Here is a 60948-nt window from a genome sequence, read left to right on the forward strand (position 1 = left end):
ACTTTAATTTCTGGGGTACATGTGCAGAAGGTGCAGGTTTGTTACATAAGCATGCACATGCCATAATAGTTTGTTGCATCCATCACCCTGTCATCTACATTAGGTATTTCTCCTAGTGCTATCCTTCCCCTAGTCCGCCACTCCCTGACAGGCCCCAGCGTATGATGTTTCCTCCCTGTGTTCATGTGTTCTCGTTGTTTAACACCCACTTATGAGTGAGAACATACAGTGTTTGACTTTCTGATCTTGTGTTAGTTTGCTGAGAATGATGGTTTCCACCTTCATCCATGTCCCTGCAAAGGACATGACTCATCATTTTTTATGGCTGCATTGTATTCCATGGTGTATATGTGCCACGTTTTCTTTATCCAGTCTATCACTGATGGACGTTTTATTTGGTTTCAAGTCTTTGCTATTGGGAACAGTGCTACAATAAACATATGTGTGCATGTGTCTTTATAATAGAATTATTTATAATCCTTTGCATATATACCCAATAATGGGATTGCTGGGTCAAATGGTATTTCTAGTTCTAGATCCTTGATAAATTGCCACACTGTCTTCCACAATGGTTGAATTAATTTACACTCCCACCAACAGTATATGAGTGTTCCTATTTATCCACATCCTCTCCAGTTGTCTCCTGACTTTTTAATGATCACCATTCTAACTGGCATAAGATGGTATCTCATTGTGGTTTTGATATGCATTTCTTTAATGACCAGTGATGATGATCTTTTTTCATGTTTGTTGGCTGCATAAATGTCTTCTTTTGAGAAGTGTCTGTTCATATCCTTCACCCACTTTTTGATTGAGTTGTTTGTTTTTTTCCTGTACATTTTTTTAAGTTCTTCGTAGATTCTGGATATTAGCTCTTTGTCAGATGTGTAGATTGCAAAAATTTTTTCCCATTGAGGAGGTTGCCTATTCACTCTGATGATAGTTTCTTTTGCTGTGGAGAAGCTCTTTAGTTTAATTAGATCCCATTTGTCTATTTTGACTTTTGTTGCTATTGCTTTTGGTGTTTCATTCATGAAGTCTTTGCTCATGCCTATGTCCTGAATGGTATGGCCGAGGTTTTCTTCTAGCGTTTTTATAGCTTTGGGTTTTACATTTAAGTCTTTAATCCATCTTGAGTTGATTTTTATATAAGATGTAAGGAAAGGATCCAGTTTCAGTTTTCTGCATATGGCTAGCCAGTTTCTCCAACACCATTTATTAAATAGGGAATCCTTTCCCCATTGCTTGTTTTTGTCAGGTTTGTCAAATATCAGATGGTTGTAGGTGTGTGGTGTTATTTCTGAAGCCTCTGTTCTGTTCCATTGGTCTATATATCTGTTTTGGTACCAGTACCATGCTGTTTTGATCACTGTAGCCCTGTAGTATAGTTTGAAGTCAAGTAGTGTGATGCCTCCAGCTTTTTTTTTTTTTTTAATTTGGTGGTTGTTGTTGTTGTTGTTTGTTTGCTTGCTTAGAATTATCTTAGGTACATGGGCTCTCTTTTGTTTCCATATGAATTTTAAGGTGGTTTTTTTCCAATTCTGTGAAGAAAGTCAATGGTATCTTGATGAGGATAGTATTGAATCTATAGATTACTTTGGTTAGTATGGCCATTTTCACAATATTGATTCTTTGTAACCATGAGCATGGAATGTTTTTCCATTTGTTTGTGCTCTCTCTTACTTTCTTGAGCAATGGTTTGCAGTTCTCCTTGAAGAGGTCCTTCACTTCCCTTGTAAGTTGTATTCCTAGATATTTAATTTTCTTTGTTGCAATTGTGAATGGGAGTTCACTCATGATTTGGCTCTTTTTAAGTCTATTATTGGTGTATAGGAATGCTTGTGATTTTTGTGCATTGATTTTGTATCCTGAGACTTTGCTGAAGTTGTTTATCAGCTTAAAGAGATTTTGGGCTGAGACAATGGGGTCTTCTAAATATATAGTCATGTCATCTGCAAATAAAGACAATGTGACTTTTTCTTTTCCTATTTGAATACACTCTGTGCCTTTCTCTTGCCTGATTACTCTGACCAGACCTTCCAATACTATGTTGAATAGGAATGGTGAGAGAGGGCATCCCCTTCTTGTGCTGGTTTTCAAACGGAATGCTTCCAGGTTTGCCCATTCAGTATGATATTGGTTGTGGGTTTGTCATAAATGGCTTTTATCATTTTATGATATGTCCCATCAATACCTATTTATTGAGAGTTTTTAGCAAGAAGGGCTGTTGAATTTTGTGGAAGGCCATCTCTGCGTATATTGAGATAAGCATGTGGTTTTTGTCTTTGGTTCTGTTTATGTGATGGATTATGTTTATTGATTTCCGTATGTTGAACCAGCCTTGAATCCCAGGGGTGAAACCAACTTGATCATGATGGATAAGCTTTTTGATGTGCTATTGGATTTAGCTTGCCCGTATTTTTTGAGGATTTTTGCATTGATGTTCATCAGGATTCATTAGCTTGTAGAACTCCTTTTCCATTATTGGTTTTCTAAAATGTCACCACACTGTGTGCTTATGGTTTGTCTGTTACAGCGATCTATCCTATTTAACACCTAGTGAGCTATTTCTATTTGAGGAGTTATGTCTTAATTTATGAAAAAAAAAGTCTTCTGTTATTTATTTTCTCCCTTCAATTCTCATTTCTTTTCATTTTTCAAGTCTTATTAGACACAGTTTGGAACTCTCTGATATATCCACTTTGTCTCACAACGTTCTTTTAATATTTTCTATTTCTTTGTCCTTTGAGGCCACATTTTAGAACAATTCTTTGTTGTCATTTCCCAGTTTACAAATTCAATTTTCAGCCATGTTCATTTTTTTTCTTAATCCACTATTTTTATTTCATTTTTCTTTTTACCCTCCAGATCTCAAAGTTTTTGTTTTAATTTATATGTAAAATACTCCAATCCATTTCTGTGATGTCACATATATTAATATTAATGCTTATTCTTAATAGTTTCTTGATATTCTAAACTTCCTTTCCTATTTTAATATCTTGTTCATGTAATCTGAAATTTTTATGTATTCAACACATCCTTTTGATGATGTTGATTTCTTGCCAGTGTTTGGGATTCTTGGTCGTATGGCCATCTTTGCTTTTGTTTCCTTGACTGAGAGGGGAACTGAACATATATTTCTGCTGGGTAAGGTTTTCTCTGTGTGTGTGCGCGTGTGTGTGTGTGTGTGTGTGTGTGTGTGTGTGTGTAGACATACATGCTTCTACTTATATTTATATGTATTAAATGAATGAAAAACAAGTCTCTGTCTTCAGTCCTATAAACCTATGGCATCAGTCTGCCCAGGAAGACAGTCTATCCTGGAATTCAAGTAATTTTTGGTGGTAGACAAACCAGTAATGCCAATTACTAACTCTGTGACTCTGAACCTCAACTTTCTTAGAAAAGTGAATACCGCTCAAGAGTAACAGAAGGACTAAGTGCACTCTTGCAAATCTGTACACTAGTGCCCGGCACTAGCAAACAATAACACAAGTGTTAACTGCTATTTTGGTCGTCTCCAATCAGAACCTATTAATGGAGAAACTGACATGGAAAGGGAGAAGACATTTAGTAGAACTGGTAATGTGATGTTTGGTGAAATATTTTGATCCAAGAAATGTTCCTGTCCTCCCTTCTTCTCTCACTGTTCCCTCACAGAAATCCCAGTCCCCCTATGTCTTATGTCCTGAAGTGTTGGGTGGAAGAGGTCCTGAGACACATCCACACAGCCCTGCAGCATGGAGGTGAGCACACGGGCCAGGCCTGGGCATGAAGAGAAGAGAACACTGTAACCACCAGAGGTTTGCAGCTTTCTTCTGAGGATGGGAGTCCACAGCGCCCCTCAGGGATTCATCCTGCAAGCCCATCTGTTCTGTGTTTCTGCTTTTGATTTCCACTGGTAGCTCTTATAGACAGCTGAACATCTTTTCTCCCAAGAAGTGAGCGAGAAAACCTTAGCCAAAATCAGCAGCTGTTGGTGTGCTTAATAGGGAAAATATCTCCCAGAGCTGCCAAGGCCACATGATGGAATGGGATCCGGAAAGCCCAAAGTTCTTTTTGCAAGGCACATAACAAATTTTAGCACAAAGAATCTTCACATGGCTCACTTCCGCCCTTGGGTCATAAGTGCAGGACCCCAGACTCATTCCTCAGAGGTGCTGCCCAGCCATTTGGAATAGATCGTGGTGGTCCATGGATGTTTGGGAATTGGTTTGCTTCTCGTCTGTGCTCCCTCTCTGTGGCTGCAGGCTTGCTGGGGCTGGATTCCCAGGCTCTGAGACAGCTGGAGTGCACGTGCCCTCACCCAGCCTGGACTGTCTCTCTTTAGATGGGCCATTGTTCACGCCTTTCTGGTCTCAAATCAGCCTGTGAGCACAGATTTGGTACCAATCTATGGGCTGGGGGTTTGCCAAGCTGGGACCTCTGGGGCCTCCAGAGGAGTGGAGAGGGGACAGAATGCTGACAAGTTGGACAGATGACCTTCAAAATTAATTAACACTCCCTGATTACAGCCAGCCCCTCAGTTCTAATCCTAGCAGATGAGCAACAGGGCCCATCACATCCCCCAGGCCTCACATTCCAAGTCCTGCACTCTCTCCTCTGCTCTTACCTCCCCACTCTGGAGGATACAGGAAAGCCACACTGCCCCTGGCTGCCTAGACTTCCCCCTCCAGCTGAGCTGCTGAGAGGCTGGTGGACTGTGGGGTGGAGCACTTCTGACTCTCCGAGGAAGAATCCAGCTGAGAGCCCCTCTTCTTAAGTGCTTCCAACCCAGCCAGTCGGAGTAAAGCAGTTCTACAAACAGAGTAAGCAGGGGTCAGAAGGGAAGAGACAGCCTCTATAAACATCAACATGATGCCCTGGAACTAAAGCCCCAGCTGGAGCCTCGCCAGCAGCCTCCTAGTCAATCAAGAACAAGATCCGGAATTGAGGACAAGGAAGATGCAGGGCCAAGCCTCATACTGGACCTGGCCTGATGTTTCTTGGTGCCACTGACTGTCCTGGTTGTGTTCTGCTCACCAAAGGTCAGTCCTGCCACCAGGCCAGTGCTGGTGTAACTGCCGTCCCTGCCATGCCCTAACCCCATTCCCTGGAATTAGGGCTCATCTTCCTATTTCCTCTTGGAGGCCATGTAGGGAAGGGCTTTCTCTGGTGCCAATAACAACTCCAGGGTTGCAACCATAATGTTTTCCATTGCTCCTTCCATCCAGACATCCCCTCACTTCACCCATTGATCTCGACAGTTGCCCAGACTAGACCTGACTTTTCACTTGATATCTGGGGGCATAGAACAGAGGAAAAAGCAGGGGCTTTAGAGTTAGAGCTCTGTCAAAGTCCTGGCTCTGTAATTACTACCTGTATGATTTTGAGCAAGTCGCTTACCTTCTCAGAACCCCCATTTCCCCCCTCAGAGAAATGGGAGAATGGATGCTATCACAGTGGCTTCTGTATAGAATGAGCTCCTCCCAGGCCTTTTCTAACAGATCAGAGGAATGGATGTGCATCCACCACTCCCCAGCATTTGCAATCTCAGCCAAGGGCCAGCTCTGGCTTGGCCATCTGCTCCATTGCTCTCAGCACACCACTCTGCATGGTGGGACAGCTCCCCAATTTGGTGCCCTCCTGATTCATCATTTACCAGGCTTGGGTCTCCCTGGACAAACTTTATTACCTGATCTGCCCATAGTGAGCAGTCGTGGCTGTTCCCAGGGCAGGGACCATGGTACTCAGCCTTCTCAGGAGCACCTGTCTGCATTTTACACCTAGCAGTTTCTCCATGAAGACCTGCTTGATTGAAAAGAGTTGGGAATATGACATAAGGTCAACAGCTGTGGGTTGAGCATCAAGAGAACTTCAGCTTCACACTCCAACTTTATACAAGTTACCCAAACACTTCAGCATAAACACATCCTCAAAACTGTTCCTCCTGTGTGTCTTCTGCCTTGGAGAATGACACCAGCTCCCACTCAGTGCCAAAGCCTGGACTTCATTTTTCACTGTGCCCTTCACACACCCTCCCCACTCCACCACCCTCTCTATCACACTCTCCACCACCCTCTCCACCATCCTCTTCAACACCTTCTCCACTATCCCCTCCAAAACCCTCTCCATCATCCTCTCCATGATCCTCTCCACCATCCTCTCTACCACTCTCTCCATCATCCTCTCTACCACTCTCTCCATCATCCACTCTACCACCCTCTCCACCATCCTCTCTACCACTCTCTCCATCATCCTGTTGAACACCTTCTCCACCATCCCCTCCACAAGCCTCTCCATCATCCTTTCTACCAGTCTCCATCATCCTCTCTACCACCCTCTCCATCATCCTCTCACCACCCTCTCCACCATCCTCTCTACCACTCTCTCCATCATCTTGTTGAACACCTTCTCCACCATCCTCTCACAACCCTGTCCATCACCCTCTCTACCACCCTCTCCATCATCCTCTCTACCGCCCTCTCCATCGTCACCCTCTCCATCACCCTATGCTTCACCCACTTCCTCCAACCCAACTCCACAACCTGTAGCTACTGCTTCCTCTGTCTTATGTCTCACATTTAGTCTCTAGAATACACATTACTTTAGTGACCAGAGAAAAGGTCCCATGCCACTGGGCTTTCATTAATGTCATTACCATCACCTGCATGATCTCATGCCAGCAACATCTTTCTCCAAGCCTGAATAACTCTTACTCATCCCAAAAACCTCAACTCCAATGTTTCTTCTTCTAAGAATCCTTTCTTGCCTCTTTCCAATTTGGATTAGGTGTTTGCCCTCCCAGCCTATATGGATTAGACGTCCACCTGCTCAACCTATATGCTCCCTTCACACCACCATAGAATAATTGTCACTCTTTGTGAATACTGCTAGTTTTCTTGTCTGTGTTTAACACTAGATGGAGTGTCCTCCAATGGCAGGAATGGTGTCACTCCTTTTCAATGTGATGTTCATTCCTAGCAGGCTATAGACAGGGTTAGTAGACACTCAGCATTTCTTGAATGGATGAGTTCTCCTTCTGCAGAAAGGAACTTGCCAAAGGTGTAGGTAAGACTCTCTCCCAGATTAAAGGCTAAGGAGCATTGCCACTAAATTCATCATGTAAGCCGGGGTTGGATCCTGGACCAGCAAAGGGCCATTCATGGGACAATTGGTAAAATCTGCATAAAATCTATGGATTAGACATGTGTTCTATCAATGTTAACTTCCTGATGTTTCTCTCTGTACTCAGATGGCCTGAGAAATTAACATCTAGAAAATCTGGGCCAAAAGGTATATGGAAACTCTTTATGCTATTTTTCACCTTTTTTGTAAAGTATAAAATTATGTAAAATTGAAATTTAAAAATGTAGAATAAAAAAAGGTGTATATTAATTTAAAAGAATGAAAACTAACTGTAGGATTCCCTCAGAACTCCATTATTTTATTAGTAAATTTATCACCAGTTTTCTTTTCCTTCTGCTCCTCCTTTTTCTATAAAAAGCAGGATCTGTGTGGCAGGGTGTGAGAGGGGCTCACTGCTGACAGCCTGCGTGGCAGGCACATGTGTGATGAGTCAGCCCTTGCACCCTGCTGGGTGCCACCAACCAGCCTAGCAGGTGACCACGGAGCCCCCAATGGACAAGGTGGACCAGGCCAGCCCAATGCACAGGCGCAAGCACCTCCCACTGGACCGGGCTGGGCAAACGAGTCCACTGGACTCGGGTAAACACCAGAGCTGCTTCTTACCATGCTCAGGACAGCACCCAGATGTTCATGGGAATGGGATTCATAGAGAAGACCCCCAAGAAGGAAAGAGCCAGCCCAACCCCGAGCTCCACCTCATCTTTCATCCTCAAGCCAAGACGGCTCGTCCTCCTCCTCATCCTCAGGATGCGAACAGACTGTCTGAGTCTCGAGGTTGGGGCCTTCCCTTCAGATGTCAGGAATGCAGGAGGGGTTGCAGGTGAAACCCCAGGCCTAGTTCATCAGTCTGAGCCCCAAAGCTGGACAAACATCCCCTGCGGCAGCTGGCAGGCCTGCGCCCTCCAGGAGCACAGCTGGTCCAGGCCGTCCTTCCCGTCCGAGCCTTGCAGACGTGGGAGCCATGCCACCACCTCCTCCTACAGCTGCAGAGCCCCTTCACTCAGAGACAGGACACTCCACGTTTACCCACCCAAGCTCCAGGAGAAGGGCAGCCAGCCTTGGCTCGGGCATCTGGGCAACACGGTGAGCACTTTCCCACAGGCCTGCCCTCGGAGATGTTCAAAAGCTATTCTTTGGAATGAAATAAAATCTGCCCCCAGCGACTTCCACCTACAGATCAAAGTCTTACCCTATGGTAATTACACAGAATTGGTTTGTTTTCTCTACCTTGTTGCAATCCTTTAAACATCTGGAGACAGTAACCGTTTTCCTCCAGCTTTTTTTTCCCCAGAGTAGACAGCCCTGTGGGATTGGACAGCTTTTCCACTCGTCTTCAAACAGCATGGTTTCTAGATGCCTCAGAATGTTATCACTGTCTCATATACTCACTTTCAAGGCTTTTTCTGTAATGTGATGGACAATGAGACTACAAGGTTCCAGACAAATTAGCTAGCACAAAGGACAGCAGGGCTATCGCCTCCTCTGATCCACACCCCATTTCTGCATTAATGCAGCCCATCACGGCCTTGTTAGCAACGTGTGACACTGTTGCTTCCACTGGAGCTGCAAGACACCCAAACTCCAAAACATTCACTCTCTCATATTTGCACAATTAACTTTTGAATGCAAAATAAATGTTACATGTTAATCACTGCTACTATGATATCTGACTGTTAGTTTTGTCTCTGCAGTTAACACAATTTGATAACTACTCCTGGGCCTCCCAAGAGCATGGGAAGTCCCTCCTAATGATGTGCATGGTGGCTCTAAGCATGTTGCCTGGGATGGGAGAATGTACAAAAAGACAAAGCTCTGCAGGGCCCTGCCAGTCTGATAATGCTCCCCTACTCCTGGGGAAGCCAAGCAGAGAAGACTCCAATGCCTTGGTCTATGGTTGAGGAGGTGAGGCATTGTGAAGGGACGGTATGCTTTAGAGAGGGTGTGAGGGGAGGTGAGGGATGCTGGAGGCAAGGGGCACCCCTGGACATGTGTGCATTTGGAATCCAGTCAGGAACCATCAGGCCTATGGCCCTGGAGGGAGAATCCTGGCAGCCTAGACACCCCTCCCCATGCTCACAGGAGTTAAGACAAAGGCATCACTTCTAGAAAAAAAGAGAGGCAAGGAGATTGAATGTACACTTCACAGAGGATCTGATTTACTGCTCCTGAAAGAATTCTGATGATATCCAGACTCCAGAGGGGCAGCAGTTCACTTCAGCGGTAGACGGTAATGTACATCTTCTCTGCTGTGGGACTGTGAGCCACAGTCTGCAAGAAGAAACCCCACCTAGGAGAGGGGCACCAAGAAAATGCTTCCTGCCAAGATAATGCATTAAATGTATTCCTTACAAACACATCTCCACTGGGGTTATTTCTGCCTCAGCGAACTGTCAGAAAGGAAGGCAATGTGGTGGATTTTCTTTCATCACATAAAGGAAGTCAGTAAAGTGAAGCAGTAGGATTTTACTAGCAAATGCATCAGCAGAAAAGGACGCAAGGTAGCCTTGACCTCATGCAGGATTCCACAGATGTTAAAGTGTCTGTACAGATGAGTGGGGTCACCTGTGGCCAAGTGGTTCCATCATTAAACCATCCAAGGATTAGCACATGTCTAGTCTAAGGTTCATTGAAAGCAACTTCTGGGTGGTCACAGCAACAATTGGGAGTTTGGGGATACTTGCTGTGGTCCCAGGAGGCATCTGTGTCTGTGGGCATGGATGATACTCATTCATTTCATGTTGGTCCAAAGGCATGGTATTTGCTGAATGTTTCACATTGCTTCTACTTTGAAGTTGTGTCAATTTGTTGTTTCATTTAAGATGTTCATTTTCTCCCCCTGCTTTCTCTGCTAGTTTGGTTTATGTTGTCAGTAGTATTTAAAGCATCTTTAACCATCAATCTCACTGTCTTGAAATTATTTTTAATTAAACAAGAAAGCACATTTAATATAAAACAAATGTATATTAATTAAAACTCTGAGGACAGCCTTCGTAGAGGTATAAATTTCAAGCCAAATCAATCAGATAAAGAACCAACAAACTTTAATAAATGGCAAAATGTGGGAAGAAAGTATACAGTCATTGCCGATGGAGCATTCACTTGGTGCTATGCACTATTCTGAACACTTTATAAACATCAAAGAATTTAATTACTTCACAATTCTAAGAGGTATGCATCTTAAAGACAAACCCCTAGATGCAGAAAGGTTAAGCGGTTTTCTTATGGTGGCCTTTCTACTAACTTTAAGAACTAGATTTTGAATGAAAAACCCACACCCTTAACTACTATACTACTTCTTTCTTGATATAAAGTTTATTAAATAGAAGTCAAAAACTTAGAGTGATTGCATAAATAATTCCAAATATATCACAGATTATAATGACTATTACTGGGCTAAATTTCCCCTTTGACAAGCAAATTATGTCAAATTAAATGTATTGCTTACCTAATACAAAAATGTCACACACAAACACATACAGGATTGAAATTAAGATAGGCGACAGTATCACAGTTGTCACAGAGGCCTGCTAATCTCCCACGTCTCATATTTCTAGAGAGGTAAGGAGGAGGCCACTCCAGCCACTGGCTGGTCCCCCTTTCCACTCCCTCATGTACAAGTCTCTATTCAGAAGGGAATTCTCTGATCTGGGGAACGCAGGGAAGGTGACTTCTAATGGATTCTCGTGACTTTGTTTCTGAGTTCCCCACATTAAAAGGTGAGCAGGGAGGGCATGTTCTACCTTCTCCTGCAGCTTCCAGGGGCTGCCTGCACTCTGTCACTGCAGGGCTGGGTGCATTGCTGCCTCTGGGAGGCCATGCTGGTGCTCTTCTCATGCTCCTCACTCCCAGGCTTTGGCTGGCTGAGCACCTTAGTTATCCAGTCAGCAGGACCAAGAATCTCCAATTCGGTGAAGAAGGAGAAGGAAAAGGAAATTCCATTTTTCCCTTAAGCACAAGACTACGTTTCCATGATAAAGCCACTTCTGTTCTTAGGACTCATCCAGCTCTGATCTCAGTTGATTAAGAACCCGAGGAGATGTGCAAGTATTTATCTCCCTCCGAAAACTGAATGGGATTTTAACAAACTTGTCAGAAATTGAAAGAAGCAAGAGCACAAAAGACCAAGGGTGTAAATAATAAAATCAACAAACTTAATTGTATAGCTAGAGATAGAAAACAAAGATATGGAGATGTCGTTTCTACTAAAAACAATAAATAATGAATGAAAAATTTTATAAAATTCTCCTGTGTACAGTACCCCTCTTTATCCCCAGAAGATTTGTTCCAAGACCCCCAGCAGCTGCCTGAAACCTTGGATAGCACCAAACCCCGTATACTGCTTTTTCCTGTACATACACACCTAGGATGAAGTTTAATGTACACATTTGGCACAGTAAGAGATTAATAATAACTAATAGTAAAGCAGAATAATTATAATAATATACTTAATGAAAGTTATGCAAATGTAATCTCCCCCCAAAATATCTTACTGTACGGTACTCACCCTTCTTTTGATCTGTCAATCTCATCCTCAGAACAATTACTAAGTGACCAATGGGCAGGTTGTGCATAGGCAGTGTGGATATCTGGACAAAGGGACGATTCACCTCCCGAGTGAGACAGAGCAAGATGGCACCGGATTTCATTGTATTACTCAGAATGCATTTAATTTAAAACTTATGCATTCTTTATTTCTGGGAGTTTCCATTTAATATTTTTGAACACCTGTTCATTGGAGTAACTAAAACTATGGAAAGCAAAACTGTATATGAGTGGGGACTACTGCACTTTGCTCCCAATAAAATTTTAATTTTGAAAGAGGAAAAATTACAACTCCATATGTAGAATAATCCAGAAACTAAGAATAAAAGAATAGCCTCTCTCTCCAAAATGAGGTTAACATTTAAAAATACAAAACAACTTCAAAATAATATTTAGATTTAAAAAGAAATCAAAGGTAAAAAGGTGATTTAAAAGAAAATGTAATTCGGGACATTATCTATTGATACCTATATGTCCAAAAGAGTACTCTAAGGATCATTTATAGTCTCAAATGCATTGGCTTTAAAATATACTGAATATAAATTAAAGTACTATAATAAAGTAACGTTCTATTTCAGAAGAACTCCGAAGTAAACAAAAAAAAATTTTAACAGAGGCAAAAATTCAGTAAGTTAAAATATAGTTAATGAAATAAGAATGATTATTAAGTAAGAATGAAATAAACAAAATATCCAGAGTTCTCTCTGAATGGAGGGCTCACACCCACCTGGCCCTTTGCTGGAGTGATCTCTGAGCTGCAGCCTCAGCTTGCCTGGTGCCCCACAGGTGCTCTCTCTGAAGCCAGAGAGCTCAGGCCCACCTAACGCATCACAACCCCTCAGTGAACACAGGACCTCAGAAGCCTCTCAGCCCATCTTCCCCAGCTCTACTCAGAAAGTTATTTCTCAGTTGAGCCACACTCTGACAGTGGCTAATCCTAGGCAAGTAAAGAGAGAAGACATATGTGTCAGGCAGAAGTGGCCTCTCTCTCCTTGATGAGAATGCAACACCAGGGCCCTCAGACTGTACCCACTGCAGGGAGACAAAAGCAGGGAGGAGGGCCAGAGGAGGGAGTTGCCCTTAGGGACTTCCGGGTGCCTGGTCGGCCCCCCTGGCATGGAGCAGTGACAGCCACCCCCCAAGACACCCTGGGCAGAGCTACTAATCCCAACTCCTCCTGCCTGCACCGTGTGGAGGGAGCAGCTGGTCACGCACTGAGTCCAAGGAGAAGGTCTGGCTTCCTCCCCTGAAAGGAGGAAGGAAGGGGACAATTAGGAACAGGGAGAAGTGGGGCTTCTCTAGGAGACAAGGCCATCACAGGAAAGAGAAGCTCCACAGACATGGAGGCTCGTCAAGCTTTGCCCATTGGGCAGTGGTATGGACTGAGCTCTGTCTCCCCGAAAATCCAAGTGTTGAAGCCTTAACCCCATTATAGCTGTGTTTGGAGGCAGGGCCTTTAAAGAGGTAAATAAGGTTAAATGCAGTCCTAAGGGTGAAGCCCTGATCCAGCAAGACTGCTCTCCTGTAAGAAAAGGAAAGGAGATAAGAAGTACACACACAGGGAAATCCACATAAGGACACAGTGAGGAGGCGGCCACTGCAGGTTCGGAAGGGAGTCCTCACCAGAAACCAACCCTGCTGCCACCTTGATCTTGGACTTCAGGACTGTGAGAAAATGAGTTTCTGTTGTGTAAGCAACCCAGTCTGTGGTACTTTGCTATGGTAGCCCAAGCTGACTAATACAGGGAGAAAAAATAAATAAATAGCAAACAAAACACAGCCAAATCTATTGGAATATCCAAGATTTTTCTTTTTACATATTATATGTTAAAAAGAGAGAAAGTAAAAATGGAAAGACAAGTGTTGGCTTTTTTATTTTAAGTAGTGCTTAGCGCACTTAAAACGGTATAAATGGAGAAGACCATCACACACATCCCTCATTTGACACCTCAGGTTACAGCATCTGTCTGGACCTCCAAGGCTCATCCCATTCAACAAATGTTTGAGCAAATATTTGACCGCAGGTCTTGCAGAACATATGTGTGGGAGGGAAGGGCTGACCCATGGTGATGTCACAGAGATGAGCAGCAGGGACCAGCTCAGAACTCTCCCTTCCGGGCAGAGCCGTGTCCTCCCATGAGTGTGTCATGGCAGAAGCCACGGAGTCCACGTGGGGTCCTCTAGAATCTGCACCTGTGAAAACAACTGCACCTCCCTCATGCTCCACGTGCCTGATATGGCCTGGCTCTCCTGCCAGGGGTTGGGGGAGCTGCCCAGAGGCGGCCCTTCAACACAAGAGCAGCAGGAGGCAAACAGGAAACCCAAGGAACTGCTCCCTAAGGAGGAGCAGCCCCAAGGGGTTGTGAGGGGCTAGTGTCAGCTTGGCCTCGGAGATCAAGGGTACAGAGGAGCACAGTGCCATTGCTCCCCAGCTCAGGCACTCTCCTTGCTGCCTGGCCCAGCTGCCCAGCCTCTTTGTCACTGTTCACATGATTCTTTCACAAAGCAAGTGAACAAGACATGGTTGTATGAATTTCCAGCTCCCCACCCACCGGCCTAGGCAGGTCACGGCATCTGTCTGAAGCTCCATTGCTCATCCCATTCAACAACTGAGAAATCTGACAGCAGTTGCAGAACATACGGCTTATACAACATGAAACACAGTTTCCTTTGCAGCACATCTTCCATGCATGTAAAAAGGATCTCAATTAAACAGATGGGTGTTAATATTCAAAGATGAGGAAACACATCCTCTACATTGTTGATGGTGTTTATGTCAGCAAAGGGAATTTGGATTGGGAGGATGAATGGATATTAGAGCTTGGGATCCACAGCGAGACCAACACAGGCTTTAGGTGGCTGAGAAGAGGGTCAGGTGCTCTAACCTTGAGGGTCTCCAGCACTGGGTTCCAGGTTCCCGACCAGGATCCTGAAGCCCCACCCGCTTGACAGCCTTGCAGGCAACACCAAGGGGGGCTCAGGCCTCTGTAAATATCTGTTCTTTCTGCTCTCGGTCTTTGCAGGAAGGGATGGGGCTGCATTTAGCTGGCAAAGCCTCTTCCTCTGTAAGCTGGATATTAACGGATGGAGTCCAGCTAGATAAATAAACCAAGTCCCTGAGGCGAGACCCTTGCCTCCCCCATAGACTGGAGAAGGTTCCCACAGATGGACTCTGTGCCAGCAGCTGAGGGGCCTCCTCAAGTTTCACAATTCGGGGGAGGAGGGGCCACAAGGAGCTGTGGCTCACATCCCAAACCCCACTCCTCACCAGGCTAACACCGCAGGGCCTGGGGATCCTCGGGTGCGGAGGAGGACGGACGTGTGCTGGCAGCTGGCTGGATCCTGGAAAACGCAGAGGGGAGGGGAGGGCCTGTGGGAACCCTAAAGGCCCCAAGGAGAGGCTGCGGGAAGGCCAAAGGCCAACGCTGTTTATTCACGGGCACACCAAGCCCCTGGGGCACAAGGCCTGTCAGGCTCAGTAAAAGACAAGCACAGCAGTTCTCTGGTCTCCTGGCTGTCTAAGTGGGGAAAGGAGTTGGAAAAAGAAGGGCCATCGTATCTTAAAATTATGAAAAGAGATGACCACATGCGTTGTCAGATGCCTATGTCATTGTCACTTAAGGCATTCTGGGGACAGGTGGCAAGACAAGCACCCTGTAATAATGAGCTCCAACCCCTGTTCTCCTGCTCTCCTTAGGGGACCTGCGCTCTGCCTAGTGGCCAGGAAAACGGCATTGATCCACAGACCCAGGAGGAAGAAGTTACTGGCTCTGTGAGGATCAGCAGAAACCAAGCAGCCATCCCATTGCACTGCCCAGGATCCTGGTGGGCACCACACATTTGGAAATATTATTAGGGAAAGGGGGCAGAAGTCAAAAGGGAAAAATAAAGCAAGTAAGAGTGTCTGTCCAAAAATCACCAAGAGCAGCTTACAAATCCTGTTCACAGGTGCTGTTGCCTTTACGCTCCTGCTGGGGTCCTCACACTTCAGTGCAGCAAGCATCTTTCCACTCTGAGTCATCAGGTCAGGCCAGGCCAGCTCCACGTCCCACTGCCTTAGCACAGCCTTTGCCCCCAGCTTGGGGATTGGGGGATTTCACACCACTCCCTCCAGCCTGCTCCTGGTGTGAAGGCAAGACCTGCATGCAGTCCTCACCGGCAGCCTGCCTGGAGCACAGCGCCCCCAGTGAATGCTGGCTGGAGGGATTAGTGCATTCCTCATGTAGGACAAGAACACTCCACCATTTTTGCGCAAATAAACTGAGGTTTTGATTTTTTTTTTTGTATGTAATTATAAGAGTAAACTGGGAGTTGTTCCAGAGCTTCTGATTCCAAATCCCTCACACACTACCTTCTCAACATTAAGCGAGACCCCGAGCTAGGGAGGACTGCCTTGATCGTTTTCAGCAGGCCCACTTGACAGTTGCCAATGAAGGGATGTTCTGGTACTGGACTGAAGGGGAAAAAACAAAAAGAGACCTCAAGGGGTGTCCACACCCCAGCACCCCCGCTGTCTCCACCACAGGAGCATTTAGCATTTGAAAATGTGAGTGGAGAGCCTCAAGGTTTGGCTGAACTTGGAAAGCATCAGAGAAGAATCACTAATATCTTCGTTCAGTATGTGCCAGGAACCCTTTGCTACACATTGCAGGGTTAAAAAGATAAACCAAAGCACAAAAAAATTTTAAAGAGTGAGAAAATAGGGATTCAAGAATTAGGCCGCTCTAAAAAAGAAGTGGTTTGGGAGCTCCATCAAAGGAATGCAGGAAGGAGATTTCTATAATACAAACAGGAAGCCACACAAGAGAAGATATTTAATTGATTATGAATATGCAGTTGCCTTATTGGGCCTATCCCATTGAAAAATCCCCAGTTACATACAGGCATACCTTGGAGACATTGCTGGCTCAGTGACAGACTACTGTCTGCAAATACTGCAAAGTCACCATCAAGTGTGTTTCCCACTGCATACCAAAGTTATGTCATACTACATTAAGTGTACAATCGCATTATGTCTAAAAAAGCAATGTACATACCCTAATTCAAAAATACTTCATTGCTGAGAAATACCAATTATCGCAGCCTTCAGAGACTCGTGGTCTTTTTGCTGGTGGAGGGTCTTGCCTTGATGTTGACGGCTCCTGAGTGATCAGGGCAGTGGTTGCTGAAGCTTGGGGTGGCCATGGCAATTTCATAAAATAAAACAACAGTGCGGCTTGGCCACATCCGTTGGATCTTTCATGAAAGATTTCTCTGTAGCATGTGATGCCGTTTGATAGTATTTTGCCCACATTAGAACTTCTTTCAAAATTGAAGTCAATCCTCTCAAGCTCTCCCACTACGTTATTGTAATATACATTTATAATATCATTAATTCTTTGTTGTCATTTCACAATGTTCACAGCACTTTCACCTGAAATAGATCCCATCTCAGGATACCACTTTCTTCACTCACCTGTAAGAAGCAACTCCTCATCTGTTCATGTTTTATCATGAGATCGCAGCAATTCAGTTGCATCTTCAGGCTCCACTTCTGATTCTAGTTCTTTTGCTGTTTCCACCATATCTGTAGTGCATTCTCCACTGAAGCCTCCATCCCTCAGTCATCCCCAAGGGCTGGAATCAACTTCTTCCAAACACCTGTTCATGTTGATATTTTGACCGCCTCTCATGAATCATGAATGTTCTTAATGGCATCTAGAATGGTAAATTATTTCCAGAAGATTTTTAATTTACCCAAATCCATCAGAGGAATAACTCTCTATAACACCAATAGCCTTACAAAAGTTGTCCCTTAAATAATAAGACTTAAAAGTCAAAATTACTCCTTGATTCATGGGCTGCAGAATGGATGGTGTGTTAGGGCATGAAACATTCATCTTCTTGTACATTTCCATCAGCCCTCTTGGGTGACCAGATGCCTTGGCAATGAGCGGTAATATTTTCAAAAGAATCTTTTTTTTTCTGAGCACTAGCCTTCACTTGTGTGTTTAAAATATTCATTAAACCATGCTGTAAACAGATATGCCATCATCCAGGCTTTGTTCTTCCAGAAAGAGGAGATTTAGCATAATTCTGAAGGACCCTAAGATTTTTTGGAATAATAAATGAGCGTTGATTTCAACTTCAAGTCGCCAGCTCCATTAGCCCCTAACAAGACAGTCAGCCTGTCATTTGAAGCTTTGAAGCTAGGCATTGACTTCTCTCTACCTGTGAAAGTCCTAGATGCTATCTTCTTTTGACAGAAGACTGTTTTATCTACACTGAAAATCTGTTGTTTAGTGTAACCGCCTTCATCAATGACCTTAGTCAGAGCTTCTGGATAATGTGCTGCAGCTTCTCCATCAGCTCCTGCTGCTTCACCTTGTACTTTTCTGTTATGGAGACAGCATCTCTCCTTTAACCTCATGAACCAACCTATGCTAGCTTCCAACTTTTCTTCTGCAACTTTCTCACTCTCTCATCTTCCATAGAACTGAAGAGTTAGAACCTTGCTGTGGATTAGGCTTTTGACTGTTTTGTTCTTCTATTCAGACCACTTCAACTTTCTTTGTATCAGCAACAAGGCTGTTTCATTTCCTTATCATTCATGTGTTCACTGAATGCATGAATGATGATTTTCTCTAAGAAATTAATTTTCTTGAGAATGTTTCTTTTGCATTCACAACTTGGCTGTTTGGTGCACAAAGCTTAGCTCTCAGCCTGTCTTCACTTTTGACATGCCTTCCTCAATAAGGTTCATTGTTTCTAGCTTTTTTTTTTTTTTTTTTTTTTTTGAGACGGAGTTTCGCTCGTTACCCAGGCTGGAGTGCAATGGCGCAATCTTGGCTCACTGCAACCTCCACTTCCTGGGTTCAGGCAATTCTCCTGCCTCAGCCTCCTGAGTAGCTGGGATTACAGACACGTGCCACATGTCCAGCTAATTTTTTTTTTTTTTTGTATTTTTAGTAGAGACGGGGTTTCACCATGTTGACCAGGATGGTCTCGATCTCTTGACCTCGTGATTCACCCGCCTCGGCCTCCCAAAGTGCTGGGATTACAGGCTTGAGCCACCACGCCCGGCCTGTTTCTCGCTTTTGATTGAAAGTGGGAGATGTGGAGCCTCCTTTCACTTGAACACTTAGAAGTCACTGAAGGACTATTAATTGTCCTTATTTCAACACTGTTGTGTCTCAGGGAAAGGGAGGCCTGAAGAGAGGGAGAGAGAGGGAGAGAGACTCTGTTCAGTAAAGCAATCAGAACACACACAACCTTATCTACTAAGTTCTCTGTCTTACCTGGCTATAATTTGTATCCCCCACAAACAATTACAACAGCAATATCAAAGGTCACTGATCACAGGTCACTATAACAGACATAATCATAATGAAAAGGTTTGAAATATTGTGTGAATTACCAAAACATGACAACAAAGTGAGCACACGCTGTTGGGAAAATGGTGCCGATGGGCTTGCTCAACAGAGTTACCACAAACCTTCAATTTTTAAAAACGCACAATATCTGTCAAGTTCCAGAATGTGAAGTGCAGTAAAACAGGGTATGCCTGCAATCGTAAGTGAGCTGGCTGCTTCTGATTGGTTGTGCCTGCAATCGTAAGTGAGCTGGCTGCTTCTGATTGGTTGAGATTATGTTCTATTTTTCTTTGAAACAGACATTTACAAGAAATAGCTCAAGTTAAGTCTCTGAAATGTTTGAAAAGCAAGTGAGGTTACAGTCACTTAGTAGGCTTAACAAGCTTTGTCTGCTCAGGGCTTCTTCAGGCCTGGCCTCCGTGTTAACTGTGGCAGCTGCCTCTGAGACGGCCCTCGAGGGTGCTCATTCAGTGTGAGAATGAGTGGCTTCAGAGGCCACAGTATCACAGCCATTGCAGCTTCCCCTGCTCTCCCGGTGGCTTGCTTTTGGGGAAGTCAGCTGCTGTGCTGGGGGACACTCTGAGGCCACTGGGCCACCTGCCAGCCATGTTACTGAGTCGCCGTGGAATAGAAGGCCACATGGCTGCAGCCACATCCCTGACCCACAGAAACCATGAAAGGTCATCAATTGCTTCTGGTATTTTAAACCCACAATATTTGAAGTGATTTGTCATGTAGCAATAGATAACCAAAGCACATTAATAATTAATTTAATCATCACAAAAAAGAAGATTATGTATACTATTATCTTTAATAAATGAGGAAATGGGACATGGGGCAAACAGCCCAGTATACATTTGATAGAGCCGGGTTTGAATCCATATGCTTTGCTTCTCACTGTACTATCCAAGGCAATAGACAAAATTCATTAAAACTTTTTTAAAATAAAACATTCAGTTTTTCAGTTTGTGCTATTCCCATTTCAAGTGCTCAGTGTGGCCAGAGGAAGCTATATTGGAGAGTGAATATAGGACATTTCCATTGCTGCAGGACATTTGATTGTACCGTGCATGTGTACAGCATGTGCTTTTAACCACTAAGTTTATCATCTAAAAATAAATTGGAGAACCTTGCTTGTATTTACCAAGGGAATTACCAGTTGTGAATTGGTCCTGGAGTGTAACTGGAGGGTACAGACAGCAGGCTCTAGGCATTTGAAGATTCATTCCCCACTCTGGATACACCAGGTTGGAAGAAACTCAGACCTCATGGAGACCCTCAACCTCCTTTCTATCCTCTCTCAGGTTCCCTGGCATTTTTTATCATTCAGCACATTAAAACTCAGCATATTAAGACACCTCCAGTGGTCCAGGAAGCTTGTCACTCAGGCCCATCACCACTTAGTTTTATTGTCCATCAACCACTCAGCACCCACGTAGAAGACTTACCTGGCCCAGGCGCACCGCTGGGCCATACAGACTCCTAGGAGAGTAAGATGCAGCCCCTTGCTTCTTGGACCTCACAGTCCTCTGGGCAGTTCCTGCAAGGTGGTGCTGTGCTCTGCAGTAGAGGAATCTTGGAGGAGCTGTGGAAAGGCAGAGACTGAAATGAGATCGTGCAGCTGCTAGGGATGGTCAGGAAGGACACATGGAAAGATGCATTTGAAGAGGTAGGACAGGAAGGGATGGCCGGCAATGGTGAAGAAAGGCCGAGGCACTGCCCAGCCTTTGTGCTCCAGAGAGCACAGCTTGCTCCAGGAACAAGAAAGAGTCTGAGGGTGCCACAATGATGAAGACAGATGCCAGGCTCTGTAGGGCCTCAAATGGAAGGAGAATGAAAAGAGGATGTGTTGCCTTTGCATTCGCCTCTATGTTGTGGGACTGCATTTGGGTCTAATGGCTGCCTGGTCATCGATTGCACAATTGGAGGGTGAATGGGGTGGCCACACTGTTTTGATGGGGCTCCTCCACTTCCCCACTGACTCTAGCTGGGCTCAGGTGGGTGGCAGAGAACAGCATGTAGGAGCATGGCAGGGACCATCGGCCTGGACTTGGAGGAGCTCTGACAAACCTGTAGAAGGGCTCCAGCCAACTAAAAATGGACATCAGATGAGTATCTTCAACAGCCTGAGGGAGGTTGCTGCAGCTGCTTTGCAGACAGAGGCCAGGGCAGAGGCAGGGGGCTTGTGCAAAGGCCACATATAGGGTCAGGTTAGAGATCCACAAAAAGGGCATGACAGCAAAACTGCCTTTAGAGGAAAGCCCACCGTTCACATATGACGTGGCAGCCACAAATGCAGAGGGAATTAGACCTTGGAATAATATCTTCAATAAATCAGTGAGCAGGTCATTACGTGATTTGGAGTTTGTGTCACTTCTCAATAAACTAGCCATTCACAGATTGTTTTTCAGTTAATTGATCTGCTTCCCAGAAAAAGGCCCTAAGCAGAGGGCTCCACTGTGGCTTCCAGAGTGTTCACTCGGGTCACCTGCTCAGATGTAAGAAATGCAAAGGAAACTGAACTGCTCAAATCTCTGAAGTCCCTCTCTTTCCTCACCTCCCAGCACAAATCCTCTGCACAGAAGGCTGAGGTCATACCCCACAGTATGCTTCAAGCCTTTCCATCTTCACTAAAATGTCTTTTCTTCAGGTTTCTTTCTCGTTCTCCTGTCGCCTTGCCCTCCTGCCTGCTCTTGCTCTTTCTTTCTATAAACATTTATAAAATGATATAAATTACCACTTAGCTTGAGCTGCTTAGCGTATCCTCTGTTCTTTATGGAGACAGCGTGTTCCATAATGGATCGCCTTTGTGCAAAGAAGCAAACCCAGTAATTAGGTGCACTTTTACAGAGAACCCAAGCACCATAACTCAGAAGATCATAAGCGTTTCTCCCTGGTGAAGTTCAGTTTAATGCAAAATAAACATTTGTTTCCTGTCCCTTATTGTAAATTGATTGGGCCATTTGTCTAATTTAAACACTCTATAAATTATACACATCCTCCAAAGATAGGGATGAGGTGGAGGCCCTCGATGTATGCTTTTTCCTATGGCTTGAATCCATCACTGTCTCCTGCAAGGCCCCTTAGCTTTCTCCTGAGTGGATGGAGGCCCCATAACTCTCTGATCTGCTTCATTTTCTCTGACACCCCTTAGGATGCTTTTTCAGACAATTTGGCCGGAGAATTACGGCTGACTTTCAAAAGAAAGGAACCGAAGGCTATACTTGAACTGCATCTTGCAATAACTTATGTTTTGTTAGCATAACCATCAAATTCTCTCCAATTTCTCTTCCCTGTCCATTATAAGAGATCTGAAAGGGAAAAGTCAAAGAAGGTAAGGTAGGCTTATTGAGTATGAATACTCGTGGTGTGCAATATGCACCATTTTTAGCCAATTTAGCACAACTGAATATTGGGGAGGAAAAGTCTCTTGTTCAAATGATTACTTTCTCTGGTATATGAGCCTTCAAGAAGGGTGAAGACCTCTCTGGGGATTTACATCTCCAACTGGCAGGTTTTCCTGACTTTTCAAATCTTGCAGGTAAGTTGTGACCTTGATATCAACTAGATTCCATTTTGTTATAAATCAATTAGGCCCCATTTTGCTGCTGTTTTCACTTTTAAAAGCTAATCTTGGTTGTCATGCCTATATGTTAAATCATGTAGTAAAAGAATATATGAACTGGAAGGAAAATAAGAGATCAATGAATTCAAAGTCCTTATTTTATAAACAGGCTAAAACTGACAAGGAGCAGCAAGTAAGATGGAACTAGAACTAAGATTATTGAATATCGGTTCAGTTTGTAGGGTTAGAAAACATGACAGAGTCAGGCATAAGATAATTCTTAAGTCACTGTTACTGTGTGGCGCTGCTTGGAGGTTTCAGCTAATAGGATAAGTTAAGAAAAGGAAAGCAACGCTATGATTTTGAAAACAAAAGAGAAAACTCTATGTGTTCAACTGAAAAGATTATGTACCTAGAATAATGAGACAAAGAAGTCACTAAATAAAACTGTGATGGAATTCAGTGAGATGGGTGATTAATAAGAATGCCATACAGAAATCAATACTTTTGTAGTTAAAAACAAATAGAAAAAAGTCCTCCTTTAAAAATTTCATAAGCCCACAGGGCTCCTAAAAACTGATAAGAAATGTTTATGGCATATATAAATAAAACAACCATATATTCTTGAAAAATATAAAATACCTGAATCAAGACAAATCATGTTTTGGCTGATAATCCCCCATACTGTAAAATGATCAGTTCTACCAAATCAGTTAGGAGAGTTATTACACTCAAATCAAGATTCTCAAAGGATGATTTATGAAATGTGACAAGCTGATTCTAAAGTTCTTCTAGAAAACACATACAAATAACCAACAACATTTTGAGAAAAAAGAATTATGAAAAGTGGCTTGCTGTTTCAGATATCAGAATATATTTTGAAATGGTACTGATGGAAGAATTGCTAAGTAAACAATGAGCAGAAAAAGAGTAGAAATGGGTCTATATATACTGTATTTTTAAAATGGTATATCAAAACTCTGGGAAAAGGATGAGTTATGATTAATAAATAAATGAACTTCTGCACAGCCAGCAATACAACTAGAAGAAAAAACAAAGTCAGGTTCCTCTTAGACCTACATGCAAATATGAATTCTAGCTGGAATAAAAGGATAAACATAAAACTTCCAGTGGAATAAAAGTACATATATAGAAATTTTTTAAATATAAACATAAAGGTGGAAGAATCCTTGCTGAAAAAGGCGCATTGTTGAGGAATTATAAATAAGAAGGAAGTGACCAGGCATGGTGGCCCACGCCTGTAATCCCGGCATTTTGGGAAGCTGAGGCAGGTAAATTACTTGAGGTCAGCAGTTCCAGACCAGCCTGGCAAACATGGTGAAATTCTGTCTCTATTAAAAACACAAAAATTAGCCAGGTGTGGTGGTGCATGCCTGTAATCCCAGCTACCCAGGAGGCTGAGGCATGAGAATCACTTGAAACCAGATAAAACTTAAAAGTTCTGTATGGCAGAAGCCACCACGAACAAAGTATAAAGATAAGTGGCAGAGTTACAGGCAGGGAAAGTGTTTGCAACGTTATTAACAGAATGAACAGTAATAGTTCCCAGAATATATACAGAAATCCTACAAAAAATAAGAAATAAAACAAACTATATAAACATATAAGCAAAATGTATGAACAATAGATTCATAGTAAAAGGTACTGATAGCTAATAAATATATAAAGATACAGTATTAGAGTAAGTTTTCATATAAATAATGACCTAGAAGAACAAACCAGGAGAAGGGGCACTGGATTAGCAATCAGACAAAATAATATCCACTGATTTGGGGAAAACTGGTGTCTTCACTATTGAGTCTTTGCATTCAGGAACATGGTTCTTCTCTTCATTTATTCAGATCTTGTATCCTTCCCTTAGCGTCAATGCTGCATTCATAAACACATAGATTTTTAGTTGAATTTGGGAGTTTTTTTAATTCCCTTTCAAATGTTTCTCATTTCTGTGTCACTCCCTTGTTCCCTAGTCCTTCATTGCCCTCCTATAAGACATTCTGTTAATATCTCACATTAAACAAGAAATGAATAAAAACTCTAGCAACATTCAAGCAGCATTCTCTGAAGACAGAAAATCTTTAGAAAGAGTTGTTTAAAGAACACATGGCATATAAGAAAATGTGGAGATAGGAAACGAAAGAGATGATGGCTGTTGGTGTGAGCCCGGACCGGCTGGGGTCCTAGTGCAGAAGACGCCGGGATCTGATTGAGAGCAAGGAGCTGTCCTCACCCCAGATGAAGGGACATTCCAGGATGGCCAGGGCTAAGAAGGCTTTCAGCACTCACTCCCTCTCCCCTTTTCATTTCCCTCCACCACAGGCCGAGGGCCCTCGAGTTTTTCCCTTGTCTTTGCCACACTTTCCTTCTTCCCCCAGGTTGACACTTCAGACCTTCAGGCTGCTTGACTGGCCTAGGTCTTGACCCCAGCTTCTCTGTGTGGGAAAACATGCTGCTCCCTCATGTTTGTCTGTGGATCCCATCAGGTTTACCTGGATGGATGGATGGATGGATGGATGGATGGATGGATGGATGGATGGATAGATGGGCTTCTCGACACTTACCAGAATAGCTCCAACGGTTTAACCAATAGCAAGTCCAAATAAAGAGATCACTACAGTGAAAGCCACCTTAAAATAAGGAAGCTCATCCTGGATTCACCACACCCCCAAACTCCCAGCAGGAGGAAGTTGTGACTAGTACACAACAATGAGAACAACAGTGCCGGGAATTTGCTCTTCTGGACTTAGACATCTCTCATCCAAGAGATTATACTCTGGTAACTAAGTTCTAACCACTTGATGTGGCTTTCACTCCACCAGCTGATACTCTGGCCCTCCTGTGGCTTTCCTGCTTATCCCACCGAGTGCTACTTTAGATAGGTCATTCTTGTCTTCCGGGGTGTGAGGACGGATGATGCCTCTAAAGATGCATGTTAATTTTTCAGGAATACAGACAATTTGAGTTTCAGACCCATGCGCATCAGTGCCATTTAAATCTGTCATTTAGCACCATGAAGTCAAAATGCGTCAGAACTTTTCAGCATTAAATATGACCTGATAGATTTTTCCCATGTTTCTTTTCCTTTGCCTCGGAAAAATAAGCTTCCCTTAACCATGTGAGAATTTAAAGGCAGCTAAAATATCGGTCTCCTCCAACCCATGTCTATGGACACTTACCAGAATAGCTCCAACGTTTAACCAATAGCAAGTCCAAATAAAGAGATCACTGCAGTGAAAGCCACCTTAAAATAAGGAAGCTCATCCTGGATTCACCACACCCCCAAACTCCCAGCAGGAGGAAGTTGTGACTAGTACACAACAATGAGAACAACAGTGCCGGGAATTGAGGTGAGCCAGGAGTCCCTCAGCAGGAAGCAGATCATTTCTAAACACCTCAGGCAGCTGTTTTAAATTCTCACGTGCTTGACTGAAAAGGAGTTTGGAAAGTTAAAATGAGCTTTCTTTCTTTCTTTTTTATTTTTTTGAGACAGAGTCTCACTCTGTAGCCCAAGCTGATATGCAATAGTGCGATCTGGGCTCACCGCAACCTCTGCCCCCAGGGCTCAAGCGATACTCATGCCTCAGCCTCCTGAGTAGCTGGTACCACAGGCATGCACCACCACACCCAGCTAATTTTTTTGTATTTTGCTAGAGACAAGTTTCACCATATTGCCCAGGGTGGTTTTGAACTCTTGAGCTCCAGAGATCCACCCACCTCGGCCTCCCAAAGTGCTAGGATTACAGGAGTGAGCCACCATGCCCGGCCTGAAATGAGCTTTCTCTTTTTTTTGTTTTGTGAGATGGAGTCTAGCTCCGTTGCCCAGGCTGGAGTCCAGGGCGCAATCTCAGTTCACTGCAACCTCTGCCTCCCAGGTTCAAGTGATTCTCCTGCCTCAGCTTCCCGAGTAACTGAGATTATAGACACCCACCACTATGCCCAGCTAATTTTTGTATTTTTAGTAGAGACAGGGTTTCACTGTGTTGGCCAGGCTGGTCTAGAACTCCTGACCTCATGATCTGCTCGCCTGCACCTCCCAAAGTGCTGATTACATGAAATTAATTTTCTTAACTCTCTTGCACATAGGATACTAGATGATTTAGTTTCTATCAGATAGCATTTACAAAACTTTAATTTGTAATAGAATTAAGCAGTCCATAAATGCACTAAAGAGGCCAATTAAAAGGCAGAGATTGTCAGAGAACAGTTTTTAGTGGCCCAAATATATGTTGTTTATAAGAAACTCACTTCAAGTATAACAATATAGACAAGTAGAAAGTAAATGGATAGAAAATGTATGTACATTATGCAAGCACTAATCAAAGAAAAAAATGAGTAACTATGTTCATGTCAAATAAAGTAGATTTCAGAGCAAAAACAATTACCAGAGACATTATTTAATGATAAAAGAGTCAATTCATTTAGAAGGTATAGTAATGTCAAACATGTATGCACCAAACCACAAAGCTGCAAAGTATGCAATGTGAAAACAGATAGAACTGAAAGGAGAAATAGACAAGCCAACAGTTATCACTGGAAACTTTAACATCCCTTTCTCAACAATGGGTAAAAACAACTAGACGAGAAAAATCATCAAGGACACCAACAAACAATAAGAGCTCACTGACATTTTTAGAACACTCCACTCAACAGCAGAATGCACATTCTTTTCAAGTGCCCACCAAACCTATGCCAAGATAGACACACTATGGTTTCAGCGTTTGTCCCCTTGGAAACTCATTTTGAAATTTAATCCCCAATGTGGGAGTATTGAGAGATGGGGCCTTTAAGAGGTGATTGGGTCATAAAGGTTCTGTCATCATGAATAGACTAGTTCATTCATGGATTAATTGCTTAATAGGCTACCATTGAGGTGGGACTGGTGGCTTACAAGAAAAGGAACAGAGACCTAAACTATGATATGAGCATGTCAAACCCCCTTTCTATGTGATGTCCTGCACCAACTCAGGACTCTGCAGAGTCCGCCCCAGCAAGATGCAGCCCTCAACCTTGGGCTTCCCAGCCTCTATAACCATAAAATATAAATTCCTTTTCTTTATGAATTGCCCAGTTTTAGGTATTCCACTATAAGCAACAGAAAACAGATTAAGACAGACACTATCTTAGGCTATAAATCTAGCCTCAGCAAATGTAAAAGAACTGAAATCAGAGAGAGTATGTTCTCTAACCACAATAAACTAGAAATCAACAAGAGAAAGATAACAGGAAAATTTCCAAGCACTGTAAACTCACAAGCACATTTCTAAATATTCTATGAGTCAAAGAGGACATCTCAAGGAAAAATTTTAGATGCATTAAGCTAAATAAAAATGAAAACATAACATTAAATTTTTAGGACACAGTAAAAAGCAGTGCTAAGAGGAAAATTTATAGCGCTGAATATACATATTAGGAAACAAAAGTTTCAAATCATTCATTTATGCACCTCTATCAGGAACCTAGAAAGAGAAGAAACAAATAAATCCAAAGCAAGCTTCCAGAAATAATAAAGGTAAGAGTATAAATCAGTAAAATTCAAAGCAGAAAAACAGGTTCTGAATGAAACTGCCAAACCTCTAAAAAGATGAACAAAATAAAAAGAGAGAAGACATAAATTAATAATATCAGAAATGAAACAAGAAAACTAATACAGCCCCTTTAGAAAGCAAAAGGATGATGAGGGAATGCCATAAACAACTGAGAACATGTAACTACAAAAACTTAGATTTAATGGACCAAGTCCTTGAAAAGGACAAATTACCACAGTTCATCCAATAAAAATAGTTTGAATAGACCATAACTACTAGATAAATTTAATTTTTAATTTTAAAACCCCCTAAAAGAAATATTTATGCCCAGATGGAAATATTTATCTCCAGGATTCCACTGGAGAATCCTACCAAGCATAAAGAAGAATTAACACCCATTCTGTACATCTTTTCCAGAAAACAGAAGAGGAGGGAATGCTTTATCAAAGTTTAAAACTTTCGTGTTATTATTTTTAAGATATAGGGTCTCACCGTGTTGCCCAGGCTGTTCTCAAACTCCTGAGCTCAAGCAACCCGAAGTGCTAGGATTACAGGTGTAAACCACTGTGCCACATCTAAAAACTTTTCTTAAAAGAATGATAAGACAAGTTACAGAGTATGAGAAAATATTTGCAAATCATATATTCAACAAAGGCCTGATAACCAGAACATATTTTTTAAAAAGCTTCAAAACTAACAATTAAAAAAATCAAATTAGAAAATGCACAAAGGACACAAAGACAAAGTGGATATACAGATGGACAATAAGCCCATGAAACATTTAACTTCATTCGCAAATTAAAAAACAATGAGATGCCGCCAATATACCTGGATAAATAACTAAAATAAAAAATAGTAGCAACACCCAGTGCATGGGTGCAGAGAGACTGGATCACTCATACATTGCAGGTAGGAATGTAGAATCCTTCAGCTACTGTGGAAAACAGCTTGGCAATATTTTAAAAAACTAAACATGCAAATAACATATGACCCAGTGATCATACTCTTGGAGATCTATCCTAGAGCAATGACGGCTTACATTCACACAAAAACTTGTTCACATATATTTATAGCAATTTATTTATAACAGTTAAAAACTGGAAACAATCAGGTATCCTTCAGCAGGTAGATGGTTAAACAATTGGGTACTATTAATATATATCCATACTACGCAATACTACTCAGCAGTAAAAAGTAACAAACTGTGGATAAATGCATCAAACAGATGAATCTCCAAAGAATGATGTTAGTGAGAAAAAGCCAATCCCAAAAGATTATACGCTATCTGATTCAATTTACATAATATTCTCAAAAATGACAAAATTGTAGATGTGGAGCACAGAGTAGTGGTATCCAGGGGCTAAGGAGGGGTGGAGACAGAAGGGAAAGTGGGCATGACTATAAATGGGCACACGAGGAATCTTTGTGATGGTGGAATGCCCTGTGTCTTGGCTGTGCTGATGTCAATATCCTAGTGCAGATATTGACTGTAATTCCTGGTACTATGGATGAACCAGGATTTATTTAACCAAGAGCAACTGGGTAAAGAGTACATGGGATCTTGTGTAATATTTCCAGCAACTACATGAGAATCTACAATTATCTCAAAATAAAGTTTGATTTTAAAAAAGAAAAAAACATTTTTAATCAAAATGTTTTTAATCCTAAAGGCATATGGAAACAACATAAAAAAAATCTGTTCATTCTTTTCACTACAAACGGTCTTTCATAAACTCCTCAGAGTTTTTCTGAATGGAGAATTCTAATTCTAACCAAATGATCTACTACTTATCCTGAATGTGGAATCAAGTTAGAGTCAACACTACCCCAATAAACTGCACATGTCACCTCTGCCTACACCAAGGATCAATCAGTGTGCACTCTCCAAAACTCTACATCAGCTTACGGCCCGAAGCAGCCTGTCCTACGACATCATCATTGATCACTAAAATAATCTAATTAAATTCCATGAAAACATAATTGCAGACAAGACATAGTTTGACAGTGTTTGTTGAAAACCTCTATCACAGTAATACCCAGAGGGAAGTGGGAAGAAACAGTCTCTAAACAACTCACTTTCCAAACCTGAACTCAGTAATAGCCCCTTCTCTTTCACTTACATCTAAATATCTGATCCAGGTTCTAGACAAACTGCATGTGTGCGCCCATGTGCCACGGCACGCAGGAAGAGGAGCCCACCCCACTCTCTGCTGCTGCTGCTGCCGTTTAATAGAGGCAGCCGGCCCTGTGGGCTCACTGTGCTCAGAAAGAAGAGTGAACACTAACTTGGCTGCTGTACACTGCTGCTCCAGTCAAACTTTCACAGCATTCTATTCGTGAATCCATGGACTCCATGACATCCCTCAGGGAACATTTCTAGTCCACATAGCCTGTCAGTCCCAGCCAGAGACAAAAATCCAAAAGTCTACTCAGCTAGCCAGCAGACGCAGCCAAAGCTTCAAACTCCAGTCTGATGTCAGAGCTTCTGTATTCTGTGGTTCTCAAGCCTTGATCCCCGCCCTAGGACTTGAGTAGCCACTGTAGTTAATGTTAGTGCTCGTTCTCAGAAGCCATCGTACATCTGCCTGCAGACCTGCTTCCATGCAGAGTAGGACAGCTCTCCATTTGGAGACGACTCCGTCGACCTTTGTAATTTCCATAACAGGAAATCAGACCATGATGATGGAGGCCTTAACAAGTGGGCTGCACCGCTGTGTCCGAAGTCACTGAGAACTGGGCATGGCAGGTGTTAGTACGCTCCTTCCAGAGGCGCTAACATTAAGCCCCCACACCCCAGTGGCCCACCCAGCCAGCACCTTGCTCCCAGTCACCACCGAATGGGTCCAGTCACTAAGACTGAGTTTCTGCTCTAATTTTCTATTCTAGTTACCTAGAATAGAACTCAAGATGTCACTCACCTCACTTTTGCCAATTCTCAAGGATTCAAAGAGGCAATAGGACAGAAATTCTTGTGATTTTTCTTCACCCAAACAATCAGACCCACAAAAAAAAGGCAGAAAGAGAAAGTAGAATCTTGAATTAGACTCATCTTGGATAACCCTGGACAACTGGAATATTCCATTCAATTCAACTCAACAAAAACGTCTCAGGTTTCATGTGTGCCGGGCATTTTTTCAGCTTTTGGAATAGGAGTGATTAATGCAACACAGTTCCTGCCTGCCCCAAGCGTGTTGCTAATTAGGAAAACATACATATAAACATAGCTCCTTAATTTAATATAGTACATAATGTGGCTGGAGGGATTCATAAGTTATGAATTTGTGTTTCATCAGCAGTAGTGTGTGGGTCCCACAGAGGAGCACAAAGGCAATGCAGGGGAGAAGGGACTGGGCAAGAGTCAAAAGAGGGAGAAAGAACATCCCCAACACTAAAAGGACACATCAGGTGGTGTTGTGTGAGCAGCAGGTACCTGCACTGCCGGGGGGATGCCAGGACTTCTGAGGGAGCTCCCTGGGGAGGTGGCCACAAGGAGACTGCCCCCAGGTCCCAGCAAAGAGCCACACACACAAGCCTGGGATGGAATCCTCGGCATTGTCTGCTGACCCAGAGCCAGGCCAGACAAGGGGCGAACCAAGGAGTGGAGCACTGGACAAGCAATGAACCAAAGGTGGTCAGCTCGGCCATGAGAAGAGTCCTCCCAGATGCCCGCCTCCAGCCAAGTCCCCCTGCATAGATTTTTGGGATGAGTGGAACAAACTCCAGTTGTAGAGATGAGGGAGTTTTCTGCCAGCCTTGGAAGAAGTGGGGCAGATAACTGATTATAATTGACTGTATAAAAATAAAGCTCTATGATTGTTGTGCATTGTGCATGCACGTGTGTGTGTGTGTGTGTGTGTGTGTAGATTTAAACCCACTCTATGGTGATAGCATGGGATACACAAGAAATATAGTGCAGGGCACCAGACCTGGATGTGGAGTCCTGTGAAACCTGCATGGAAAAGCTGATGGGAAGACTGGATCTTAAAGCATGAGTTAGAGAGAATACAGGAAGGAAGGGTCATAGTGGGGGATCCAAGTGAGATGAGGTGTGTGGGGGTCGGGGAGACTGAAGGAAAACTCCACACAGGGTCCTCCACAAATCTGCCTTGGGGTCCACCCCCACAATGCCCTTAGCTTTGGCACACTGCTGCTCCCTACCTTCTATTTGCAAGCAGCCCTTGACACCTGGCAACATGTTTGCATGACCCACTCTGACTCTCTGTCTCTTGTTCAGGAAATACCCTAGAACCACAACCATAAGAGTGTCTCATTTACTTTGCTGTTAATTTACGGTTCATAATCTTCCGTCAACACTAGGATGATAAAACATTTAAACTGAAGGTTTAATAACAACTTTGTTCAAAATTGTTCTTTTGCAGATGGAGAAACTTACAACCAGAAATGGGAAATTATTTGTCATGCATCCAGAAAGGGGAGGAGCTGAAACCTGCATCCAGGTCTCCTGATGGCTAATCCTGTGCTGGGGGTCAGCAGCTGCTTTGTAGAACTGCAAGGGGCCATATTCAGCTTGTATCTGGGGCCATATTCAGCTTGTATTCTATGAGGTTGGCTCCTCAGGTGCCCCTCAGAGTTGTGTGATGTGGAGCCCTGACGGCATGCTGCACTGCCCCCAACAAAGGCTCACAGCTTCACCAGCCACCTGGGCATCAGCTTCTCTCCGTGTCCACGCCCGATGTGTTAGAAGTTAACAATGGTGTGGAGAAATGGCAGGAAATTGTATCAGGCATTCCCACCGTCAGGCAAGAAGGGGCCCAGTGTCAGGGAAGAGCATAGTGCCTTCTTCAGCAACAGAAATGAGCTCGGCAGGAAGAGGAATCAGAGATGACTCTTTCCCTTCTTGTTCAAACAACCACCTCCCAAATTCTCCCACCTCTAATTCTCTGCTACTGCCATCAAGAGGCCAAAAGACAAGCACTTGAAGATTTCCCAGGACAGAAGTGGAGGGCAGAAAATGTGCTCTTGTCACTGGAGCAGCAAAGGCCAAGTGAGGTCCTTTAACTGCCCCCACCCTGGACACCAGCCTCCAGCCCCAGGTGGCATGCATCCTAAGGGCACAATGGTGGGCTGAAGAACTGTCTTTAAAAATCCACTTTTCCTAGGAAGGGGGAACTTGAGAAGCTCAGAGCATTGGAAAGTAATGAAAACCTTATTGATGGAGAAGCTAATAAAAAGAAGAGACCCATGGACAGCGTGGAAGGGGCCAGGCCCAGAGCCCAGGCGGGCAAGGGTTTTCCAGCTAAGGGCGACTCCCAACTGGCTACAGAAGGGAATTCTGTGACAACTGGCTTGTGTTTGGGCCAAAGCCACTCAGAGGAGTCTTCAAAGAAAAGTAAGAAGTGGGAGGGCCAGCCAACTGGAGTTTTCTGGAAATGGGACTTTCAGATACTCCCCAATTCAGATTTTTATATACTGAACTAGTTCCATGCTAAAGTTACTCAAAAAAAAAAAAGAGAGAGAGCGAGAAGCTAGATTATCCTGCCCCTCTTAGATGGTTACAAATTCCTGTTCTAACGTAGTGTGCAGGTTCGATTGGGAGGTGAGTGAACTTTTGGGAGCAGGACTGGCAGAGCAGGGCTCCAGGGAAGCCTGGCCTCACAGTGCCGCCACACACCATGGCCCAGGCCTGTGGCCTCCTTAGAGGTGGAGGGGGCTTGCAAGGTGGTAGTATCGAAGCATGTACACAAGGATTATTTGGACACTTCTTCAGTCCAAGGTAGAGTCTACTCCCCCCTCAACTATGGGCCAGTCTTAGTGAATTGCTCCTAACTAACAGAATGCACCACAAGTCATTTGCAAGACTAGATTATAAAAAGTGATAGATGACACACTTTCCATCTGATGTTCTCCCTCCTCCTCTCCCTCTCCCTCTCTCCAAAAGGATCTCTCCCTCTCCATCAGATACTGGCACTGGGCACCCAGGCACCATCTTGTGAGGAAGCTAGATTGCCCCTTGAAAAAGCCACACAGCCACACACAGACATGAGGGAGGCTTCAGATGACTTCAGCCCAGGCCCTGACTGAGAACTTCCCCACGTGGTTCCAAGTGGGACACAGATGAGCTGCCTCTGCCTTCATTGCAGATTCACGAGCAAATTAAATGTTGTTATTGACTTCAACTACCATATTTTAGGGGGTGTGTTTTATTACATGTTGGTCAATAACCATACTAGAAAACTTCTTGCTCAAGCTTTTTCTTGATATTTGGAAATTGAGACCTCAGAGCTCAGGGAGAACAACACAGGGTCAAGGCTGCTCTGAGATGAGGTCGAGCTGCTGCTCAGACTCCAGCTTTTGACCTCCGCAGGTATAGTGGTCGATTCTGAGTGTCAACTGGACTGGATTAAGGGATGCCCAGATAGCTGGTAAATAAATAAATAAATTATTTCTTTTCAGTTGCTGTATTAATTATTCTCAATGCTTCAGTAGGCAGTTTGACATTTGATGAGAGTAATTGGGTTGCCCCAGATAAGTCTGTGGGACATTTCTAGAAGAGTTTGATATGTGAGTGAGTGGACTGAGTAGGAAATAACCACCCTCAATGTGGGTGGGCACCCTCAAATCAGCTGGGGTCCCAGATGGGACATAAGATGGAGGAAGGGGAGTTCCTTGCTTGTTCACTCTCTGCTGAAGTTGGGACACCGTTCTTCTGCTGCTCTTGGACAACATAACTCCAGGCTCTCCAGCCTTTGGGCTCCAGGACTCACCCCAACTGCTCCTACACCCCACTCTGTGTTCTCAGGCCTCTGGCCTCAAGCTGAGCCATCAACTTCTCAGGTTCTGAAGCTTTGAGACTTGGTCTGAGGCATGCTGCCAGGTTCCCCAGCTTGCAGACATCCTGCCAGGGGATTTAGCCCCCATAATCATGTGAGCCAATTTCCCTAATGAACTCTTCATACCTCTCTCTTTCTCTATTACATATAGATTTTATATATATATATACACACATACACACGTATCGGTTCTATCTCTGAAGAACCGTGACTAAAACACCAGCCTATGCCTCTCTCTCTGCCCACAGGTGGACACATGGGCTGTGTTTGCCATCTGCGCACTCCCAGCAGACAGGGGAAGAGGAAGCAGCTCCATCCCACTGGGTGCCCCCGCAAACAATCTTTATCTTCTCATGAAGTTCTCAGTCTCTGAGCTGGGCTGCTCCCCACCACTCAGGTTCCTGGGAATGGGACTTCTTGCATGTCACTTGTTCCTGTTTGTATGAAAGAGTCTGGACACCTGGCAGGGGTTAGGGGGACAACTACAGTGCCTTTTGCAAGGCTCTACACACTGGAGCTGCAACCCCACACAGAGGTGGGGAGAGCGAAGCTGTTCCCAGTCCTGGCGTGGCTGCCTGAACACACCAAGGGCCTTGTCTGAAGTCAGGGGAGCCCAGATCCTGGAGTTAACAGGAGAAACAGCAGAGCAACCTCTTTCACAGGCTCTCATACAGGCAGAAAGGTGGCATCCAGTTCCCCACAAAGAAAGCACAGGCCATCTTACAGAAAACTTGTCACCAGAAGAAAATAGTGCCATGCTCCTTGTTGGGCTCTGGGGAGCTCACTGCTGGGATGGATGGACTGCAGTCTGCCGGTGGCAGCCTCACAGAGCCCACAGACAGGGTCACTGAGAGCCAGGAGAAAGGCCCCAGGCCCCGTGATGACTTCCACTCTTCAATGCTTGTGCTTCAGTGTGCATACTGGATGGCAGTCCTGGCATCCACAAGATCCAATCAGTCAGTAAAAAGATGCTCAGCAGTTACTGGGAGCCAAAGTGACTCTGGAATGCCTAGAGGGAATGGGGGATCCTGTCCTTGAGGAGCTGAGACCCTTCCCCTACAGCACCCACCAAAGGAAAAAAATAGTGAACACATTGTGCAGCGGGAGCTCAGAGGATGCTGCCCAGGTGGAGCAGGAAGCTGACAGGTAGGCAGAGGCTGGAGGAGGGACAGGCCCGAGGGTGGAGCCTCAGGAGCTCAGTGAGAAGTTGTTGAGTGTCCTCAGTTAGCCTTCGTCTGGACCCACTGTTCTCCCACAGGCCCGATGCTCTTCCCCTGAAAAGAAGACCCCCCAGATCTGATCCCACCACCTTTCCAGCACCCACCCTCTCTGCCCTGCTGCATCATCCATGCGCCGCCAGGACCGAACAATTTAGAGCCAGGTGCAGCACCCTCTTCTGGACACTTCTCTGAGCACCCACCACCCACCCCGGCTCCTTCTCACCCTAAGTGTACCTCCCCATCACCCTTACTTCACGAAACTCCTGAATCTGTCTCCCACTCTGTGCTGGAATTTCATGCCCTTCTTCTTGGCAGACGCAGTGTGTGTTCAGGTCCAGTACAGAATAAGTTCTCCATAATTCCTGGGTGACTGGAGCGCTCAGACACCCACAGGAAGCTCCCATTTGATAAAGTAAGACAGACCCACAGTCCATTTCAACGCAGGGCTCAATCAATATAATTAGGCTGTAAGTGAAGGCCACACACAAATGCTGTTGAGCCCAACAAAGGGTGAGAACACTTCTTAGCAGGCTGCAGGAAGACTTCCTGGAGGCAGGGGCACAGGACACATTCCCTGCAGAATCTATAAGATGGGAAGGGTTGATAAACCAGAAGAGGAGCGGAGAGGAGAGGAGGTCGCTGATCCAGGCAAATCAGTTCTAAGCAAGGCAAGGTAATAAGAGACTGAATGACATAATTGAATCAGGGAAGAGCGTACTGCCCCCGGGTGGGAAGGGAGGATTCATTTCTGCAGCAGTGGGCTTGGGCTGCCATAAGAAGTACCACAGACTGGGCAGCCTAAACAACAGAATTGCATCTACTCCCAGTCTGGAGGCTGGAAGTCCGAGACCAGGTGTCAGCAGAGGTGGCTTCTCCTGAGGCCTGCAGATGCCATCTTCTCCCTGTGTCTTCAATGGTCTTCCTCAATGGTCTTCCTGTGTGCACATGTGTCCTAATCTCTTCTTATAAGCCCATGAGTCCTGTTGAATTAGGGCCCACCCTGTGGCCTCATTTTAACTTAATTAACCTCTTAAAGGTCTCATTCTAAATACAGCCACATTCTGAGGTGTTAGGGATTAAGGCATCAACATAGGAATTTAGGGGGCACAAAATTCAACCCATACCAATGCTGTCGTGATGCCCCAACACAGTGGGCCAAGCTGGATGGTAGGGGCCTGGAGAAGGGGACACCCAGGGCAGGGAGAAGGCAGCTTAGGCCTGGCTGGCACACATAGAAAGCAGGCACAGAAGGGTAAGCCAGTGCCTCTGAGCAGCCCTGAGCCCCAGGCACACTGGCAGGGCTGGAGTGCAGAGAAGAGCTGGAGAACATGTCCCCGGCCCAGCCCTGAGCCCCACTCCTGCCAGTGTTGGGGAGGCTGACCCCACCTGGGAGAGATGCACCTTGTCTCTAGTTGGGTTCCCCAAAAGCAGACACTGAGATGAGGATCCACACACAACGGAATCACTAAAGATGTGCCTCCCAGAGACAGGTGGAGGACTGGGTGAGGAGAGGAGGAAGCCAGCCAGGGTGTGGCCTTGGACCCAGGGTCCTTCCTCCCACTGGTACAGACAGGGAAGGGGTTGCAAAATCCCCCAGGCACTTCTGCTCCCTGCAGGTAAATCAGCTCCTATAACCCAGGAATCCTACAGGGACCAGCCCAGGCCCTGATGCCAAAGCTGCCCTCAAGTGAGAGTGGGAGGGAAACAGTAAGAAGAGATCTGAGGGGCTCTTGGCCAAGCACGGAGATGATCTAGGACACACCCAAAGAGAGGCTATTCCTGCACCGGTGCTTTCAGCGGCATAAAGCGAAAATGCAACCACACTGGCTTCAACCACATGGGCACTGATTACTTTACAGAACAAGAATCCGAGCTGTGCTGGCTGTGAGGTTGGCTTGGAGATGTCATGAGCAATTCAAGTTCTGTCCACCTTTTCACATTAATCCTCCCGGCCCACTGACTTAGTCCTTAAACCTGTTGCTTCATGCTTACAAAACAGCTGCCACAGTCCCAGACATTGCACGCAGACATGAAGAGATTCAGCCAAAGCAGAAATAGGAGTTCTTGCCCACACCCTTTTGAGAACATTCCAGGTAAATGTCCCTTCAAGCCTCAGTAACCAAGGTTATATCCCTGCCCCTTAGTAAAGCAATTACTAGCCACAAAAACTGAATGACCATGATTATTAGGCTGGAGTTAGCCCTTGAGCCTTCAGCCCGGGGCGGGGCCCAGCATCCCCCATGCATATTGCAGCCTGAGCACCTTATGCCTGAATATATATGTAGCTCAGCTAACAGGATAGGGGAGGGAGTGGTCTTGGGTAGGATCTACCATAGAGGTAGTACTTTAAGCCAAAGAAAAGCCACAGCTATGCTTAAATTCTCAACATCTGTGAACCTGGAGGGGAACTGTTTGTGGTCTCCAGGCCTTCCTAGTGATCCTGAAATAGCACCATGTGTTTCCTTGGCAGTCTCTGCTTCCTTGCCAGGCTCATTCAGCGTAGGTTTGCAGAGCTTCTCTGCCCTGCCTCCCCTCCCTGTGCAAACAGTGCCCTCTCCTGCGCAGCAGTTGCCAAAGCCTCACGCATCAGCTCACGGCACGGCCCACCCTGCCTCTAGTGTCCACAAACAGTGTATCAAGTACATGTCCAGCCCCATTACCGCAGTTCTGTACCCCATGTCAGCACCTCACCCAATGCCAGAAGATGGAGTTAGGTGGGGACCAGAGGGGCCCAGTGAGCTGGACAGCCCACCCCAGCCATTCCCACAGTCCATGCATGGCCTCCACCACCTAATCTTTTCACAGCAGCTTGTCAAGAGTGAAGAGGAGCTGGGAGGTCCCTGGAGATGCCTCCTCTGACAGCACAAAGGGTTTCTGAAGACTCCAGCTGGAGGACAGGATGGGCTGGTGAGAGGCTATCTAACACCATCCCCAGCCCCTTCCTCAGCTGAGCATTCTGATTCACAGCATTGGACCTGCTCTCTGACTCATTGCTCCAGAAGGGCCCCTGGCATCAGTGTGCCCCTGAGCACTAGACTCTCCCCTCCACAGGCAGTGAGGGCACTGCCTGGCTCTCCCCAGGAGCCGGCATCAGGTTAAGGTGGTAGCTTCCCAAGGCACCCCAAGAAAGTCCACAGCCGCCAAGCATTGAGGGGTGGCCTCATGGGGGTGGTGGGGCGGGGTATCCCGGGGCTGGACTTGGCCAGTGCAGGCTCGCTGCCCACTCTGGGTCTTTGGAAGAGCTCATCCCCAGGGCCTGTGGAGGGAAGAGGGAAGCCCTGTGGAGACCTGGTTCTGCTCCAGTGTGCGCCGCTGCCTGCTTCTCAGGACCCTAACATAAGTGCTCCCACCCCCTCTCCATGCTCACTGCCTCTCTGGAGTTTGCTGTCAGCTCAGACCAGGGGAGAGAGAGCAACCATCCTTCCAGTGTGTCGAGCTTTGCACTGGCTCCGCATGGCTGGGGGCAGCTGGCTGTACTTCCAGGGCTGCCAGCACTTCAGGCAAGCTCTCTCCCAGCTCAAATGCCCAACTCTTCATAAAATTTTTGCCTGTTTAACTTAAATCCTTGCTTTGTCCATTTAAACTTAATGGTGCTGTGATGGCAGGCAGGGGTGCGGAGGAGCAGCCTGGACAAAGCACTGACGTGGCCCGAGTCATTCATTCTTGAGTTTGCTCCTAGGTCTCCTGGGACCCACAGCAACCCACAGAGCTGGGAGAGGCATGAGACCCTGCTAACAGATAAGGAAGTCCAAGACAGAAAAGAGAGGCCACTTGTTTAAGTCTCATACCAAAGAAAAAGCTTCTCCATACAAATCGTATGACTCCAAAGTTGGATTTTGTCAGGGTTGGTGTACCCACCTGGAGAATAACAGAATAAAGGTGGTTTCTTTAAAAATGCTTCTGTGCAATCTCTCTCTCTCTCTCTCTCTCTCTCTCTCTATTTCTCTCCTTGAATCTAAATGCTATAGCCAAAAGCACAGAACTCATCCCCAGGGTCTACCCCTTCCCTCCCTCCAGTGTGGATCCTGCAGGAAAGTCACGATCTGCAGACAGGAATCTCCTGTGGAGGGAGAGAGCAGGTATCAGCAGCCCCAAGAGTCCACCTGCTGAGGGATACTTTTCTATGTCACTCAGGGCATCCTCTCAGAAAAGGCAGGAGAGGGAGCTGGAGCCAGGTCACCAGCAGCCACCTGCCTGGAATGAGTGTAAAGAAGGAAGGAGCTGGGCGGTGGGGCGGGGGGCGGGGGGGGCGGTGTTCCTTGGGAACCAGAAACCAGGCATCCTGAGCCTGGGGGTACTGAAAACAGGAAGAAGCTGCTCACCTCCCCACCCATGGGGGCCTGCAGGAGGGGAGAAGAGGGAGAGAGGGCCAGAGCCCCCAGCACTGCAGCTGCCGCCACAATAGAGGCATTGAAGCTGGTGTGGCAGAAGCATTCAGGGGCTAGAAGAAGAGCACGGAGGGGAGGGGCCGCCAGGAGAACCCCAGATGAGAGGGCCTGACGTTCTCCTGACCTTTAAGTCTGGCCTCAGTGCCAAGAAGGGCAGACCGGACTGCCAACAGCCCCCTGGGCTCATGCCTGCATCTCATTATCTGCCCTGCCCCCAGAAGCATCAAATGCCTGGTTGTTCTCGCAGTCCCCACCCTGCTGCCTGTCACATCCTTTGCTAAAAGATGTGCTGTAGACACCACTAAAGAAGCACATGGACACAGGGAAGGGAGTACTACACACTGGGGTCTATTGGGGGGAATAGGGGAGGGGCAGTGGTGGAGGGAGCTGGAGAGGGATAGCATGGGGAGAAATGCCAAATGTGGGTGAAGGGGCGGAAAGCAGCAAAACACACTGCCATATGTGTACCTATGCAACTATCTTACATGTTCTGTACATGTACCCCAAAACCTAAAACGCAATAAAAAATTTAAAAAAAAAGAAGGGGCAGGGCCTGAGTGGAGCCCCCACTCCATGCTTGCTCCTGTGCTCTTCCTGGCTCTCCAGGTCCCCTTGTAAGCAGATGCTTCTGGAGGATGGAGACCCGGTTCCTCTCCTCTCCACTCCCTGATGGGGTGATGGGGCTTGCTCCAGGGAGAGGAAAGGAGAGAACCTGAGTCTCTCTAGACAGAGGCTTAGAGAGGGCCTAGTCCAGAGCTGGCTTTGTTGTGAGTGCCCAGTGTGGTTCCCATGCATTCACGCCAGTCTCGGACCTGACTCTGCATCTCACTTGCTGTGGGCCCCTAGAAGTTCCTTTGCCCTCAGACCTGCAAGCATATCTCTTATACAATAAAGAGGTCAGAGAGCAGGACCCCAGAACCAGGGTGCAATCTGTTGAGCTGGCTTTGCCACTGGTTGCACAGAGGCTCTGGTGGGAGCAGGTTGCGCTTGCATCCCCTTAAACATCTCTCAAATCTATTTACTCTTTCCATCTCACCTCACTGCATTAATCCTGTGTGCCACCATCCTTGCCTGGACCAATATTCTCTAGGCCTCCAGGTTTGGAGTCCCCCTCCAATTCATCCACTCAGTAATGAAATGCAAACCTGACTGTATCACTCACCTAAAATCCCTTCAAACACATCACATTACTTTTGAGCTTTAGCTTCTTTAGATGCAAATCCCTCAAGTGCATTGTCCAGCCTCACCTCTCAGCCTCCTATTCTCTTCTTTACTTCCCTGCTTTCCATCAGACAACAAAGTGCCAGGTCAGGAGCAAGGTCTGGTTCTGTTCATTACACTGTCTCCAGCGAGTGGTGTCATTCCAGGCTCAGCCAACAGAATGAAGTGGGCCAATGAATAACGAATATCAAAGATGGCCATCATCTCTCTTAAAGGGGAGGAGAACAAGTCCCCTTGCCCAAAGCGTGTTGTCACATTGATGCCTGATGTTCCACCATCAGAAGCTAAACTAGGTCCCTCCCAGGTCTCAAACTCTACAGAGCCTTTGTTAAGAGACCCAGTGTATGCAAGACACATTGTAACCCATGCTGAAACCATGAGACAGCTTCCTTTCGTTGATTGCCTGTAATGTGACAAGCACTTTGCATTTGGGGCAGATCTCCTGACAGCCCTGTGCTCTCATTCAGATGTGCAGAATTAGGCCCCTATCAAGCTTCCATGCAATGGCCAGCATGGAACCAGGAGCTGCCTGACGAAAACCGGAACCATGTGTTTTTCTGTCTGGAGATAAACCAGATTCCAAGGGGACATCGGTGCCCTGGGAAAGATGTCAGTGAATGAAGTTTCTCAGGCCAAGAGGTAGTCGGCAGCATATGTATGCTCAGGGGGTCAATGGTGCTGCAGCATCTGCAGGGTTGGTCCTACAAGAGGCCTCCTTCTCCAAGCCTGCACCATCCACAGCATTATCAGAAGGCCTCACGTTCTTTTTGGGCCCCATGAAAGAACAGTTCTATGGTCAAACATTTACAACCATTGTCATATTTTCCAAGGCAAGGCCATGGGGACTCAGTCAGCACCAACTCTGGGCAGGAAGAGATGAGCTGAGGCTGAAGAACCGAGGTCAGGAGACGAACCAGCACATGAGGGAGGTAAGGAATGGTACCGTCTGAAAGGCGTGACAGATGCCCCTGGGAGGTATTATGGGACCAGGTGCACCCTTGAGCCACCAGAGCCATGACAGGGGGCCTGAGCTAGAGCCCCCAGCCTTCCAGGGGTCAACTGAGATGCCCCCAGGGCTTGGGCACTGACACAGACCAGGGTGAACATTTGTGGGAAAAAGAAATCCATGAATGAGCCGAGCTACTCTCATCTTGAAGCTACCTGTGTTCTCTTGTGCAGACATTTTTTTGGTTTGAAACCCACCTCCCTCACCTCTTCATGCCCCACCCTACAGCTGTTCTGGAAGAATGAGCAGGTTTACCAACATCTTACGCAGGGCTTGCACGCTGCAAGTGATCAGAAAATGCTCACTCCCTCTCTGCCTCTCTTGGGTTCTCAGGTACAGTTTACCCCTGTCAAAATGCCCATTAGACTAGATGCTCTGCCCTGCCCTTTCAATGCTGACGTTTCACACATCTGTTAAGAAAGCCCCTGGGTCTGGCCAGGCCGGGTGTGGACAGGGAGGCTCACACTGAGCTGGTGGACACAGAAGATTCTTTATTCAGACAGACTCTTGAGCCCTCTTTCTGACTGAGACTATTGGTACATTCCAGGGGTGCTGGGGGGAGTGAGGATAAAAAAAAAGTCTTGAGAGATGACGGAGAAGGAAGAGAAGCCAAGTGTCTGGATGGTGTGACCCCAGGCTGCAGCGCTAGAATGACTCTCAAAACATTCTCCTTTATCAGGAAACAGGAATGTGAGTCACACTCCTCCCGCACCCCCAAGGGTTTCTTTGCTGAGCAGGACTGCAAACTGTTGAGCTAATTAGGCTGCACCCTGACCTCGCCTCCATCCGGAGCGAGCCTCCCTCTCTGGGACCTGGGGAGCTGCTGCCACCTAGGGTCGGGAGAGCACACTGCACGGGGACAGCAGGGCCGGGAAGGGAAAGTCAGGACCCTGAATAAAAAAGGCAGGTGGTCTCAGCACGGTTCCGTTTACAAAGAACTTCCCATCTACCTCGGCTGGGCTCTTAAAAGAATCCCATGAATTCAGCAGGGCAAGGTTTTACTATCTTCTCTTTGCATATAAAGACGCTAGTGATTGCATGGCTGGGGATGGGGGTCTGGGCCATTATGAACTCTGTAGCAAGCAGAAGTTATGGATACTGTGGGAATTCTTCATGAGAGTTTCAAAAAGCTATCGCTGGTGTAAGTTGGTTTGTAAACATCCTTGGGAAGGATTGGGGGGGTTGACTAGTCGTGGGTCCTAATAACTGCACTGAGCCTGGCACTAAAGGCCAGAGGGTCAAGGGCTTAAAAGACAGAGTCAGGGCCACTGTGCCTCTGGGCCCATCATCAAGGCTCCCATTGTCTCCCGGGAAATGACAGCAAACCCACCATCCTCGAGGTGCGGGACAGCCCAGCTAACAGTCAAAAAGGAGGAGGATGGTGATAGACAGAAATGTTATTTTGTGTATTTATTTAACACAACTTCTAGTACATGGCTGCTATGGGCTGAATGTTTGTGTCCTGGACTTGATTTGTTGAAGCATAACCCCAATGTAATGGTATTTGGAGGTGAGGACTTCAGGATGTGATAAGGTTGTGTGCGTGGAGCTCTCATGATAGGATTAGATCTCCTATGAGAGGAGACCTGAGAGCTTTCTCCCTATCTCTCTGCTCTCCCCCATGTGAGAACACAGCAAGGTGCCGTCCCAAACCAGGAAAAGGGCTCCCACGAGACACCAGATCTGCTGGTGCCTTGATCCGGGACTTCCCAGCTCCAGACCTCTGAGAAATAAATGTCTGCTGGTTAAGCTTTCCAGCTCAAGGCGTGTTTGTTACAGAAACTCAGCTGACTAAGACAATGACTCACCCTGTAGCCTATTCTGCAAGAAAAAGAATTAGGAGGAAAGTAGCAGGAACACAAGGGAATAAAATCCTCAATATTCAGTTCTTCTCCAGACTGGGTCTTGAAACTCGAATATTAAACAATAGTGAGAAATTCACATATTAAACAAATTCTTGGAATTTACCAGAGCCGAGTTGTGGTAAAACAATTTAGAATTCTAAAGGCAAGTCCCCAGGGAAGTGGGGACTACTTTTTCTTTCACAGATTAGAAAGAGAAGAGTGCTAGGGAGAAAAGATGGGTGTCAGTTGCTAGGACTGGTAGGAGGAGAGAGGCTGGGGCCTGGGGGCATGCGGAGAGAAGGGTCATCACTGACGACTCCCAAGGCCCTTCCATCCCGGCACCCTGAGCCACTAAATCGATTGCCCTCTGAGAATGGCTTTGCAGGTCTCCTGTGAGGGAAACCAAGTGTGCTGTGGCCGTCACAGTCATCAAGTGAGGTCCACGCAGCCATCCTTCTCTGCACTGCACACGGACCAGCCACAGACGTGGTTCCCACCAGTGCCTTCCACACAGGGCCATCCACCAGGCACCGCTTCCAACTCTCACAGGTGCCCTGGGACAGAGGCTGCTGTCCCTAACACCTGGAGGGACTATTCTCCTTGGAGTGTCTGTGTCACGGGTACTGGATGACTCAACCTGAGTGTGACTTAGTCCCATCACTGTCGTCATCGCACTTCATTTTATAGATGAGCAGCAGGACCCTTACCTTCCTGACTTCCACTCGGTATGGAGCTTATAGGAAAGTGACAGGGATGAGAGTTACTCCTGACCAGTCCCACCATGTTCAGGGGCTGAGGCCTTTCCCTCTATCCCACCTCTGCCCTCTAAGTGATTGACACACTGTACTTGCCTTCCCATCCAGGGGGCCCCACTGGGCCTGGTGCCATTGTCTGCTGCCTCTGACCCTCCTTGTGTGTGTGTGTGTGTCTGTGCGTGTGTGTGTTTGTGTGTATGTGCATGTGTGTGTGTGTATGTCTGAGCATGTAGCTATAACTAGTACTTTCCTGATTAAAAAATGCCAGAGGCCGGGCATGGTGGCTCACACCTATAATCCCAGCACTTTCGGAGGCCGAGTCGGGTGGATCACCTGAGGTCAGGAGTTTGAGACCAGCCTGACCAACATGGAGAAACCCCACCTCTACTAAAAATACAAAAAATTAGCCAAGCATGGTGGTGCATGCCTGAAATCCCAGCTACTCGGGAGACTGAGACAGAAGAATCACTTGAACCTGGGAGGCAGAGGTTATGGTTAGCCGAGATCGTGCCATTGCACTCCAGCCTGGGCAACAAGAGTGAGACTCTGTCTCAAAAAAAAAAAGCCAAAAAAAAACTCCAAAACACAGAGATTTAATTTCCATGTATTCCCTTGGGGCAATGTTGCATCCGTTAAATAAAATGGTAAAAAAAAAAATGAATAATAGAAAGAACTTATTTTGTCGAAGGGTACTCAGCATGTTTGCATTTCTATCCTCTATTCTTTGCCACAGTAGAAACGTAGAAACTTGCCTTTTTCTGAGTGTACACACACACACACACACACACACACACTCACCGCTGGGCTAGGCTCCTGCTGACTGTCCTATCACAGTCTTTCCTACAAAACCATCTCCCTTCTCTCTGGGCTGATTGTCTTCCACAGTCGATGAATGGTTCAAAGGCTCACAAATTCTGCAGATGGGCCTTCGAAGAGGGCTGCGCAGTCTCCCAGTTGACCTCAGGATGAGCTTCAGGCCACGGGAATGAGAACAAGCACAGAGGCCGGGACCTTGGCACCCGACGCATCCTCCAGAGCCAGGCTGCCCGGGTCCCAGTCCAGTAGCTCACAGGCTGTGTGACCTTGGGCAGGCGCCTTTCCCTTTCTGAACCTCAGTTTCTTCTTGGTAACTGGAGATGATATTAAATAGCACCTGCCTCCTAGAGTTGTTGTGGGATTAAACAGTTAAAACAGAACAGTGTTTACAGCAGCACCTTTGGTATAGTAGGGCAGGAGCTCCAGACCTTGGTCCCGAAGGCTCAGGCCCCGGGGCCTGGAGGCTCAAGCAGCAATCAGAGCTTCATGACCTCCAGCAGTCGCACGCCGGCCTGAGCCTGTTGACTGGGCCTTCAGTGTCTATGTGGTTAGGTCCCTCAGTGCCAATTCCTTTTTGAGGTTTCCAAGTGAAAGTTTCTCACTGGGCCTGTGAACCCTGACCTTGGACCCCTGCTCATCTGGCCCACCCGGACATCACACCTGCTGGGTTTAGGGTTCTCTCTGCTGTTCCCACTCTTGCTTGGCGGCTGCTCCCATCAGACAGGTCCTCCTAGAAGTTCATGGCTACTATCCCCAGAATAGGAGTACAAACCCTGCTCAGGGCCACAGGCACCCCAGAGGCAGAGAAGGAAGCCAAGAAGGAGGAGGCTCTGCGAACCCCTGGAAACAGTTCAGAGATGAAGAAAATTACACCACTTGAACTCTACTGGCCAGAGTCCTGGGAAAGGCAAACTCTCCTCCGGCCAAAGTGGAGGGAACCATCCCACTCCTCCACAGGCATCATGCATGTAGCCCACTGGAATGTGCTGAGATTCACAATGACCTGATGAGGATATGGGGGCTGAACACCCCGCAGGATGACTCAGCTGGACCCAGCCCCACCCTGCTGGTCCTGGCCACACTGCAGTCAGTGTGGAGCCATGAGGCTGCCATTCCCTGTGTTGTCCCAAAGCTACTGCAACTTCTTTTAAAGATAAGCACATTTTGATTGTCTTTTTTAAATTATTTCATGGCTTTCAGCTTTCTTTTCAATATATAAATAACCAAAAAATCACTACGAATAATAAGCAGGAAGCATCAAACCCCACATGCAAAGTAATATGCTAAAAACTTTACTTATTATCTTTCTAACGTTTTATATGACGCATGAAGCAGTTAGTACTGTCATCCCTGCTTTAAAGAAGAGGAAACTGAGGCCTAGAAACAGGCACACAGCCAGTAAGTGGCAGAGGCAGGACAGGAGCCCAGCTCCTTCTCCACCAATGATTTTGCTGCATCATCGTCATCATTAGCATTTTCTGGTGCCTGTTACACCATCCTCTACCTCTCAGGGACACGTCTGAGGCCACAGAATCACTCTCCCGGCCAGGTGAGATTCAGCCTGTGAGTAGCCCACACTCTAGGGCATCAGATGGAGTGTCTTTCTCCTTCCTGCAGCAACAGCCATCAGCGGCGCTCTCTCTCTGGTCTCCCAGGGCTTCCTCTGAGAAGCCTCCATGGTCACTGCAGGTGGCTGGCCTCCAGGAGCACACAGCTCTCGGAGCTCCAGGCATTCCCCTGAGAGCAACCTGCTTGGGCACTGCAGGCTGCGGGGGTTGCTGGTGACCGTTTCCCTTCGATTTCTGTTCTCGATGTCGTGAGGCAGTCTTCCTGATCTCCACTCCCCAACTCCCTCCCATGGTTGAGAAGGCCCCAGCTCCCCATATTAAATCTCTCTCTACTTGAAATAGCTGGAGTGGCCCTGCTTTCCCACGAACACTGACCAAAGCTCCCCAGTCCCAGCTATAGCTCAGAGGCTCCTGAGCACCACAGGCTCTCGAGGCAGGCCTGACTCCTCCATATACAACCCCTGCAGAGCTCTGCTCGCTCCAGGCTCCTCTTGCCTCCAGCCGGGGCCCCACCTTCCTGCCTTCAGGCTGAGCGTTTGTGAGCAGGCTTCATGACCCCTGCACCCTGTTTCGACCTTCCTGCTTGAGGCCAAGCCCTATGAACACAGCAGTTCTATCTGGCTTTGTATACTACCGTACCCAGCACAGGGTCTAAAAATACTTTTTGCATAAATGAATGACTAAATGAAAAAATATTGAGAAGTCTTTGAGATCCTGATGTCATGAGTATAGAGCAATAGAATATATGCAGCTCTAATCCATTAAAGTTTGATTTAAAAAGTATATTGGCACTGGCTCAAAGCTGGGTAGGCTCCTTGGAGTACAGTGCCAAGCCCACCAGAAGCCCAGAACTGAGGAGTGTGAATAGGCACAGGTCTCTGTGCAGCTGCAGTCCGTTACAGCTTCTGGTGACTTCTGCCACCCTTTGTCCCTCTAGGGTCTGGGCTCCTGCCAAGCAAAAAGGCAGTGGCAGGAAGGAGGTTGCTCCAGATGTCGAAAAGGCTTAGAGAATGGTTCACCAAGTTCATGAAGTTTCTACAAGAGGAGCCAATTGGCATCAGCTCCCTGAGCTGCCCACTTAAAGAAGCGGCTTACGGTATGAAACCATTTTTGTATATTCCATCAAAATCTAGGAAAACAGATTTCCTTTTTCAAAATGCAGAGAAACTGCGTTTAATTAATCCCTCCACTCTGCAGTCATTGTGAGTGCAGAGGGAGGGGGAGCCAGAAATCCACAAACTGCCAAGCCAGATTTCAGCTATAGCCAGGTTTTAGCTTGTCAAGGTCTTTTACAGACCTTTTTATGCCCTAGCCAATGAGTGTCAGTTAGGCTGGAGAGAAAAGGAATTGGAGCTTTTCCACACCACGCATGGTCTGGAGTTGATCCCACCACACAGCACCCCTTGCAGAGGACTCTGCTGCACCTGCACCTGAGTGTTATTGGGGCTTGTGGTGTTCGTGGAAGTCACCACGCAGTTCTTGTCTGTAGAAACTGTTCAAAGTAACCACCTGAATTATTCCTGCCATACTGTTTCTTTGACCTTTTGTTTCTCTTAAGCATAATGTCAGCACTGATTTAAAATCAAGTGACTTCAACCAATGTAAAAATCCTGAGTTGCTTAAAAAAAAAGAAAGGCTGCCCCCAAAGTGACAGGCTTTCTGACCGGCCTGTGTCTTTGCACCTATTTCCCCAGGACACAGGCCCATGCTTTTCCCACACCCACTTCATTCTCCTCCACGTGCCTCATGTTCTAAGGACATCCTCCTCTCGACTGCATGTCTTAGCCTCCTTGGGCTGGGGAAGGCGGTCTCCCTTCGAGCTTCCTCAGTTCCACATACATTTCTTTCTCACAGAATGTCTGATGCTATATTGCATTTATTGGTTTTCTTGCTTCTCTCTCTAGTAAACAGGACATTCTTGGAAGTCCTGCTGGCACTTATTCAGTCCTCACACAATGCCTGGTGGATAAGTAACTCATTTTGAGATAGCAGATGAATTAGGCTGTCTACAAATGTGTCGGATCCAGCTCCCACCATCCTTGCTTGGCAAAGCAGAGCTGGTCAAGCCTGTGCACCCCCAGGCTGCCTCTGTGTCAAAGGGCAGAGCCTGTGCAGTGAGCTTCTGGCCACCTGGCTGCACACCGAGTGCTCATCAGCACATGGCCTGAGCGTTCTGCCCTGACGCTCCCAGGGTCTGGGCGCTTCTGTCTTTGACAACCTCCTGAACACTGTGGGAAGGCTCCCTAGCGCTCCGCTCCTTCCCTAATGTGCAGTGGGTGTGATTTGAGGGGTTTGGCCCCCACACCAGCTCCAGGGGTAAATGCCACTAGTTTGGGCAGTAGAATCTCACCCCCTGAGCGCAACGACGTTGATTTAGCAATGATCAGGGATCCCAGCCCACGCCAAGCCTTGCTGCAGCAATTCGCGGCTCTTGGGTTTGAGGGGAGGATACAGCATGTGTCCCACGGTGGGTCCACCCAGCGAAGCCAGGATTCCTCCTTGATGAGTTTGGAAAGAGTCTATATCTCGTTCGGGAGGGTGTGATGCCTGAGGCTGGAACCACGAGGGACACCAGCTTGAGAACAAAGTCAAACCAGGGGGTTAGGCAGAGGAGGCGAGGCCTGAGTCCCGAGCAAACACGCCGGATCCCAGGAGCCCCGCGACTGCTGCTCTCGGCTGACTCGGGACAAAGCATCCAGACGCGTCTCGGCCCTGCGTCCAAGACGCAAAACTGTGCGGCAACCAAGCCTAGAGCTAAGCAGTCACCAGCAGTGGAGACAAAGGCAGTGACAGGATGGGAGCAAAAACGCGAATCCGAGAACGAGGCCACGATCGCAAAGCCTGGCGTTGGGCAAAAGATCCCGGGCCTCTGCTGCCCCCTGGCGGACGCCGCGCGGGAGCCCGGACCCAAGCGCGCCGCGCGAAGCAGGTGTGCGGCCCCGGGAAGTCACTGAACACGGCCTGCGGAAGATTTCTCCTGTGTCACGCAGCGGGAGGAGCAGTCCCTACCTGCTACATTGCCGTGAGGCTGAAAGGGCCGAAACGGATAACCCGGGCCAGAGCTGTCCTCCCGCCTGAAAGAAGTCGGGGGAAACCCACAAAACTCTGGCAACAACCGTTTTCAAAACCCGGCACACCAGATGCAGAGGACAGTGATCCCTACTGCAGAGCGAGCTTCGGCCACAGCACAGGGCGCGTGGGGACACGGGCGGGGCTGGACCCACGGGCTCAAACCCACGTTGAGGGACTAAGCCGAGTCCGCAGGGCAGGCACGGCGTCCCTGGAGGAAGAGGGGGCTGCACAGACACAGCTCCAGCGATCCGCAAAGGCTGCTCGGCACGGGCGGGCGAGGAAGCCGCCAGAGGCCCAGAGAGACCCCAGTGGGGCTACAGAGGGAAGACCAGCCCGTCCGTGTTCACCCAGGGCGGGAAGGCGCCTCCTCCGTCAGCAGGACTGCAGGCTCAGCTCTCCCGAGGCACCCGCAGCCCTGCTTCAGAGGTGGGAGCAGTTACTACAAAACGCAGCTCTAACCCCACATGAGAAACGCCAAAGGCAGGGCCGGAAAGTATCAGACTGTTACAAAGTAACCGTATCCCGGAACAAAGCCCAGAACTACATACAGGAAAACAAAGGTATCCAGCACACCACACGAAAAATGTGACAGTGTCTACCAACCAGTAAAAAATGACCATGCATGAAGTGAGGCAGAAACAAACGACCCATAATGAAGAGAAAATGCAATCAATGGATGGAGTGCCAGGACACGTGTCAAAATTGGGGGAATTTGGCTAAAGCAATACTTAGAGGGAAAATGACAGCACTACACTAGGCTAGAAAAGGAAAAGGGATCTCAAATCTCAGCTTCCACCTTAAGAGCAAATTAAACCCAAAGTAAGAAGAAAGGAAACGAGAAAGATCAGCGCATAGGCCGGGCTCAGTGGGTCACGCCTGTAATTGCAGCACTTTGGGAGGCTGAGACCGGCAAACTACTTGAGGTCATAAGTTTGAGACCGTCCTGGAACGTGTTGAAACCCGGTCTCTACTAAAAATACAAATTTTAGCTGGGCCAACAGCCAGCTCTGATGAGCGCCTATAATCCCAGCTACTCAGGAGGCTGAGGCAGGAGAATCACTTGAACCCAGGAGGTAGAGGCTACAGTGAGCCGAGATGACACCACTGCACTCCAGCCAGGGCGACAGTAGGAGACGAAGGGAGGAAGGAGAGGCAAAAAAAGAGAAAGGACTCAAATTACTAACATCAGGAATGGGAATCGTGATATCTATTGCTACATTCCACAGACGTTAAAAAGAAAATTAAGAGGGTATTATGATAAACTGAAGGTGAATACGTATGACAAATTGAATATAATAGACCAATGCCTTGAAAAACACTATCAGCACTTAAGAGTAAACAGATATTCCGAATTAGCTTTATGTCTATTTTTTACATTAAATTTGTACTTTAAAATCTTCCCACACGGAAACCTCCACACCCAGATGACTTTATTACCTAACTTAGGAAGAATTAAGACCAACTTCATACACACTCGCAAAAAACTGTAAAAGAATACTTCTCAAATTGTTTTACCCTGGTACCATGACCAAAGATATTACAAAAAAAGAAAACTATAGACTAATATCTCTATGAATATGAGTGGGAATTTTGTGTACGTGTGTGTATATACACACACATACACACACACACACACACACACACACACACATATATACACTTAATTTTTATTTATTTTTGTTTTGAGATGGAGTTTTGCTCTTGTCCCCCAGGCCAAAGTGCAATGTCATGATCGCAGCTCACTGCAACCTCTGCCTCCCAGGTTCAAGCAATTCACTTGCCTCAGCCTCCTGAGTAGCTGGGATTACACGTGTGCCACCTCGCCCAGCTAATTTTTGTATTTTTAGTAAAGATGAGGTTTCACCATGTTGACCAGGCTGATCTCAAACTCCTAACCTCAAGTGATCCGCCTGCCTCGGCCTCCCAAAGTGCTAGGATTACAGATGAGAGCCACTGCACCCAGCATCTATATATACACTTTATACCAAAATACACTTTAAACAAAATTTCAGCAAAGAAAATCAAATCCAACAGTATGAAATATCATGACCAAATGGGTTAAGGCTGATTTATAATTTGAAAACCAATTAATGTGATGCAACAAAAAAAGAAAAGCCACATAAGTGTCACGATAGAGACAGTAAAAGCATTTTAGAAAATCTAACATCCATTCTGGATATAAACTTTCTCAACAAACGAGGATTAGAGGGAACCTCCTCAACCTGATACATGGCCTCTACAAAACCTTCTGTTACATTATGATTAATACTGAAAGACTGAATGCTTCTCCCCTGAGCTGAAGAACAAGACAAAGGTATGTACTCTTACAAGTTCTTTTCAAAAATTTTCAACATTTTCTAGCAAATGTAATACAGTAAGAGAAAGAAATAAAAGGCATTGAGATTAGAAGAGAGAAGTAAAGTTGTCTTTATTCTTAGACAACATGATTTTCTATGTTGAAAATTCAATGTAGCCTGCACAAAATGATAGTAGAATTAATAAGTGAGTTTAACAAGGTTACAAGATAGAGGATCAATATACAAAAACCAAATTTTTATATTTTCACTAACAATGACAATCAGAAGTTAAAATTTAAATCCAGTATCATTTAAAAATGGCATCAAAAATATGAAATACTTAGGGATACATTTAACAAATGATTTGAATGGATGCACACTGAAAACCATAAAACATTGGTCAGAAAAAGTTTTAAAGAACTCAAAAAACGGAAGACACATTGCATTCACGGATCAGGCCAAGAGTTCAAGACCAGCCTGGGCAAGATGGTGAAACCCCATCTCTACAAAAAATTCAAAAAAAATTCAAAATCTTTACTGGGCATGGTAACACATACCTGTGACAACTACTCAGGAGGCTGAAGGTGGAAGATCGCTTGATCCCAGGAGGTTCAGGCTGCAAGGTGCTATGATTACACCACTGCATGCTAGCCTAGGCAGCAGAGTGAGACCCTGTCTCTAAAAGAAAAAAAATGAACCAAAGTTACTAAGGCTTTGCTTGTGTGACTTTAATAAAGCTTCTAGGTAGCACATCTCAGGTGCCAATTTCTGTCAGGCTTATTGTAGGGGGTCCGTGAATAATAGTTACTAAGGTTTCGGCTTGTCACTCCCCAAACTGGAGGCTGCCAGAAAGATATTGCTGGTAACTGGGAGTCCTAGGTAACTGTTTTCTCTGGCAAATCTGTGATCTGTTATAACACAGTAGAGATAACATGTTTAACTGTAATCAATATAGCAACATTATTATTTGAGCAATGCACTAAGTTGCTGATCGTCATGCTATCAAGACCAGGAAGACAATATTCTGTTAACAGTGGGTCTCAGAGTTTAGCATGAATAGGAAGACCCTGGCGGGCTTGTTAAAGCACGAGTTGCCAGGCCCCAGCCCCAGAGCTTCTGATCGGGTAAAGCAGGGCTGACCCTGTGAGAGTTTCCCGAGATGCTGATGGTGCTGGGCCAGGGTCACACTTTGAAAACCCCCTGAATGACATCATCGCTACATTGCTATAAGTGATTACACTGAAGTATCGTAAACCATCATCACACAATATGTTTCTAATCTACAGTTCAAATTGTTTCTAAAAAAACAATTTGAAAATTTTTTGAACACCTACATTTTCAACAAGAACTTTATTTTTAACCCAGGAAAATGTCTACCCAGCCCTAAGCTTCTCATAAGATGATAATAAAATGTTGTCTCAGAAGACTGTAACAACAAGTTGTAATCACATACCTTCAATCAGTATTCCAAAGTAACAGAGACACTTCATTCACGGAATTAAGAGTTGGCCACCTGGGTTGGACAAGGTCACAATTCTCAGTTTGTACAGCTGATCAGAGCCAGATCTCCTGATTCCTAGTACATCTCTCCCTCAGGCCTCACTAATCACCTCCAAAAACGGGAGAGTTCACTTGTGCTCCCTCCAAAGTTGCCAGAGGGAGTAGATTTCTTCTACTCAGCGTTTACATATCTGGACTCAATTGGATGCAGAACATTGAGACAGGTAGTGCTTTAAATGGTCTGCCCTGTAAGGCAGGAGTGTGGGTGAGGGAGTCAGCACTGGAGGGCGCTGGGTGAAAGTTTCATAGGGAAGATTCAGATTGCAGACTGGACACGTCACTCCTCACACACTGTGAACTTCTACAAGACCCTGAATTACAGACCACATTGCTGGGACAAAGCCTAAAAGAAAGAAACAAACTTTAAAGAAATATAGGAAGGTATCTTTGTTACTATAATGAGTATGGATATCTGTTTTAAAAACAATACTCACTGAGCCCATACATCTTACTTGCAGAAATCCAAAGCTGTGTTTTCAAAGCTATTTCAGGGTTTCAGAAGATAAATAAATCAAAGGTCTCTCCACCTTCGACAAAACTGTTCCAACTCGGATTAATCTGGAACTGAATGTCACACTGAATCCTGCCAAGGCTCAGCAGGGCCCCAGGCAGGAATGGTTTACATTCCATCCAGAAAAGCAGCTTTGGGTCCTGGAGGAACCAGTGGTTTCAATGCCGCCCTGACAGGGGTAGCTGGATGGGAATGTTCCCCTAGGTAGGCTCAGGTGTCACAAGGGAGATGAGGGTCACCCAGTTGGAGTCCTAAAAGCCCCGCTTATCTCTCAGTCACTGTGACTGCTAGAAATGCCAGAAGTTTGTGCAACGAAATAAATTTATATGTATTCCCTGTGAAGCTGTGATTCCTAACACAACCCAAAGGTCAGAGCTGAGACTCAGTCCCTATTCTTGGAGTTAGTGGACATGACCTTCAACTTGAAGCCAGAAGAACTGAGTTTAAGACCAGGCTCTGCCCGCTTTGAGTTGAGCAAGTCAATTGGCCCCTCTGACTCTTCAGTTCACCATCAGTAAGTGAGGCTAGATTCTCATCCCTGTGTACCCCACAGGGGACCCTTCGCCAAGTTATTAAGGTGCAGGTCCCCCCATTGTTAACACTTACAGGTCATGCAGATCAAAGACGACTTAGACCGAACTTTGGGTTTTATAGAGTATGTCACAAAAGCATAAAGTACAATACGGCATAAAGTACTCAGCACCCTTCCCCGCCTCACCGTCAGTGGAAGCCTGGTCCTGAATTGTTAGTGGTGTTCAAGACGCTAAGGAGACTCACCCGGTACTTCAGGGGTCCAGGTGTAGAGTTACAAAAGGAAGTAGGGGGGAAGTGGTCACGAAAGAGGGCCTGCCAGAGCTTTTAGGGGAGGCCAAAAGAGAGACTGTAGCCCATGAAAGGGTAAGGAGAAGGCAGTGCTGACTAGGACAGCAATGCACATGCATAAGGATTTTTGGAAATCTTTTGCTGTATGTCACATCCCCAAAATGCCAGCCGGTCAAAGACTTAATTAAAGTCTTGTGTTATCTTAAAATGCTTTTGGAGTAGAAATTACATTTCTCTTGATGCATCACAGTGCCAACACTAGAGTGTAAGGCTGAGGCTGACAGGCCTAGATAGCTTTGGGTTGCATATGCTTAAATTAAGAGTCAGCACATTTTAGGATGAAGCTTAGGGCATACATATATGCACAGTAATAATCATGAAACAATTCCCAGCATCTCTACAGACTCCATCATTTTTGAAATGTTTTCTCATGTTAATGCAAGTCTATTCTATGCGTTAGGCAAAGCATAGACTTTGCTCTCCTGCAGAAATGGATATTGAATGCAGAGGCCACTTTTCCTAAGCAGAGTAACCAAAAGAATTCTATGACCTGGCCAGGCGCAGTGGCTCATTCCTGTAATCCCAGCACTTTGGGAGGCCAAGGCAGATGAATCATGAGGTCAGGAGATCAAGAACATCCTGGCCAACATGGTGAAACCCTGTCTTTACTAAAAATAAAATAAAAAAAAATTAGCTGGGCATGGTGGCACACACCTGTGGTCCCAGCTACTTGGGAGGCTGAGGCAGGAGAATTGCTTGAACCCAGGAGGCAGAGATCTCAGTGAGCCGAGATGGCACCACTGCACTGCAGCCTGGGTGACAGTGCGAGCCTCTGTCTCAAAAACACAAAAGAATAGAAAAGAATTCCATGTCCAATTAGAGCAGGATAAGGAAAGCTGTGACATGTTTCATTAATTAGAAAATGCTGGATCCTCCTGCCTACCTGAGGTAAGGATGAACTTTGACCTCAGAGCCTACACTATGGCAGTGTTTATGCAGTGACATAGTCCCATATAGACAAATAAATATGGTTGTCTTTATACACGTGTGTACGCTAGCACGCACACACACACACACACACACACATCATATTTCTCACTTAGCTAGACACAGCCCCCTCTTGAGGGTAGAGAGTGGTCCTGTCTTACGAGTTCAGCTCTTTCAGTGCCCTGGGGTGACCGGTAAGTGTTGGTGGTGGAGAGACTGGCGGCGCTAAGGAGAATGGGCCCATCTGTGTTCCTGGACTGTTAGCGGGAAACAGAAGCTATCATAAGATGGGTCACCCATCTTTGTGACTGAGTGAGTTGGGGTTGGGGGCAGCTTTTGAGCGTTCATCACAGCTCTAAAGACAAGGCCTGGTCCACCTCTAGTCTAGGCTCTGTACCACGCTCTTGCCAGCACCTCCCTCCCCACTCCCCGGTGAATGAGGTTCTTCTCGTTACCTGAAGGCACTACGCTCCCTTCTCATACGCATGCACTTGTGACAAGTCTACACACCAGCTCTGGGCCTCGATCCCCCCATGGCAGCCCAGTTCATCTACAGGTCTCCCTTGTGTTTCTCACTGTGCCTGGCAAGTGAGAAACCACAACAGCGCACATGGCTGTAAAGGCAACGTGGTTACCACAGGGGAGGTGCATGAGAGTCCAGGAAGGAAGACACCGAAGCCAGAGGAGGTGGGCCAAGGCCTGACCTGACAGGGGAACCAGTGTAAACAGCAGCCTTCTTCCCAGGACAATACCTAGAAGATGCCCATTATGTGGCCAGCTCTGCTCACCCCCTTACAGTGAGGGCACCATGAAACAAGAGTAAGAGAATCAATAGGCAGAACTAACCCCACACACACACCGAGCAGACCATGCTTGAAATGTGACCAATAAAAACACAGCGGCCTCCCAGGTCTACCAAGCCAAGTCACTGCTGCAGCACGGACCAGTAAAGCAACAACCTACCGGGTCTGGGGCCCCTTCAGCTTTCCAGGTTTGCTGAGGGGGCTGGTTCCTTTCACACCTCCTGCATCCCCCAGCCTGCTCCAGCAACACAGTGTCCAAAAGCTCAACATCTATCAGTTCAATCCATGGTCCTCTTCTCAATGGAAAGACTTCTGATCTCATCGCCCCCTCCAGCAGGGCTGGCTCTGGTCTCCAGGGCTCCAGCACCCTGCACTGAGCGAGAACTGCAGGAGAAATGCTCCTCATGAGCTTCCATGTAGCCAGTCCAGATTCCTTCAAGGGCAGGTGGGAAGTTTGCATTTCCCAGGCTCCTTCCAAAAGGAAGGAAAACCTAGCAATTCTCATGCATCAGAGCAACAGTAAATCCGAGCAGACAGGACTTCACTCCTCTCTCACTGTGAGGTTCTGCAAGTCCCTGAATTATAGCCCAAATTCCTGGGAAGGAGCTTAAAAGGAAAAAAACAAACTTCAAAATAATACAGAAGGTGGTTTTGTTACTGTAATTATTATGGATATCTGTTGTACAAATAATGCACACTGTGTTCATATATCTTACTTGCAGAAATCCAAAACTATATTCACCTAAGCCACACTGACAGATGAATTATTTGTAAGAGACCAAATTATTTCATCAAAGTAACAGGGTAACTTTCAAATGCTAATTTATTTGTGGGGCTGGGCCAAGAGCAAGAAAACACCTAAATGAGAATTCAGATTCATCTGAACTTGACATTTTCAGTTGATCTAATGGCTCATTCGTTCAGTGGACTGAAGTTCAGTCCACTGACTCTTCAATGGCTTCCAATTAGGAGACAAGCAGAGAATTCCTGGTCCTGTGGTTTGTGATCCAAGTGCCTTCCTAGATGGTTATGGGCTATCCAAGTGGAATACTGGAAAGTGGAGACAGGCCTGGAAAGGAGATGAAAGACAGTAGGGAGAGTGACTATAGTTAACAACAATGTATCCTTTCCTTCCTCCTTCCTCCTTTCTTCCTTCCTTTCTTTGATGAGACAGAGTCTCACCCTTTGTTCCAAGGTGGAGTTCAGTGGCGCCCTCTCAACTCACTGCAACCTCTGCCTCCTGGGCTAAAGTGATTCTCCTGCCTCAGCCTCCCAAGTAGGCTGCCACACCATGCCCAGTTAATTTTTGTATTTTCTTTTTAGTAAAGATGGGGTTTCACCATGTTAGCCAGGCTGGTCTCAAACTTCTGACCTCAGGCAATCCGCCCACCTTGGCCTCCCAAAGTGCTAGGATTACAGGCATGAACCACCACGCCCAGTCTGTATAGCTCAAAATAGCTAGAAGAGAGGACCTGAAATGTTCCTAACAGAGAAATGATAAATACTCCAGGTGATGGACACCTCAATACCCTGACCTGAACGTTACATGTTCCAGGCATGTAACAAAATTTCACGTGTACCTCATAGATATGTACAAATGTGTATCAATTTTTAAAATTCTAAATAATTTTGTTAAGAAGCGTGCTAGAAACCCAAAATTAGATACTGCACAGCAAGGTTTGAATTAAGGACAGTGCTGGAAAACAGAACCACCCCTGTGGCCATGCCTCTCATCCAGGTCAGGGACCCATTCCTGCAGTCAACACCTCGGAAGGCGCGCAACCTGGGACGGCAGCCTGGGGAGGGGGAAAGGCCCTTTGGAGGTGGAGGGGAGGCCGTCACGCTGCACACCCAAAGGCAGAGATGAGGCGTTGAGGAGTCCGAGAGGGAAAGTCCCCGAAAGAGACGCAGCCGCGCTCTGCCAGTGCGCATGCGCATATGTCGGTGAAGCCCCGCGCTGGGGTTGGATCTGCCTCCCTTCGCCTCGCTGAGCCGCAGGAAGATCGGCATTCAGACAGACAGATACACAGTCTGGAAGAAAGCGAACTGCTTTGCAAGTGAAGGGGAGCGGAACGTGCCACCCCAAAATCTGCCACTTTGGCATAAGGATTAAGTGGCGCTGCAGGCAATGGAGAAGAAGCAGACACAAGAGAAGCTCTCTTCCCTCCCCTATTTGCCGAAAAGCAAGACAGAATTTGTCAAGGTGTCCCCCCCCGCCGCTCTAGGAAAGGATGTGGTTAATCACCAGACACAACCCGAGCCCCTCCTCAGCCTGCAGAGGGCACCAGAGGAACCTGCACAGCATGTCCTGGTCCCGCTGAGGCAGCGCTTCCCTTCCCGCAGCTCCCATAGGGTAGGGTGGCCTTCCCGCCCTGCGCCTTCCCAGAAACTCAGGCCCTTCTCCTCTATCTTGTCACTTCTCTAAACACGCATTCTCTTGTGAGGTGATATGAACGCTCGAGCTCTGGCCGCCCCTTTGAGTTACTGCTCACGTTCCCACGAGTGTGCGTGATGCACGTGGCAATAAACTCGTGTCTGGTTGTCTCTTGTTAATCTGCCTCTGTCAGTCTCTTTCAGAGCCCCAGCCAGAGAACCTAGAGGGGTAAAGGAAAAAGATTTTCTTCTCCCTAGAGAAGCAGACAGACCTGTGCTCGAATCCCAGGCATGCTGGGTGCTGGCTGGGTGCTGCTGGTGGAGCCTCTTTCTCCCTGTGTTCAACTGTCCTCATCAGCAAGGCAAAGGCAGCCACACCGCCTGGAACAAGCCAGCTTTCCACAGGCTCAGCTGTTTGCATCCTCTCCCTGTATCTCCCTCACCTCTGAGGCTGTCTTGGGGTGCTGCCGCCCTGTGGGTACCTGGAACACTTCAGCCTCATTCCTCCCACTCCTCCTGCCAAGGGTGGCTTCAGGGGGTCATCAGTAGAGAATTTTTTCCCACACATTCCGAACCCCCAAATTCCCCACGCAAAGCTTCCAGGACTGCTCTGCTGGGCTCAAGGGACTTCCCCAGAACCACCTCTCACCCAGAACCACCTCCCAACCGGGACCACCTCCCAACCAGGACCACCTCCCTCCCAGGACCACCTCCTACCCTCCACTTCAGACCTTCTCATGCCTGCTGAGTTTCCTGGGGTCTATCCACAACCTCAAATCTAAAG

The 60948-nt window shown here is 46.3% G+C and overlaps 1 long non-coding RNA gene across 1 annotated transcript; it reads right to left on the minus strand.

Moving 5' to 3' along the window:
* Positions 1-18593: 18593 nt before the first annotated feature.
* LOC128929261 (uncharacterized) lies at positions 18594-53800 on the minus strand. Its single transcript, XR_008475435.2, has 3 exons — positions 53666-53800; positions 20471-20607; positions 18594-18858 (listed from the first exon to the last, which is right to left on the minus strand). It is a non-coding gene; the product is annotated as an uncharacterized LOC128929261 (long non-coding RNA).
* Positions 53801-60948: the final 7148 nt, after the last annotated feature.

This window comes from Callithrix jacchus, chromosome 12 (assembly GCF_049354715.1).
Source record: "Callithrix jacchus isolate 240 chromosome 12, calJac240_pri, whole genome shotgun sequence".
Lineage (NCBI taxonomy): Eukaryota > Metazoa > Chordata > Mammalia > Primates > Cebidae > Callithrix > Callithrix jacchus.